The 72,089-nt window shown below is 35.9% G+C and overlaps 1 long non-coding RNA gene across 1 annotated transcript; it reads left to right on the top strand.

The window, feature by feature from the left end:
- Positions 1 to 48,216: 48,216 nt before the first annotated feature.
- On the top strand, positions 48,217 to 50,256 carry LOC139847995 (uncharacterized). Its single transcript, XR_011759774.1, has 3 exons — positions 48,217 to 48,688; positions 49,994 to 50,069; positions 50,181 to 50,256. It is a non-coding gene; the product is annotated as an uncharacterized lncRNA (long non-coding RNA).
- The last annotated feature ends 21,833 nt before the right edge of the window (positions 50,257 to 72,089 follow it).

Below are 72,089 nucleotides of genomic sequence, written 5' to 3'. Positions count from 1 at the left end.
ACAAGGAACAATAAATTCACCCGGATCACCTACCCTAGGTGGAGGTTTTGGTGGAACTGTATTCACCGGGTTTATATTTACGGCTTTTGTTTCTTGCACTTTCTTATTCTTTTTCTTCTTCTTCTTTCCAGAGGTATCACAATCTTTATTACCTATCACTTGCTCATACTCAACTCCTTTTCTTGGAAACGGGATGGGTGGTTTACATGGTGCTACCACTGGCTTTACATACTCTGGTGGTGGTGGTGTAACTTCTTCATTTTTATTCTCATCTAAAACCTTCCCATCTTCCGGAGCTGGTTTTTCAGAATTTGTTGAAACCATGTTAACATTCTCATTCCGAGGATTTGCTTCAGTATTACTCGGTAGCTTTCTTTGTTCCCTCTCACTCATTAAGCTAGCAAGAGTACCTACGTGTTTTTCTAGATTCAAAATGGAAGCTTGTTGAGTTCTTAATGATTGATCAAACCTCTCGTTCGTTTGGGTTTGAGTTTCAATAAATTGTGTTTGAGATTCAACTAGCTTGAATACCACGTCTTTCATATTTGACTTTTTCTCTTCGGTTTGTTGTTGTGGTTTATATAAGCCAGGTCTTTGTTGATTGAAAGTGTTGTTTTGAGTTGGTTGGTTATTCGGACCTTGTTGGTTATACCAGTTATTTTCGGGTCCTTTTGGATTGTAAAGAATATTTTGATTTCGATTGAAGTTTAGCTTTGGCGGTTGATAATTATTTTGATAATTATTTCCAGGCCTTTGGTTCATATAGGAAACATTCTCTCGTTGTTCCAATGTTGGTTCAATGTGACAATCTTTCAATAAGTGTGGTCCACCGCATAGCTCACAACTGATTCGTATTGCGTGAATATCTTTATTCATCTTTTCCATTCGTCTTTCGAAAGCATCTATTTTTGCTGAAACGGAATCAAAGTCATGGCTAGAATCGGCTCTAGCCACTTTAGATGAACGAAAAATATCTTTTTCTTGGTGCCACTCATGCGAGTGGGAGGCTGTGTTATCAATAATTTTGTAAGCTTCAGTTGCGGTTTTCTTCATAATGGAACCACCAGCTGTTATGTCGATGTCTTTTCGTGTAGCAACGTTGACACCTTGGTAGAATATTTGTACTATTTGGTAAGTGTCTAAACCGTGTTGAGGACATCCTCTCAACATCCTTCCGAATCTTGTCCACGCCTCATATAATGTTTCATTTGGCTTTTGCGCGAACGTAACAATTTCTCCTTGAAGTCTCACGGCTTTAGATGCCGGAAAGAATTGTTTAAGAAATTTTTCAACTAAAACATCCCATGTGTCAATCGCCCCTTCAGGTAACGATTCTAACCAATCTTTGGCTTCTCCCTTTAAAGTCCAGGGAAACAACATGAGATAGATCTGCTCATCTTCCACTTCTCGGATTTTGAATAGTGTACAAATTCTTTTAAACGTACGAAGGTGTTCGTTAGGATCTTCATTCGGTGCACCACTGAATTGGCTTTGGTTAGTTACCATGTGTAGAATTTGTCCTTTGATTTCATAATCTGGCGCATTAACTTCTGGCTTAATAATGGCGTGACCTTGGCCAGTGCGTGTGGCTCTCATTCGATCTTCCATACTTAGAGGTTCCGTTACTTCCATAATTGAATTTGTTGAATACGAATCACTAGAGGATTCTGATTTAATGGTTTGTGGCTCAGGAGGAATAATTAGTGGTTCAAGATCTTGGAATTGTCCTTGAATATGCTCCGGGTTCTTAATTGTGAAGTCGGGTTCAAAAGATGGATTATCGGAAATTTGAGTTGGAGTACTTGTTCGACTAGATGACGATTCTAAAGAAAAATCAACGGCGACAATATTTGCTAGATGTCTTGATCGAGTTACAGGCGGTGAACGTATGAAAGGTGGTGAACGTTTTGCTCGGTGCATTCACAGAATATCCTATTAGTTTTTAAAAAGGAAAGAAAAATTATAATAAGTTATCCAATTAATAGACTTTTCTGATTTTGCCCACGTTTCGAATAGCCAAAAGATGCAGCAGAGGGGCAGGATTCGTTTGGTCTCAATATAATTGAGTACTGTTTGGCTCCAATAACCCGGTCCACGTACAAATCCAACTATTACTACGAACCAGAAAATTTTGATGTCTATCAATTTAACCACTTAAAATAAATTTTCGTAATTTTAAGAAATTTAGAGAAGAAGTAGAAAAAATTCTAAGTCCTAAAAACTAGAATGGCGAGAAATAAGAGAGAAAAAGATTGCGCGTCGAAAAGTGTCGAAAAATAAAAAGGTCGAAAAATAGGCGTCGAAAAATAAAAATAAGAAAGTAGCGCGAAAAACGGCGTCGCAAAATTCTAAAGCACCTCAATCTTAGTCTAAGGAATAAGCACTTAAGGGATTTTACGGCAAAGCCTAAAAATTCTAGAAATAAAAATAACTATGGCAAAACTAAACTTAATACTAAAAATTGTAACTATAGTCTAAAAATATAAAGGTAATAAAACTTAAAAAAAATTATAATTTATTATATTTAAAAAAATTTTTTTTTTTTTTTTAAATTTTTTTTTTAAAATTTTTTTTTTTTTTTAAAAACGAATTTTTTTTTCTTAAAAAAAAACGTTTTTTTTTTTACAAATTTTTTTTTTTTTTTTTTTAAATTTTTTTTTTTTTTTTAAAACGAATTTTTTTTTCTTAAAAAAAAACGTTTTTTTTACAATTTTTTTTTTTTAAAAAAAAACGAATTTTTTTTTTACAAATTAATACTTTTTTTTATAATTATTATTTTTTTTTCAAAACTTTTTTTTTAATTCATTTACTATTCATGAATAGTAAATGAAAACAAATTAATTAATTTACTATTCACATGAAAGCGACATGATAGAAATTATTAATTACAAGTTACATAATATACCCCTGAAGTATTTAATAAATACGACTTTTTAAAACTTTTACGATTCAAAATATATTCTAAAATATTATTATATTATTATATTCTATTTCAATATTATTATATTATTATATTCTATTTCAATATTATTATATTATTATATTTTATTTCAATATTATTATATTATTATATTTATTAAATTATTATTATAATTAAAAATATAGCGTTTTAGCGCTCCCCGGCAGCGGCGCCAAAAACTTGATGTTGTAGCGTGAGGGTACGAAATAGTATTATTTTTACTAGGAAATACTACAAAATATGACACAAGTTTTATTAATTTACGGATGGGATATACCTAAACCTTGCTACAACACTATAGGCAGTGTACCTAATCGTAGAGTAGTGTAGTTTTTAGTAAGTCCGGTTCGTTCCACAGGGAGCTAGTGATTACGTACTATATTTTTATAAAACTATATTTATATAAATATATATATATATATATATATATATATATATATATATATATATATATATATATATATATATATATATATATATATATATATATATATATATATATATATAAGTAGTAATATTATTATAAAAGGGGGGTTTTTACCGTTTAATGACCGGTTTGTCGATTTTATATTTTTAAGCGTAAAGATAAATGACAATAATTAAAGTGCGTAAAATAAATAAATGACGATAAATAAAATAACAATAAATAAAATTGCGATAGAATATGAAATAAAAGGATTATGCTTATTTAAACTTCCGTAATCATGATGTTTGACGTTTTGATTTTAATTAATTGTTACTCGGGTTAATTGTCCTTTTGTCATGGTTTATTTGATACCTATCTGGTTTTTATCCATAATAGTCCATCGGTCATAAATATAAAGTGCGAGTGTCCTCGTCAAATTACCCTTATACCCGAAGTCAAATATTCCAACTAATTAAGGATTTAAACTGTGACGCAGTTATCACTTCTGTCAACAATTACACCAGTTATCACTGTATGTAATCTACCCCTGTTTTGATTAGATATGAATATTAATTTACCCACTTGATCAGTTTGAATAATCAATTACCCAACCCGAATAATTAATTAAATGATTATAATAGATTCCATATAAACGTCACTAAATAGGACAACCATAATCATTATTAATTATTAGGATAATTAATTTGAAAATAGGTTCGACAGACTCCAATGAGTTGTCACTCAATTAGACAATACCCCCCATCTATTAATAGTCAATAGTCCAATTTCCACAAGTGTCGGTCTTTTGCCCAAACCTTAATTATGGTACAAAGCCCAATTACCCAATTTTAGTAATTAGCCCAACATCATGATTACTTCGTTTTAAATAAGCATAATAATAACTTAGCTACGAGACATTAATATAAAAAGGTTGAACATAACTTACAATGATTAAAAATAGCGTAGCGTTACACGGACAGAATTTCGACTTACACACTCAAACGATCTCTATCATAAATCTTATTATTATCATAATTTAAAATTAAAATTAAGATTATTGTTATATCTTATTAAGTTAACATTATGATAGAGATATAGAATATAGATATTGATAATAGATAGATGGATCGATATATAGATTTAGGATAGAAAAAATGTATATTTCAATTGATCGTTACATAGCCTTTTATAGGCGAAATTAGAAATTGAATTTTCATTTACGACCCCTGAACTATGCTCAATTAACAACTTTTTATTATTTAATATTATTCTTATTATGAATTATTTAAATATTATATTTTATTCTTGTGCATAGTTGACTCGTAATTTTTACACCGTTGCGTCGAGCGTTGAGAGTTGGTTCATGTCCTGGTTCCGGATTTTCGAACGTCCTTTCGTACAATTTTATATCGTGTACTTTGCGTTTTGTAACTTGTACTCTTGTCATTTTTAGACGTTCTTCATCAATAATTTGAACCTTTTTGATTGTATCTTGTACTTTTGAGCTTTTTGGACCTTTTTGTCTTCAAATCTTCGTTTTCACCTTTTGTCTTCGCACTTATTAAATATAAACGAATATTACTTGAAAATGGAACAATTGCAACTAAAATCTTATCTTTCTTGGGGGATTTTGCTATGAAATATATGTTCCTTTTTAGCCTTATCATGTACCCATCTCCATCATATCTGATCGCGACACCCGATTCACATCACGTTTTTGGCAATCATTACAAAAAGCATTGGGAACTCGATTAGATATGAGCACCGCTTATCACCCACAGACAGATGGTCAAAGTGAAAGAACAATACAAACATTGGAAGACATGTTACGGGCATGCGTGATTGACTTTGGAACCAGTTGGGATCGACACTTACCGTTGGCAGAATTTTCATACAATAACAGCTATCATACGAGCATCAACGCAGCGCCATTTGAAGCACTTTACGGTAGAAAGCGCAGATCTCCTATATGTTGGAGTGAAGTAGGAGAAAGACAACTTACTGGACCAGAAATTATTCACGAAACCACCGAAAAGATCATTCAAATACAACAGCGATTGAAAATGGCCATGAGTCGCCAAAAGAGTTATGCTGATGTAAGAAGAAAACCGCTAGAATTTCAAGTGGGCGACAAAGTGATGTTGAAAGTGTCACCCTGGAAAGGCGTTGTACGATTTGGTAAACGAGGAAAGTTAAGTCCTAGGTACGTAGGACCCTTTGAAATCACCGAAAGAATTGGAGCAGTTGCTTATCGATTAAAGCTACCGCAAGAACTTAGTAGTGTTCTCGACACATTTCACGTGTCAAATTTGAAGAAATGTTTAGCTGAAGAGGATGTCGTAATTCCTCTTGACGAAATACGAATTAATGATAAACTCTATTTTGTCGAAGAACTTGTTGAAATCATGGACCGTGAGGTCAAACAATTAAAACAAAGTAAAATACCGATAGTTAGGGTTCGTTGGAACCCAAGACGAGGACCCGAGTTTACTTGGGAACGTGAAGATCAAATGAAGCAAAAGTATCCACATTTGTTCACTGATATCGCTCATGAAACAGGTACTACTCAAAATTTCGGGACGAAATTTTCTTTAACGGGGAGGTACTGTGATGACCCGAATTTTTTTGACTTATTTAAACCAATTCTCTATACGATTTATTATTTTAACACGTTAAACAAAGTCTGTTAGATTGAGTCTCAAAATTTTAGAACTGTTTCATATATACAATTACCTTTGACTACTCTCGACGATTCATGAACAATTATATGTATGTATATATATATGTACAAGTAAAAATGACTTTCCTACAGTAAAACCCTATTTGCTACAGTAAAAATTACTTTGCTACAGTAAAATACTATTTGCTACAGTAAAACACTATTTGCAACAGTGAAACCGTATTTTGCTACAGTGAAAACGACTTTTGAAGCTTGTTTAAGTCCATAAATGAACTTTTGAAGCTTGCACACACTATTAGGATACTTAGGATGTACATAACCCTCAGATTGTGTCATAAACACATCCTCTGTTAGCTTACCATTAAGGAAAGCTGTTTTTACATCCATTTGCCATATCTCATAGTCATAAAATGCAGCTATGGTAAGAAGTATTCTAATGGATTTCAACATAGCTATTGGTGAAAATGTTTCATCATAGTCTACACCATATTGTTGCGTGTAACCCTTAGCCGCCAGTCTGGTTTTGAATGTGTGTACATTTCTATCCATATCGGTCTTCTTCTTGAAGACCCACTTACACCCAATGGTTTTAGTACCTGGTATATGATTAATCAAGGTCCAGACTTGATTATCATGCATGGATTTGATCTCATTGTCCATAGCCTCCTTCCACTTGGCAGACTCGGGGCCTGTCATCGCTTCCTGATAGGTAATAGGTTCATCAGAATCTATATTTTCGTCATCACCCTCAAATATGTGTAAACTACATTTCTTTGGTGTTCGACGCACTCTATCAGATCTACGTATGGGTGGTGGCTGTAGGTCAGTTTCTCTTTCAACTGCAGGCTCGTCGACCTCTTGAGGAGAATCGGTTCCAATATTGGTTTCCATGTTGGTTTATTCTTAAATTTCTTCAAGGTCAATTTTGCTCCCACTGGTTCCTTTTGATATGAGATCCTTTTCAAGGAAGACTCCCCTTCGAGACACAAAGACTTTGTTCTCAGTAGGGTTGTAAAACAAATATCCAAAAGAATCAGTCGGGTAACCAACAAATAAACACTTTTCAGATCTGGGTTCAAGTTTATCTTGAGCTTCACGACGAACGTAAGCATCACAACCCCAGATTCTTAGATATGAGAGAGACACAGTTTTACCATGCCATATCTCATAAGGTGTTTTAGAAACTCTCTTGGTTGGGATGAGGTTAAGGATCCCTGTGGCAGTTTGTAGGGCATAACCCCAAAAACTGATTGGAAGCTTTGTGCGGATCATCATGGATCGAACCATATCAAGTAATGTTCGATTCCTCATTTCAGCCACACCATTATGTTGTGGAGTTCTAGGAGGAGCTAATTGTGAGATTATCCCACAACCCCGTAGATGATCACGAAATTCATCATTAAGATATTCATCACCTCTATCAGATAGGAGAATCTTAATTCTTTTGTTCAGTTGATTTTCTACTTCGTTTTGGTATGCCTTGAACACTCTCAAAGTTTCAGACTTTTGTTTAATTAAATAAACGTAACCATATCTACTGAAGTCATCAGTAAATGTAACAAAGTATCGTTCATTGTGTCTAGTAGATGATCTGAACGGACCGCACACATCAGTGTGTACCAACCCCAACAGATCCTTAGCCCGGTCACAGTTTCCTGTAAAAGGTGCCTTTGTTATTTTTCCTGACAAGCAAGATTCGCATTCATCATATGATATTGTGATAAACCGAAATTTTTTGACTTATTTAAACCAATTCTCTATACGATTTATTATTTTAACACGTTAAACAAAGTCTGTTAGATTGAGTCTCAAAATTTTAGAACTGTTTCATATATACAATTACCTTTGACTACTCTCGACGATTCATGAACAATTATATGTATGTATATATATATGTACAAGTAAAAATGACTTTCCTACAGTAAAACCCTATTTGGTACAGTAAAAATTACTTTGCTACAGTAAAACACTATTTGCTACAGTAAAACACTAGTTGCAACAGTGAAACCGTATTTTGCTACAGTGCTACAGTGATTTGCTACAGTAAAACACTATTTGCTACAGTAAACACTATTTGCTACAGTAAACACTATTTTATGTCGACGAACTAGCAAACAAAAACGGAAAAGACAGCCATGCGATCGCATGGCAAAAACACTGAAAATCCATGCGATCGCATGGGCTACAGTAACACTATTTGATGTCGACAAACTAGCAAACAAAAGGGGTTCAGGCGGCCATGCGATCGCATGGCAAAAGCACTGAAAACCCATGCGATCGCATGGGGACCAAAATCAAGAAACATGCCTATAAAAGGCCAGTTTACTCGACGTATTATTTACATTTTTTTTTCTTTAATCAATATTTATATTTATATTATAGTTATAATTTTAAATTTAAGTTTAATAATAATAAGGTATATACAAGGGTGTTTTTAATTCGGGTTTCAAACCGCTTTAAGCTAAGGAAGTATTGGGTATTGTTCGGGGTATTGTTCTTGAATCCAAGGCCAACCATACAGTCGTCTACCATCATTACGTCTACGCAATTTGCCTACAATATTGAGTCTCAATATTGAACAGTGAGTTATAGTCTCCCTTTTTAAATACTTTAAATATTTTTGGGCTGAGAATACATGCAATTTATTTAAACGCAATAAGACACAAGTACATACTAAATTCTACACTGAGTTAAACCGAAAATCCCTTAGCTTTGGTAACTAGTAGCTGCCAGTACATAGGATATGGACTGGTGGGCGCGAATAATTGTATATGGATCCATAGGGCTTGACATCCCCGTCCGAGCTAGAGCGCTAGCCTTTTAACGGACGTATGTTATTTGAGTTTAAGACACGTTGGTTTGCGTGTATTAAAACGAATGGGGTAATTATCACTATAGCGTTAAGTTTAGTTACCAGGGTGCTCTGTTACGTAGAATCTATTGATAAACTTTTGATGAAATCTTGTGGTCTATCTTTATATATGTTTATGACTCGAGCAATTAAACCTATAACTCACCAACATTCGTGTTGACTTTTTAGCATGTTTTATTCTCAGGTCCTTAGAATGCTTCCGATGTGATGTGCTTGTTGCCTGCATGGAGTCTCTCATGCTTTGTACAAAGTTTATTGCATTCAAAATAAAACTGCGTTGTGTAATAAATAATTGGACTGTGATGTCAACCTGTAAATTAAAGACTTATGTATTTCGGGGTTTTGCTTATACCTAAGCACTCGCCCACATGTTTATAACTTTCTATGTTTAGAAAGTCACTTATTTTAATGAATGCCATATTTTATCAAAACGTATCATATAGAGGTCAAAACCTCACTGTGGAATCAATGATTAACGTGCCGCGTCAATAGCGATTTTGACGGGTCGTTACAGATATTATATCAAATGATTCTAGAATTCCTTCCGACTGGAGTTTGGCTATGCGTTTCTTGTTTATGTGGCCTAAACGACAATGCCATAGATACTTTTATCCAAAACATCTTTGGATGAATCAACATTATAGATTGAACTATCATTTAGCTTTGCTGTGGTTTCTAAGATGCCTTTACAAGGACTAGCCTTGAAATAAAACATTCCATTTTTGTGAACAAGTATTGATCCATTATCAAAACTAAAATCAAAACCATCATTAAATAAAGCATCAAAAGATATAATATTTCTTGCCATTTTGGCACTGTAGCAAACATTAGATAAAACAATACATAGACCAGAATCAAAAGAAAGCTTGTATTCTCTAATCATGTTAACAGAGGCAACGTTCTTATTCCCCATGATTAGATTGAGCTCTTCGGTCTTCAGCTTCCTACTTCTTGTGAGTCCCTGCACATTTGTACAAATGTGAGTACCACATCCTGTGTCCAATACCCAAGAATTAGAAATAGTAGTATTGTTTAGTTCAATCATGAACAAACCTGAAGGTACAACGACACCCTTAGCCCGTAGTTCATTAATTTCCTTCAAGTACTTAGTACAATTGCGCCTCCAATGTCCTTTATCCCCACAATGGAAGCATATTGCTTCTTCAGGAGACTTGGTTTGCGGGATCTTTGAAGTAGAAGAGTTAGCAATGCCCTTAGGTTTAGGTTTGAAGTTGGACTTGCCAATCTTACCCTTGCCCTTGTTCTTGCCCTTTGTTTTATTTTTCTTCTTCTTGATCCCACCTTCACGAATGGCTAGGACGGTAGTTGCGGGTTTAGCTTTGGCCATGTTAGCCTCAGCGGTTTTCAACATGCCATGGAGCTCCATAATTGTTTTCTCCATATTGTTCATATTATAGTTCATAATGAATCCTTCATATGCACTAGTCAGCGAGTTCAGGATAAAATCCGTTGCAAGCTCCTGACTTATGGAAAAACCAAGGCTCTCCAGTCGGTCTATGTACCCTTTCATTTGTAGTACATGGACACTAACGCTACTTCCCGTTGCCATTTTACAAGATACGAGAGCTTTCACGGTGTCAAACCTTTCTTGCTTTGCTTGTTGTTGAAACATGTCTTTGAGTTGGTTAAGCATGTCATACGACCCTAAGCTCTCCATGCCCTTTTGGAGCTCCGGAGACATGGTAGCCAACATCAAGCATGCTACCTCATTAGACTCGGAACGACGTTTTTCAAACTCTTCCCTAGCCGCTTGAGTAGCTCTCGATCCGGGTTCTGCCGGTAAGGGTTCCTCAATTGCCCTGATCTTTCCTTCCATCCTAAGAGCAATTCTTAGGTTACGAAGCCAGTCCATGTAGTTCAAGCCCGTAAGCTTGTCTTTTTCGAGGAGCCCTTTAAGGCAGAAATTAGTGATTGATGACGGAGTAGGATTTGTGTTTGTTGCAGACATCTATCATATTTTTAAAGTAAGTTGTATTAGTTAGTTTGATATGTTTAATCCTTGTTAAGATAATTACCCAAGTGTGTTCAATATTCAAACAATTATAATTAACAAGGTTAAGATCCATATTTCACTTATGGTAACGACGGGTTTACCGCGGATCGCCAATCATAAGCTATTTAGGTAGGTAACTATATTACCAATTTCATCCATTATGAAATTCTTAGGTTCTGCAGGATTTAGTGATAATCAATTATTTCACTTGGCATGTTTAATCCCTTCTACGCTAATCCTTCCTCGTGGCGGGTTTGTCGCGAACCACAATTTCAGATTGTAAACCGTCCGTGATAGATACACGTGAAATTCGGCCCAAGACTCTCGGGTATCACGAAATTCACCTCACCCTTCCCAACACCCAACTAAAGTCCGGCCCAAGACTCTCGGGTATCGCGAACTCTAACAGGTAGAAGGTTCGGATGTGTGTACTACTCACGGGTAGTGTAAAGTTTACATTTAAAACGGGGTTTTGTTTTCTTTTAGCAAAAGTAGTTTATTCCATTTTAAAACATTTTCTAATTATGTATTGCGTGTTGCGTTTGTTAAACTAATTTTACCAAACCATTTTAAGTGATTATTGTCTTTTGTTTCTATACTAATTTTCTAGCTAGCATGGCATAGACAAATAAGAACACAATAATAATCATGACACGCAATTATCGGTACTATGCCTCGAGTCCTATGCGTTTTTCCGGTGAGCCAATACACGAAAAAACATGGTCAACTAGAGACATAACCTTGTGTGAGAATTGACTCCCACTAAAACCGCCATCTCCATTATATGCTCAGATGGGCCGCCTTATTAACATCGTCTTCTTGATTCCAATCTTGGTTGCATTATCTTACAAAATAACTATTCTATTTTCTATACTATTACAAATACAATATAAATAGAAAGACGACATGCAAGCCGTTTAATAAATTATTACATTCATCCCGAATAAATAATAAATTAAATCATACAACCAAACATCCACACAAGGGTCTTATTGAGGCAAATACTACCGATTTCATACAACAATCATATACATTACAAATGGAGTGCCAAACATCCATTTTATGAAATATGTTTCGATAAGGATTGATTTAAACAACACTTAATGGCACATAACAAATATCAATCCTTGTTTACATAACTTATGTATGTAAACCCACTTCATATTTTGTAAGTATGGTTTTCATGCTAAAACCATCCAAACAAACATATTAAGTGAATTAAAACATGTTGAAGATTTATCCACTTTAACAAAGCATAAAGTCTAAAATTAACAATTTTTATTTTCTCATTTAATGTAAAACATGAATATAATTTATGTACTTTATTTTCCTAAACTTTGAATCACTTTTAGTCAACATTCAAGTTACCTTATCAAATTTTCGGATTTTGGCAGATTCATACATGCAACTTCAGATGGTCATATCTTACTCATTTCTAGTCTGTTTTCGATGAATTTTTTTTTTTTCAAATTTAAGTTCTTTCAGTTAGCTTTCAAATGCAATGGGTCTCATATAATAATATTGACTTTAAAGCCCCGAAATAGTCCATCAAAGACGGACTGTCCAAGCTGGGAAAAAATTCTTAAATGAAAAAAATGAGTTTAACCCATTTTACATTTTGCTAAAATCCAAGATTCAAATTAGTATTTGGAAAACATAAAACATAAATCATGATACTTGTTTGGCATGTTTGTTATGCATGATCATCTCCAAGAATCATGCACAACACATCCATCAAAACTAAATATCATAAGAAAAGTTTGCTAAAACTTGTACAAGATGGCTCGGATACCACTGTTGGAGTATGATACAAATTCAAAGCGAGCGGAAGCATTTTTTAAATATTTACAAAATCATACTCTTCCACGGATCATTGTACAAAAACTTTAGCAAACAAAATAAATTAACGAAACTGAACAAGAGAAGATTAGAATACAACCTTTGTAGCCTTTTGAAGATCGAATTTGAAAACTCAAAGAAGAGTTCCTCTAAACGGTAGACACCCAAAGTTCCAACCTTGCTTCGATCTATACCTTCTACTTAATGGATCTTTTCTTCTTCCTTATTTCCACCAAAAACCGAACCCAATTATAGATTTCAAGTATTTTGGTTACTTGAAAATGAGAAAGAAACTAGCATTTTTGTATGTGTGTTTAGTATCTTTTGTATATTTTTCCAATAGCAAGACTTGGTATTATATATTACATAATTGATACAATAATTAATACATCTAGTACAAATATAATAAATAAAGATTTGGAAAGATTTGCAACATCAAATCTTTATATAAAATAAGATTTACAAAATCAAATCATATTTTATAAATCAAATCAAATCTTATATCTTATATAAAATATGATTTGCAAAATCTAATCAAATCTCTAAATATTTAGATTTGTAAGTATAGGGGTGTTCATCGGTTCGGTTTTCGGTTTGTTCGGTTTATTCGGTTCGGTGTATTCGGTTTTGAATTTTTTTTGGGCAAAACCGAAAACCGAACCGAAAACCGAATTCAAAGTTAAAACCGAACCGAACCGAAAACCGAATTCAAATTCGGATTCTGTTCGGTTTTCGGTTAAAACCGAATATTATGAAAAAACTGAGAATGATGGTAGTTTAATTGTGGCCTTACTAATGCCTTAGTTATTTATATCCTAAAACAATGACGTTCTATTAAATTATCAAGAATTCGATGATTTATTAATATTTACAACTTAATTATGACTTTTACGGCTTCTGTTATTAAGAAGATGAACATAATAATTTGAGTAACATAATTATAATGTGAGTTACCAAATCGTCATATGGGTGAGAACATATTTTATTGATTGGATCCCAAATTATAATGACATTAAAACATAAATATATAAATTAAATATATAAAAATTTTGAATTCGGTTTTAAATTCGGTTTTCGGTTAAACCGAATTCAGAATTTCCAAAACCGAAAACCGAACCGAAAACCGAATTCAAATTCGGTTTCGGTTTGACTCGATCCGAAAACCGTTTTTCAAATTCGGTTTGGTTTTTTTTCCGGTTTGGTTTCGGTTTGGTTTTCGGGTTCCACGGTTTCAAACCAAATACTGACCACCCCTATGTAAGTATATGTATACACATAAAAAAAACTTACTTAATTTATTAAACCATTAACTAATGATTAATAAATTAATTTCCGATTAGAAGGTATATCAAACAATTTACGATTGGCCTTTGTGTGTGACCGTATAGGATAAATGGACTTTTATTATTTAATGTCATTGGCATATCTTCGAAATATATGTACCACGGTCAAACCGTAGCCAACCCGAAAACATATTTCCAACAAAACATTGCTCTGAAGTTTGTTCACGTAATGCTTCATAAAGTCTCAATCTTAATCATTGTTATGATGTTTTAATTTAAAATATTGTTATTCCATTTTCGCACACACAGTTTTCCCTCTCTGCTTTAACGTTGGGGTTTGGGTTTTGTGTTCTATTCTAATCTTGTAATTTCTGTCATTAGGATTTCTAAAACTCCTTCAGATTTCTCATTTCTTGTTTAGACTTCTATTGAAAAAAATTATTATTTAAAACCCACCTTCCCACATGCCCACATGTATGTTTTGGGGTTTGTCTGATCCGAATTTGATCACAAGTATTATTATATTTGTAATTATATATTATATTTATATCGTAACTTTTTTGTATTTGTGGTTATAGTGGTGGCTTCGTAAGTCCGTAGTCAAGTTCCTTTCTTTCTCATCAAATAATTATAACAAGGTCAGATTTCTTTTTTTAATTTCTCATACCCTTTTAACATTTTGATATAATTATATATAATGTGTATATTTTCATCTGATTTTAGTGAATGTTGGTAACAATGTTAATAATATTGAATAATGAAAAATATATTTTGTGAACTGTTTAGGTATAATCAATGGAACTGAATCTAATTTGTGTTAATTTCGAAGATTAGGGTTTAATTGGGTTGTGTTGGGAAGTTTTAGGTTAGTAATGGCTGCGATTGAAAATGTTTTTTTTTTTTTTTTTTTTTTTTTAATTTAGTAAATTATATATATATATATATATATATATATATATATATATATATATATATATATATATATATATATATATATATATATATATATATATATGCAGGATCAATGGGGAAGTAACCAATCGGGGGAAGAATTTTTTTTTTTTCGTTTTTTGAAAAAACTTTGTTCACGAACATTATAGATTGGATGAAAATAAGAACATTTAGAAAAGACACTTCGTGATGAATGTTATTATTTTGGCGGAAAAACGATCGACAAAAATAACATTCAAGATAATATTGTTCGTGAAGAATGTTAACGTTTTTTTTCATGTTTTATGAAGTAAAATTTAGCCCGATTTAGAGTTTAGGGTTTAGGGTTTGGTGTTTTGGGTTTATGGAATAAACCCAAAACACCAAACCCTAAACCCTAAACCCTAAACTCTAAACCGTTCGTGTTAAAAACTCAATCTAAATCCTAAATCTAAACCCCAAACCCTAAATTTCTAAACCCTAATATCTAAACGCTATAAACCCTAATATCTAAACCCTAATATCTAAACCCTAATGTCTAAAACCTCAACATACGCTCGAAAAACACGATAATTATTATATATTACTTCTTCGAGCGTTTTCCCGCCAATATAATAACATTCATCACGAAGTGTCTTTTCTAAATGTTCTTATTTTCATCCAATCTATAATGTTCGTGAACAAAGTTTTTTTAAAAAACGAAAAAAAAAAATTGTTTCCCCCCGTTTTCCCCCGATTGGTTACTTCTCTCTTGATCCTAGCACTATATATATATATATATATATATATATATATATATATATATATATATATATATATATATATATATATATATATATATATATATATATATATATATATATATATATATATGATTTTGATTGTGAGGTTTGAATCAAATGGCTATGTGTATTTTGAAGATGAAGGTAATCTTGAAGTTTAAGATGAAGATGAAGGTATTCTTGAAGATGAAGATGAAGATGTTCTTGAAAAATGAAGGGAATTGTAGGATGAGATAAGACTTAACGGAAAAATTTAACATATGTTAAGTTTAGGGATCAACCACGAATTTTTCTATGTATTAACTTGATACCTTCTCTACAAGTTACTCGATACATACAATAGATAGTTGAATCATATAATCGGAGATCTGAAAGTTGGATGCATACAATAGAAATTTGGTGAAAGTTCATTGCATTTTAAAACAATTTTTCCTAGAGAATTTGAAAGACGAATCGATAATTAATCCAGTGAGAGACTATTGTGTACAATATAATTTTTCAATTTGGATTGTGGAGAAATAGATTAAGAGGCGTGAAAAACAAAATTTCAATAAAAATCAAGAACGCGATAAGTGCATGAAATCGTATTGTGTAAGCTTCTTTTGTTAATCTGGAGTTATTATTTTAAATTTTAATTCTTTATGTAGTATTAAAAGGGAAAAGCTAATTAGAATGACATCATTAGTATAATATGTTAAGACCGTTTAAACCACATGTTACAATTATTGAAAGTAAACCATGACATCAGCAAAAACTCCCTTTTATTTTTTAATTTGTTTAGGCAAAAAAAGAATTATACTATTATGTACTCTATCTGTTCCACATTAATCATCCACTATTCCATTTCAGCTTGTCCCAGATTAATTGTCCACTAAATATGGAAAATAAATTTAGTCAACTTTACCATATTGTCCATAATCAATTAATTAAATTACAAAAGAAAGAGGTTTTCTAATTAATTAATTGAGGGTAAAACTGTAAAGTAAAGAAAAAGTACAGAAAAGGTATTTGTGATAGTCACTTTTTCTTAAACTGTGTGATTTTTCTCTGGGGACAATTAATCTGGAACGGAGGGAGGGAGTATCAACAAAAGCTTCTGGATGTCGTTTTTGTTTTAAATTTTTCCCAGCTAATGTCGTTTTCGGTTTAATACCCGTTTAAATGGTGTCACGTGTCTTTTTTAAATCCACACACCTTCCTCACGTTTTCCTTTTCCGTCCCCAATCTAAATCCGTCTCTCCCCCTTTTCCAAATAGACCACCAACTCTATCCCTCTCCAGAAAACTCAACAATCACCAACCCCTTTTGAAGGTTAACTACGGTATATTCCGACCGTATTAGTCGATGTAGCCGCCACTAAAAAAACCGTAGCGCAACCCTACGGCTATTCTTCGTAGTTTCGACGACCTGTTACAGGTTATGGTTCTTTTCATGTGATTCTCCTTCTTTAGTTGGTGATTTTAAACTTGGCGATTGAAGATATTAGGAAGGTTAGGGTTTGAATCTGAAAAACTTGGTGTTTGCTGTTTGTTTTTAAAACCCTAAAAATGGTATCCGTTTCTACTAGCAGTCGTTCAAAACGAGCTCCGCTTTTTAGTCGTTCGCTAGAAAGTCTTTTGTTGTGGTGGTTTTACTGCGGCGGTGGTAGTGATGGTTTTACGCCTGCGGCGAACCCATATGAAACGACATGAGGTTTCAATTTGATTATTTACTTTATATATTTATTTATGCAAGACAAACAAAGATGGGTGGCTACTCCATTGTTTACATGATGATAGGAGGGTTGTACTAACTATGCTTAAATTTTCTCATTTATTATAATTATTATAATTATTTTTTGTTTTTGCATCTGATAAATTTTGAATGTTGATCAGGAGCTAAAGTTAGGCTTGATAGTGTATATTTAAGTACTTGCGCAATTGTACGTAGTTTGAATTCAAAATGTATGTATACTTTACTGGTAGCCACTAGGGAAGTACTGCAGAGACCATAAGTTAATTCTGGGGGAGGACTGAGTGAACTTTGATGCGCTGTTGCCGAAATTATTAATGGTGATGAACATAATTCAACTGTATATTAATTTCCATCGATAAACTTGCAATTAGAATGAGCTACTTATTTTATGTAGCAATCAAAATAAAAAGTCTTTGGTCTGTGCTTCTATAGTAACCTCATTCAAGAAAGGATTGTTAAACAACCGTGTCGTATTCTGTAGTGATAAGCATGCTGCTGCTGCTGTAGAAATGTTGGCGCATTTAGCATTGGAGATTTATCTTTAGTTATCATTGTAGTATTCATTTTTAATGTCACAAACTTAATTCGATGAATAATTTCTGGAGAATAAGGACCAAATGGGTTGTCTATGATGGGTGTCTTCTTAGTAACTTTGTTGCTCAGGAGGGTTGTCTGTCATGATCTGTATTTAATCTTTAAGAATTATTTGATTGAAAGATGTTCTAAAATGTGAAGTTAAATTAAATATATGGTGAAATGGTGATGACATACAAAAATAAAAATAAAAATAAAAAAAAAACGACAAAAAAAATATCGTAGTTACCTTCATGTTTATATGTTTATTTGTAACTGTAATTGCTTTAGAAGTTCGAGCTACCAGTATTTACTATGCCTTTGCACCTTCCGTTGTAGTAAACTTGCAAAGTGAATAAATATGAACTACTATTAGTATGTAGTGATTTAGTATCGGGTCATTGTTATAAAAGTTTTTGTGAAGATTCTGAGATTGTTCAATTAATGGTCGAGGCTATATCAGGACTTCAAAGAGATATTTCTAGAAACACATATAAGGCTTTCCTTTTGTTGATGGACACCTACTAACTATATATTCTTATTTATAAAATCCGATTAATTTAGTTGGTTTATTTGGACAGTGATTCCTGAAAATGCAAAGCTTGCCAAAGTCGGATTTACTTTATTTGAATGTTTACACTAACGTAGTTGGTGGTGATATTGGGATAAATTTTTGGTGTGTTGTATTAGGTGGTTGTTTTATTGGAAATATGGTGGATGTTGGCAGCTCTACCGGCGCTTCTTCGAGTTCTATTAATCTTGGGAGGTAATATCTTTTAGTTTTATTTTACACATATCAACTTTTACATTTTCTAGCTGTTATTATTTTTTTTTTTTGACATGGATGTTACTTACGTATGATTTCAGAGCTGTTAAATTTTTGCGACGCCTTTTTAAGTTTTAGTTTCTTTTTAAGTTATTTCCATTTGGGATTTAGTTTTTCCTGTAAGCTTTAATATTTTTAGACACTTTTTACTATGTATCAATTATCATTCCAATTAGTAATTTCAATTTGCGATTATAATTTTAAGTTAGTTGTAGTAATAAGATTAGGTTAGTCAAGTATTTTTAAGTTTTATAAGTTTCTTTTATTTTTTTTTTTCGTCACCTTTTATTTTTCCACCATTTTTCTTTTTCGACCTTTTTCGACGAACTCTTTTTCTTTCTTATTTCTCGCTATTCTAGTTTTTAGGACTTAGAATTTTTTCTACTTCTTATCTAAATTTTCTTAAAATTACGAAAATTTATTTTAAGTGGTTAAATTGATAGACATCAAAATTTTCTGGTTCGTAGTAATAGTTGGATTTGTACGTGGACCGGGTTATTGGAGCCAAACAGTCCTCAATTATATTGAGACCAAACGAATCCTGCCCCTCTGCTGCATCTTTTGGCTATTCGAAACGTGGGCAAAATCAGAAAAGTCTATTGATTGGATAACTTATATAATTTTTCTTTCCTTTTTAAAACTAATAGGATATTCAGTGAATGCACCGAGCAAGACGTTCACCACCTTTTGTACGTTCACCACCTGTAACTCGATCAAGACATTTAGCAAATATAACCGCCGTTGATTTTTCTTTAGAATCGTCATCCAGTCGACCAAGTACTTCAGTTCAAATTTCCGATAATCCATTTTTTGAACCCGACCTCACAATTGAGAATCCGGAGAATATTCAGGAACGGTTCGTAGATCCTGAACCACTAAACTTTCCTCCGGAGCCACCAATCATTCAAACAGAGATTGTTGAGGAACGAACCATTAAATCAGAATCATCTAGTGATTCAGATTCAACAAATTCAATTATGGAGAATCTGGAACCTTTAAGTATGGAAGACCGAATGAGAGCTAAACGCACTGGCCAAGGTCACGCAATTACTCATCCAGACATTAATGCGCCAGATTATGAAATCAAAGGACAAATTCTACACATGGTGACTAATCAATGCCAATTTAGTGGTACGCCGAAGGAAGATCCAAATGAACATCTACGTACCTTTAATAGGATCTGCACACTATTTAAAATCCGAGAAGTAGAGGATGAACAGATATATCTCATGTTATTTCCCTGGACTTTAAAGGGAGAAGCCAAAGATTGGTTGGAATCGTTACCTGAAGGGGCGATTGATACATGGGATGTTTTAGTTGACAAATTTCTTAAACAATTCTTTCCTGCATCTAAAGCCGTAAGACTTTAAGCAGAAATTGTTACGTTTACACAGAAACCAAATGAAACTCTATATGAGGCGTGGACTAGATATGGAAAGTTGTTAAGAGGATGTCCGCAACATGGTTTAGACACCTGTCAAATAGTACAAATATTCTACTAAGGATGCGACATCACTACAAGAAAAGACATAGATATAGCAGCTGGTGGTTCTATTATGAAGAAAACCGAAACTGATGCTTACAAAATTATTGATAACACTGCTTCCCACTCACATGAGTGGCACCAAGAAAAAGATATCATTAGATCATCTAAAGCAGCTAGAGCCGATTCTAGCCATGACTTAGATTCCATTTCCGCAAAGATAGATGCTGTGGAGAGACGAATGGAAAAGATGACTAAAGATATTCACTCAATACGAATTAGTTGTGAGCAGTGTGGAGGACCACATTTGACAAAAGATTGTCTCAGTATTGAATTAACAATTGAACAAAGAGAGAATATTTCATACATAAACCAAAGGCCTGGAAATAATTATCAGAATAATTATCAACCGCCAAGACCAATTTACAATCAAAACCAGAATTATAACCGAAATATTCCATACAACAACCAACAAGGTCCTACCAATCAACAAGTATCTAATAACAATTACAATCAGCAAAGACCTAATTTTCAAAACAAGCCACCACAACAAACCGATGATAAAAAGCCGAATTTAGAAGATATGATGACGAAGCTAGTTGAAACTCAAACGCAGTTTTTCACCTCTCAGAAACAAACCAATGAACAAAATGCTCAAGCATTTAGAAATCAACAAGCTTCTATTCAAAATCTGGAACAAGAAGTAAGTAACCTAGCAAGGTTAATAGGTGAAAGAAAACCGGGAAGTCTACCTAGTGATACAAATGCTAACCCCCGGAATGAAACAGCTAAAGCTATTACCACAAGAAGTGGTACAACACTTAAACCACCTGAAATACCTGTAACTTCTGATGAAGCTATTCCTAATCCACAAGAACCACAACCTGATCAAGATAAGGAAAAAGAACCGGTAGTTGAAAAGGTTAATGAAGATAACACAGTTAAGGATAAACCTTATGTTAAACCATACCAACCACCACTTCCTTATCCAAGTAAAATGAAGAAAGAGAAACTTGAAGCCGAGCAATCCAAATTCTTGGATATGTTTAAACAGATAAATGTAAATCTTCCTTTCATTGATGTGATTTCAGGAATGCCTAGATATGCTAAATTCTTGAAAGATCTAATCTCAAATAGAAAGAAAATGGAAGAACTCTCGGCTGTTACTATGAATGCTAATTGTTCAGCAGTGATGTTGAATAAGATACCAGAAAAACTATCTGATCCAGGAAGTTTCACAATTCCATGTTTTCTGGGTAGTCTTAGTTCAATAGAAGCATTGGCAGACTTAGGTGCTAGTATAAATCTAATACCGTATTCACTATACGCTAAACTAGACCTTGGAGAATTGAAACCAACCAGAATAAGCATACAACTAGCCGATAGATCAATAAAATATCCTAGAGGGATAATGGAGAACATGCTAGTTAAAGTTGGTACTTTAGTATTTCCAGTAGATTTTGTTGTTTTGGACATGGAAGAAGATTCTCAAGTTCCTCTCATATTAGGAAGACCATTCTTAAACACGGCTAAAGCAATGATAGACGTGTTCGGTAAGAAACTGACCCTAAGTATAGAGGATGAGAGTGTTACCTTTTCAGTTGATAGAGCAATGCAACAACCACAATCTGCAGATGATACATGTTATTATATTCAAACTATAGATGCACATGCAGAGTTATTAGAATAATTTCCAGAATTACAAGGAACAGGAGAATGTTCTTTAGGAGAAGGTAATGAACCAATTGATGAAGCTGAAATGTTAGCTACACTAATAGCTAATGGATATGAACCAACAGAAGAAATTCAAATGCTAAAAGAAGAAGACAGATATCGATACAAATCATCGATAGAAGAACCTCCGAAATTAGAGTTAAAGCCACTTCCAAACCATTTGGAATACGCTTATTTACATGGTGAATCTGAATTACCTGTAATAATATCGTCTTCTCTTACTGAAAATGAGAAATCACAACTCATTTCTGTGTTGAAAGCTCATAAACCAGCCATTGCATGGAAGATTCATGATATTAAAGGAATAAGTCCTTCGTATTGCACACATAAAATCCTTATGGAAGAAGGTCATAAAACGTATGTGCAACGCCAACGAAGACTAAATCCTAATATGCAAGATGTAGTTAAGAAAGAGATTATTAAACTGCTAGATGCAGGTTTAATTTATCCAATCTCTGATAGTCCATGGGTAAGCCCAGTTCAATGCGTGCCTAAGAAGGGTGGCATGACTGTCATCACAAATGAGAAAAATGAGCTTATTCCTACTAGGACTGTAACATGATGGCGTGTATGTATTGATTATAGAAAATTAAATGACGCCACCAGAAAAGATCACTTTCCCTTACCTTTCATAGATCAAATGTTGGAAAGATTTGCCGGAAATAGTTACTATTGTTTTCTAGATGGATTTTCCGGATATTTTCAAATTCCAATAGCACCAGAAGATCAAGAGAAAACCACATTTACGTGCCCTTATGGTACTTTTGCTTACAAACGCATGCCATTTGGACTTTGTAACGCCCCTGCAACCTTTCAAAGGTGTATGATGGCGATTTTTCACGACATGATAGAAGAATGCATGGAAGTATTCATGGATGACTTTTCAGTCTTCGGTGATACATTTAAATCATGTCTAGTTAATCTGGAACGAATGCTAATTAGATGCGAAAAATCAAATCTAGTACTTAATTGGGAGAAATGCCATTTCATGGTTAAAGAAGGCATCGTTCTTGGACATAAAATTTCAAAAGAAGGAATTGAAGTGGATAGAGCTAAAGTAGATGTAATTGCTAAACTTCCACATCCCACCAATGTTAGAGGAGTTAGGAGTTTTCTAGGGCATGCCGGTTTTTACCGACGTTTCATAAAAGATTTTTCTAAAATTGCCACTCCTATGAATAAACTCCTAGAAAAGGATGCTCCATTCATCTTTTCAGATGAGTGTATCAAATCTTTTAATATTCTTAAAGAGAAACTCACTAATGCGCCGATCATGATAACGCCAAATTGGAATCTACCATTTGAACTAATGTGCGATGCAAGTGATTTTGCAATGGGAGCCGTTTTAGGACAAAGGATTGAAAAACGATTTCAACCTATATATTATGCTAGTAAGACATTACAAGGAGCACAAACGAACTATAGAACTACTGAAAAAGAACTCCTTGCTATTGTCTTTGCTTTTGACAAATTTCGATCATATCTCGTTCTAGCAAAAACGGTGGTCTATACCGACCATTCTGCTCTTAGATACCTATTTTCAAAACAAGATGCTAAACCAAGATTAATCCGTTGGATCTTACTCTTACAAGAGTTTGATATTGAAATCCGAGATAAAAGAGGAGCAGAAAATCTCGCCGCTGATCATCTTTCTCGTCTTGAAAATCCCGAATTAGAAGTTCTAAATGAATCGGCCATACAAGACAACTTTCCTGATGAATATCTATTGAAGATAGATTATAAAGAAATCCCATGGTTTACAGACTATGCAAACTACTTAGTTTGTGGATTCCTTGAAAAAGGATTATCGTACCAAAGACGAAAGAAATTCTTCAGTGATATAAAACACTATTTCTGGGAAGATCCACACCTGTTTAAAAGTTGTCCCGATGGAATAATACGCCGATGTGTATTTGGAGATGAAGCTAGTAAAATTTTAAACCATTGTCACACAGGACCAACAGGAGGGCATTATGGGCCTCAACTAACAGCAAGAAAAGTTTATGAAGCTGGATTCTATTGGCCAACAATTTACAAAGACGCACACCTTCTTTGCAAATCCTGTGATGCATGTCAAAGGGCCGGAAAAATAAGTCAACGTGATGAAATGCCACAAAATGTCATCCAAGTATGTGAAGTATTTGACATTTGGGGTATTGACTTTATGGGTCCATTTCCAAAATCTCATAATAATCTATATATACTCGTAGCTATTGATTATGTATCTAAATGGGCGGAAGCACAAGCTCTCCCAACTAACGATGCACGAGTTGTAGTCAACTTTTTAAAACGTCTTTTTGCAAGGTTTGGAACACCGAAAGCTTTAATAAGTGATCGGGGTACTCATTTCTGTAATAATCAACTTGAGAAAGTTCTTAAAAGATATGGAGTAACTCATAAAATCTCCACCGCATATCACCCACAAACAAGTGGACAAGTTGAAAATACCAACCGAGCTTTAAAACGTATTCTAGAGAAAACCGTAGGATCAAATCCGAAGGAATGGTCCATTAAATTGGAGGACGCACTCTGGGCTTTTAGAACAGCCTACAAAACTCCAATTGGAACCACACCTTTTAGACTTGTTTATGGAAAAGCATGTCATCTTCCAGTAGAAATTGAACACAAAGCATTTTGGGCTTTGAAGACATGTAATCTTGATTTACATGAAGCCGGACGTCTACGATTAAGTCAACTAAACGAATTAAAAGAATTAAGACATGAAGCATACGAAAATTCGTTAATCTATAAAGAAAGAACGAAGAAATGGCATGATAAAAGAATCAGAAGTTCAAAAGAATTTAAAGAAGGAGACAGAGTTCTTCTTTTCAATTCACGATTCAAGCTATTTCCTGGAAAATTGAAATCAAGATGGTCTGGACCATTCATAGTCAAAAGAGTTTTCCCATACGGAACGATAGAATTGATAAATTCAAATGGGATTGAATTTAAAGTTAATGGTCACAGAGTTAAACATTACATACATGGTCCGATGGAAGTCGACAACGAAGTTAATCACAATTTCGACACCACAGCTAACTAAGTGTGGGGAGAATCAAGTCTTTAAAGGATAATATGTATTTCTGTTAGAGTTAGATTGTCTGTTTTCGTGTAGTTCTCGAAAATGGAACCCGAATGGTCTTTCCCTAGCAGACCCTAAAGAACTAGTCTTCTCCCCCCATTCTGGATTTTTATTTTTTTTAGGTTTTTACAAAATGAAGACTGCCTGTGAACTAAACCATGGTCTAATGCTACACGCTTTGATCACTAAACGTAATAATGACATACTACCGAGTGAAATAGTATCAGTAATCAGAGAAAGAATGGACGGAGTTAGAAAAGAATCCAGATGCGAAGATAATAAGTTACAATTTGGTAAAGGAAAATCAAAATCCGCAGCAAAAAGAAGAGCACGACACCTAGAAAGATGTCACAAATGCGGAAAATGGTCACATGGAGGTAAATGTTCAAATAATCAAACCTATTCAAATACCGAATTTGTTACTTTATGCAGAGACGGACCGTTCATATGTTTAGAAGAAAAGACACTGAATGCTCGAGGTTACGCCTATGTAGCCATGGAAAATCAATTAAACCGACTATCTTATGAATGGGATAGATCATATAACTAAGAAATCTATTTCACAGGTATGTCTGTACAGTTTTTATTTTTATTTTTTAACCTTTTGATAATAAACGCTAATTTGTTCGCTAAAAAGTATTAAATTGGTATTAAATAAAATTAGGTTTGGCGACCGAAATTATTGATATCATTCAAAAATTTATTACATCACTGCGAAATTTAACGTTTATTCTTAAGGTATAAATATCTTTAATCAATCAACACAAAATATTTCAAAAATTCGTCATGAGTTAAATTAAGTCTTGGAACCGAAATTACTTTACCGAAAAGAGGGGCGCATATTTTTGATAATATTTGATTGATTAAAGTGGGATAAAAAGACAAAAAGATTTTTAAATTTATTTTTACCATGTTTTTAAAATTAATATTTAAATCTTAAATTAATATTGTAAACTTTGTAAAAACAATATATTTAAAATTGTAAATATTTGAAAAATTAATATAAGTTTGGTATGAATTTATAATATGAATTTTTAAATTAAGATTGGTGTGAATTTTTAATTTTTAAAATATGAATTTTTAATTTTATGCATTTCAAATTTTAAGTTTGGTGTGAATTTTTAATATTAATTTTGAATTTCATATTTAAGTTGTGTGAATTTAAAAACAAAAATTTACTTTATCTCATTAAGTTAAAAAATATGATTTTTAAAATTCGTCGTAAGTTGAAGACTAGGTCTTTGAACCGAAATTGCTTTACCCGAGAGAGGGACGAGAACTTTTATTATCATTATTTTTAATCTTATTGAATTAAAGTATGCCAAAAACATTGAAAAAACTCAAAAATCTTAGCTTTTAAAACAATCGCTACAAAAAGACAAATTTTAAAATTTTGTCAAAGGACGGACTAGGACATCAATCCGAAACGACCTCGTCTTAAATAACAAGGGAAACAAAATTTTAAAATTAAGTACTTAATTGTTTTATAAGTTATTGATTATATAAAAAAAAAATATCAAACTCCGCGACTCGCGGAGTTTGGAGGGTTAATCCCCGCGAATCGCGGGAGGACCGGATTACAGAAAAAAAATAAGAGCTGCAACAGCTCAGTTTCACACTCCACAACTCAAAAATAACTGCGAACATACTCCACAAAAACCCGAAAAATACACCCCAAAATCACAATTTTTAACCATTAATCACCAAATTTTTTGCTAAAATCATGTTGAGAAGGATGCTATCTAAGAATTACTCAAGAAAAACGGTAAATTTCTACACCTAAACACCATTTAATCCGAAATTTGGTGTTCTTGAGCAATTTTTTCCCCAATTTGATTTTGATGCTTTTTAGTGTAATTATGCTTAAATTGTTTATGTATTATGCTTGTATAACCTAGATTGATGCTATTTAACATGATTAGAAGCCTTAAACTTCAAATTTTGAATAATCTAGGGTTTGTGTTCTTGAGCAAATTTGGGGCTTTTTGATATAAACAGGTTATGGCCGATTTTTGTCATGAATTGTTGCTAAATTGAGTAGTGTAACATGTCTAGGTAGTTAAATGATCCAAACTTTGAGCCTAAACATGATTTTGAGAATTAAAGTGGACTTTTTCAAGTCTAAAATTCATGAACTTGATTTTTGAAAGATAATGCCATTTGAGACTTGTTTAATTGCTAGTAATGATTATTTTGACATGTTATTTGAGTTGAATGCTTATGAACTTGGCAAACATTTTCGTATATGCTTATTTGAAAAAGTGTAGATTTGATGAAAATGTGAAAATGAGCTTAAGTTTGATATAAATTGATCATGTCATTGTGATTATTTTGATTGATGATTTTGCTGACACTAATGCATATTTGGATGCACAAAATTTGTGTTTGATGTGTTTTGCAGACTGAAAGGGGTGAATCTTCATCCCAAGCCCGCAATGCTCTTGCTGAGAATTTGGAACAACAGGAGGTGGATAACTACTACAAGCAGGATATACCTCATCCAGTCATGACCTTTTCCGATATGCACTTGGAAGAGTTGCACCTGAACCTAAGATTTGACAGACTTTGGATAGATTATCCAAAATATCAACGGGGTTTGCATACTCTTCATTCTAAGGTTGTTGAGGTACCGAGGGTCATAGAATGGGGACCCTTAGAAGCTGTAGAATTGGCCGGGCCAATTAGGGAATTACTTGTACAGAGGTATGGTAATTCTTCTTTTAATGACTGGGTACATTTATTCACCATGCGTAGACCTGTATATAAAGTATGGTGTGAAGAATTGTTATGTAGTATAGAGTTGAATGATCGGGTAGCTAGTTTAATCGATCGTTCTTTTATTAGATTTTTGTTAGGCGGTTCGATGCGCCACATGTCTCTACTGGACATGGCTCAGGCTTTACGTATATATACGCCTGAGGAGTTAGCGTCTGCCGATTGTAGAGGATTGATACTAAACGGTAGAAAGATAGATGAAAATTTTGATACACACGGTGTGTGGAGTCAAATGACAAGCCATCACCGTTTCAAAGGGGGAAATTACTCTTATTTGGATATAGATAGAGCCGAATTAAGAGTGATACATAGGTTTTTAGCTAATTCGATTACACAAAGGGGTAAGAACAAGGAAAAAGTAAATGAACAGGATTTGTTTTACCATATGTGTATTCGAGACCCACAAAGCGCTGTAAGTATACCATATTGTGTGGGTTATTATTTATCAGCTATGGTTCGGGGGATGCGACCGCATAGCATAATAGGAGGTGGTATTTTTATTACTTTGATTGGTGAATATCTCGGTGTGGATATAAGTCGGGGGGGATTATTAGTAGAAGAACCAGAACCCCGCGATACTATAAGTTTAAATGTATACCATGGTGCGAAAGTTTTGAAGAGGCGAAATAACGCCGCAGTACGATACCATGGTAGACATCCACAGGTGGAGAGAAACCAACAGCAAGGTAATGTAGGAGGGGGGAATGAGATGCAAGAAATGCAAAGGTTTATAGCTTCTCAGGAATACGAAAATGCTAGACAGAGAGCATTTGAAGATTGGCAAGTTCATCAGAACCAAATCATAGCTCATTGCCAACATATAGGTAGAAACTATATTCCTACACCGAAACCCATCTTCCCTCCCTGGTCTATAGAGATGCAGCCACCGTATCCTACGTATGACCCTGCCGAAGCATTCTATAGCACCTATGGTTATGCCTGGAACCCCTATTGGTACCAGTATCATCCCTAGTATACTTAGTTTTATTTTTTTTGAAATTTGTAATTATAGATACGTTTAATGCTTTTGTTAATATTGTAATCATTTTTATAATTATCTAACTTTTATTCTTAGATTTTAATAATTTTTGAATGTGGGGTAATATACCAAACTTCAAAAATATGTATATATATTTGCAGTTTATCTTATGTACACAACAGGGTAAAACAACGCATTTTCAAAGACTGGCATTAAGTTCAGCAAAAGCAACTAATTTTGACGACAAGATGCAAAATATATGTGAAATAACAACAAGACGGAATGAACAAATGATGTGCACCATTTATCATTCAGCAAACAAACGCCAATATATTTGGAAACTTTGGTAAAAATTTAATCATTTTCACACTAATCACCCTCAATAATTTAAATTGTTACTGATTTCTTGCAAATGAGGGCATTGCAAGATCTTAAGTGTGGGGAGGGGTTAAATTCTTTCGGATTTTAAAATTTTTATCTTAAACACTTGGTTACCATTAAAAATACTAGTAAAGCAGTAGTTGTATTAGAATCTAGTGCTCTCTGATAAAAAAGAACAGCCCTAGTCTTATATACTAACTACCCAATTCTAGTAAAATTTTTAAAAATTTTCAACTAAATGAACTCAAATTCATGTTTATATATATTTATGAACGATAAAACTAGGTTTTAACACCGAAATTATTGTTACCTCAAAAAGGACATAAATTGAGAAACAAACCAAAATGTTAAAATTCATTTAAAATGGAATAGAGGACGATAAAAAGGAAAATAAAAGCCAAGTGTGGGAAAATTTACCAAGTTATCTTAAACATATGTCACATATATCTGTAACAAATAACTGAAAATACTTCTGCTTTGGACTAAACTAAACTGTTTTACCCAATGAAAGAAAAGAAGAGATTGATCTACACGATGAATCAATTCCATCATTAAAAGGAAGTAAAGTCTTCCGAAAAAGAAACGCGCTTCTTGATTTAGGTCATGAAGTTGTCGTCCAGACCAGCTGTAGGTTGACGAAAAATCTAGAAAAGTCATCACTAAAATCAGCAGGAAATCCACGGACCTCAGCATTAAACAGGGTCGCCAAGTGGTCAGATTTATCCTAACCATGAGAAGGATTTATCTCGTACAATGGGGGGGGCACCATGCAAATTAGCTGGATAAGACTAATGAATCAGATCCCCAGAAAGGATAATCTCCTTAAAGATTAAAAATCAGCTTTTAAGACTGATATTACTCAATCCTAGAGATTGACCTTAAAGATTGAGAATTCAAACTCATGGAATTCAATGATATCTAAACTCGAGCTTGAACGAGAAAATATTTTGATCAAAATTATAAACCGATTTGTTTTCTGAAAACCCATTTTCAATGCGTTCATTACCATTGAACGTAAAAACCTAGGAATTCACCTGGAATTCATTAGGTCACCTGAACTAAATCGGGTGTCAACCGTAAGAACGGTGGTTGCATAGCATGGTCAAAGACAGGACCTTGTGCCATACCGAAAAATTATAAGGGTGAGCTTTACTACTGCTCCTACCAAGGATAGTAATTGCATCCGACACGTTACAGACCATAATTAAAAGCATGTCAGGGGACATTGCCTTAACAGTTGCTTGTTCAACGCTTTCCTTTACAACCGGACGGTAGTTTACCGAAAGGTAATATACGGGACAATTAAACTGGACGTGTTGCTTTCCAAATACAAGGTTAGCAAGTGGGTGACACAAAACCGCAAGTTTTGAGCTAAAATTTTCAAATCTGAAACCCACCAAACCCACAAAAATATTTTGCAAACACCGGTAAAGGGTTATTCCGGAAAACTTATCTAGGGTAAAAACTAGATTTAATTTTCAAAAGATCAAATGTTTTCATAAAGATCCAATTTCCTTAATGGATCTAAATTTTTATAGTCATGTGGGACTGTAAACCATATCGTTACTACCATTGTTTATACCGCCGTATAGAAATCACTGATGTACAAAGTGTGAAGAATAAAGAAGTGATTCTAGTATTTCAAGACGATATTGCTTGAGGACAAGCAACGCTCAAGTGTGGGAATATTTGATAATGCTAAAAACGAACATATATTTCATAGCATTATTCCTCAAGAAAGACAAGCTTTTAGTTGCAATTGTTCTATTTACAAGTGATATTCGTTTAAATAATAAAAGGTGAAGACAAAAGACAGATTCGACGAATTGAAGACGCAAACGACCAAAAAGCTCAAAAGTACAAAAGACAATCAAAAAGGTTCCAATTATTGATAAGAAACGTCTCGAAATTACAAGAGTACAAGATTCAAAACGCAAAGTACAAGATATTAAATTGTACACAAGGACGTTCGAAAATCCGGAACCGGGACCAGAGTTGTAGTGACCCGAACTTTTCCATGTTTATATATATTAATTGAGATTGATATTTACATGATTAAATGTTTCCAACATGTTAAGCAATCAAACTTGTTAAGACTTGATTAATTGAAATATGTTTCATATAGACAATTGACCACCCAAGTTGATCGGTGATTCACGAACGTTAAAACTTGTAAAAACTATATGATGACATATATATGGATATATATATATATAGTTAACATGATACTATGATAAGAAAACATATCATAAAGTATATTAACAATGAACTACATATGTAAAAACAAGACTACTAACTTAATGATTTTTAAACGAGACATATATGTAACGATTATCGTTGTAAAGACATTTAATGTATATATATCATATTAAGAGATATTCATACATGCTAATATCATGATAATATAATAATTTAAAATCTCATTTGATATTATAAACATTGGGTTAACAACATTTAACAAGATCGTTAACCTAAAGGTTTCAAAACAACACTTACATGTAACGACTAACGATGACTTAACGACTCAGTTAAAATGTATATACATGTAGTGTTTTAATATGTATTTATACACTTTTGAAAGACTTCAATACACTTATCAAAATACTTCTACTTAACAAAAATGCTTACAATTATATCCTCGTTCAGTTTCATCAACAATTCTACTCGTATGCACCCGTATTCGTACTCGTACAATACACAGCTTTTAGATGTATGTACTATTGGTATATACACTCCAATGATCAGCTCTTAGCAGCCCATGTGAGTCACCTAACACATGTGGGAACCATCATTTGGCAACTAGCATGAAATATCTCATAAAATTACAAAAATATGAGTAATCATTCATGACTTATTTACATGAAAACAAAATTACATATCCTTTATATCTAATCCATACACCAACGACCAAAAACACCTACAAACACTTTCATTCTTCAATTTTATTCATCTAATTGATCTCTCTCAAGTTCTATCTTCAAGTTCTAAGTGTTCTTCATAAATTCCAAAAGTTCTAGTTTCATAAAATCAAGAATACTTTCAAGTTTGCTAGCTCACTTCCAATCTTGTAAGGTGATCATCCAACCTCAAGAAATCTTTGTTTCTTACAGTAGGTTATCATTCTAATACAAGGTAATAATCATATTCAAACTTTGGTTCAATTTCTATAACTATAACAATCTTATTTCAAGTGATGATCTTACTTGAACTTGTTTTCGTGTCATGATTCTGCTTCAAGAACTTCGAGCCATCCAAGGATCCATTGAAGCTAGATCCATTTTTCTCTTTTCCAGTAGGTTTATCCAAGGAAATTAAGGTAGTAATGATGTTCATAACATCATTCGATTCATACATATAAAGCTATCTTATTCGAAGGTTTAAACTTGTAATCACTAGAACATAGTTTAGTTAATTCTAAACTTGTTCGCAAACAAAAGTTAATCCTTCTAACTTGACTTTTAAAATCAACTAAACACATGTTCTATATCTATATGATATGCTAACTTAATGATTTAAAACCTGGAAACACGAAAAACACCGTAAAACCGGATTTACGCCGTCGTAGTAACACCGCGGGCTGTTTTGGGTTAGTTAATTAAAAACTATGATAAACTTTGATTTAAAAGTTGTTATTCTGATAAAATGATTTTTATTATGAACATGAAACTATATCCAAAAATTATGGTTAAACTCAAAGTGGAAGTATGTTTTCTAAAATGGTCATCTAGACGTCGTTCTTTCGACTGAAATGACTACCTTTACAAAAATGACTTGTAACTTATTTTTCCGACTATAAACCTATACTTTTTCTTTTTAGATTCATAAAATAGAGTTCAATATGAAATCATAGCAATTTGATTCACTCAAAACGGATTTAAAATGAAGAAGTTATGGGTAAAACAAGATTGGATAATTTTTCTCATTTTAGCTACGTGAAAATTGGTAACAAATCTATTCCAACCATAACTTAATCAACTTGTATTGTATATTATGTAATCTTGAGATACCATAGACACGTATACAATGTTTCGACCTATCATGTCGACACATCTATATATATTTCGGAACAACCATAGACACTCTATATGTGAATGTTGGAGTTAGCTATACAGGGTTGAGGTTGATTCCAAAATATATATAGTTTGAGTTGTGATCAATACTGAGATACGTATACACTGGGTCGTGGATTGATTCAAGATAATATTTATCGATTTATTTCTGTACATCTAACTGTGGACAACTAGTTATAGGTTACTAACGAGGACAGCTGACTTAATAAACTTAAAACATCAAAATATATTAAAAGTGTTGTAAATATATTTTGAACATACTTTAATATATATGTATATATTGTTATAGGTTCGTGAATCAACAGTGGCCAAGTCTTACTTCCCGACGAAGTAAAAATATGTGAAAGTGAGTTATAGTCCCACTTTTAAAATCTAATATTTTTGGGATGAGAATACATGCAGGTTTTATAAATGATTTACAAAATAGACACAAGTACGTGAAACTACATTCTATGGTTGAATTATCGAAATCGAATATGCCCCTTTTTATTAAGTCTGGTAATCTAAGAATTAGGGAACAGACACCCTAATTGACGCGAATCCTAAAGATAGATCTATTGGGCCTAACAAACCCCATCCAAAGTACCGGATGCTTTAGTACTTCGAAATTTATATCATATCCGAAGGGTGTCCCGGAATGATGGGGATATTCTTATATATGCATCTTGTTATTGTCGGTTACCAGGTGTTCACCATATGAATGATTTTTATCTCTATGTATGGGATGTGTATTGAAATATGAAATCTTGTGGTCTATTGTTACGATTTGATATACATAGGTTAAACCTATAACTCACCAACATTTTTGTTGACGTTTTAAGCATGTTTATTCTCAGGTGATTATTAAGAGCTTCCGCTGTCGCATACTTAAATAAGGACGAGATTTGGAGTCCATGCTTGTATGATATTGTGTAAAAACTGCATTCAAGAAACTTATTTTGTTGTAACATATTTGTATTGTAAACCATTATATAATGGTCGTGTGTAAACAGGATATTTTAGATTATCATTATTTGATAATCTACGTAAAGCTTTTTAAACCTTTATTGATGAAATAAAGGTTATGGTTTGTTTTAAAATGAATGCAGTCTTTGAAAAACGTCTCATATAGAGGTCAAAACCTCGCAACGAAATCAATTAATATGGAACGTTTTTAATCAATAAGAACGGGACATTTCAGTTGGTATCCGAGCGTTGGTCTTAGAGAACCAGAAAATTTACATTAGTGTGTCTTATCGAGTTTGTTAGGATGCATTAGTGAGTCTGGACTTCGACCGTGTTTTCTTTAAAAATGATTGCTTAACATTTTTGTTGGAAACTATATATTTTTAACATATGAATATTATGTGATATATTAATCTCTTAACGTGTTTGATATTATGTGATAGATGTCTACCTCTAGAACAAGTCCCATTGACTCACCTAATAATAATGAAGAGTCAAATGTAAATTGGAATGATTTGTGGACTGATTCACAAGTTCCCGAAGAGGAACCGGAAGAAGAGTCGGAACCGGAAGAAGAATCGGAACCGGAAGAAGAATCGGAACCGGATGAAGAAATAGAACCAGTGGGGGAAATAATAAAATGGTTAAGTAAAAGAAAATCCTCAACCAACCGACCAAAGTTAATTATGGTCAATGGTGTTTCCGCCAAGGAAGCAAAATATTGGAAGGATTACCAATTCTCCGATGAATCGAATTCCGACGAGAATTCCGATGATGTTATAGAAATTACCCCAACTGAATTTAAAAAGGCAAAAGAAAATAATAAGGGAAAGGGCATAAAAATAGAGAAATCTAATTCCAACCCCGATGAACTTTATATGTATCGTCAACCCCCGAAGTCCTTAAGTTGTAACAATGACCCGGGAACCTCTAAACCACCAGGTTTTTCTAAACCAATGTGGACAACGACGGCTCGTATTAGGGGAACATCATATATCCCTAGAAACTTGGCAAAACGAACCAAAACCGAAGAAGAAGAAACGAGCGAGTCGGAATAAGATAGTTGTATTCGTGTGGTGTAATATATGTAATATAGTGTTCTTATGCTTTATGATATATGTAAAAATTGCTTGTATTAATAAGTATTTTTTTTTAATCTAACTCTTGTCTATTTTACAGTTTAAAAACACAAAATGGATAGACAACCCAATATTTTAAGAGACCTACCCGGAGACATGATTGATGAAATCTTGTCTAGAGTCGGCCAGAATTCTTCGGCACAACTATTTAAGGCGAGATCAGTTTGTAAGACATTCGAAGAACGTTCCAAGAATGTCTTGGTTTATAAGAGACTTTCGTTTGAAAGATGGGGGATATCACATTGGGAAACCCATAAGTTACGATGTGTTTACTTTGACGCATATATTGCGGGGAACCCAAATGCTATTTTACGCAACGGGTTAAGAAATTATTTTGACTCAATATATCCGAATATTGGACTTCGTGATTTAGAAAAAGCGGCTAACATGCAACATAAAGAAGCATGTTATGCTTACGGATTAGTAATGTTCGCTTCTCACCAAAGTGAGAACAAGAACATCGGGCTACAACTATTAAACAAAACGTTTCCACAAGTGACGGAGTCGGTAATTGGGGTAAGAAATGAGGTTTTTAGATTATTACGGGACTGTTGGACATTACGTAACCCTCGTCCATTTGATGACGTTACAACACGCTGTCTTATCAACGACCATAACGGTTATGTTGCACAAGACCAAGGATGGGAAGTAGTCCTAGTAAAACCAGAATGCATGACTTGTTTCTGGACGTATGAATTACGTGTCTTTATTGCCTTTGCTGAACGACTTGTGTACTAGCTAGAATTGTCTTCACAACTATCTTGTATCAAAGTTATTGTGTGCTATATTTCATGCTTTATGTAAAATAAGCGGTATTGTAAGTTTGTAAAATATTGTATAAAAGTTTGAACGCGAAATATTATTACAATCAGTTTTTCATATAGAATTGTAGTAGTTGAATTGTATATTAGCTACTAAGTATGAACTTAACGGGTAGGTACTACCCGAATTTAAACTTATAAAACGCTAATATGAAGAAAAAGCTTTTATAAATGAGTTCATATTATGCTACGAAATAATATTAACTACTCTTAATATTCTGTATGATTAACTTGTTCCATTTAACTATTTTGAAGGAAATGGCACCGACTACTCGACACACCGTGAATATGAATGAAGAGGAATTCCGTACTTTTCTAGCTTCAAACATAGCCGCAGTACAGGCTGCGCTACATACCAACAATAACCTTGGATCTAGCAGTACAGGAAATCGTGTAGGATGCACCTACAAAGAATTCACTGCCTGCAAACCTTTGGAATTTGATGGAACCGAAGGACCGATCGGATTGAAACGGTGGACCGAGAAGGTTGAATCGGTGTTTGCCATAAGTAAGTGTACTGAAGAGGACAAAGTGAAGTACGCTACGCATACCTTCACAGGTTCTGCGTTAACATGGTGGAATACCTATCTAGAGCAAGTGGGACAAGATGATGCGTACGCACTACCGTGGTCAGCATTCAAGCACTTGATGAACGAGAAGTACCGTCCCAGAACCGAGGTCAATAAGCTCAAGACAGAACTTAGAGGGTTACGAACCCAAGGATTTGATATTACCACGTACGAAAGACGATTCACAGAATTGTGCCTATTGTGTCCGGGAGCATTCGAAGATGAGGAAGAGAAGATCGACGCGTTTGTGAAAGGATTACCGGAAAGAATCCAAGAAGATATAAGTTCACACGAGCCCGCCTCCATACAACAGGCATGTAGAATGGCTCACAAACTAGTGAACCAGATTGAAGAAAGAATTAAAGAACAGACTGCTGAAGAGGCCAATGTGAAGCAAGTCAAAAGAAAGTGGGAGGAAAACGGTGATAAGAATCACCAATACAACAACAACAGCAATTACAACAATAATCGCAACAATTATCCCAACAATCGCAACATCAATCGCAACTACAACAAACGGCCCAACAACAACAACAACAACAACAACAACAGCAACTACAACAATCATCCCAACAACAATAATAACCGCAACAACAACAACAATCAGAAGCAGCTATGCCAAAGGTGTGAAAAGAATCACTCGGGGTTCTGCACCAAATTTTGCAACAAGTGTAAAAGAAATGGTCATAGCGCGGCAAAGTGTGAGGTCTACGGACCAGGGGTTAATAGAACGAAAGGAACAAATGGTGTCGGAACGAGTAATGGCGGAGCAAGTAGTGTCGGAGCAAGTTATGCCAATGTAGTTTGTTATAAATGTGGAAAACCAGGCCACATTATTAGAAATTGCCCGAACCAGGAGAACACGAATGGACAAGGCCGTGGAAGAGTTTTCAATATTAATGCGGTAGAGGCACAGGAAGACCCGGAGCTTGTTACGGGTACGTTTCTTATTGACAATAAATCTGCTTACGTTTTATTTGATTCGGGTGCGGATAGAAGCTATATGAGTAGAGATTTTTGTGCTAAATTAAGTTGTCCATTGACGCCTTTGGATAGTAAATTTTTACTCGAATTAGCAAATGGTAAATTAATTTCAGCAGATAATATATGTCGGAATCGAGAAATTAAACTGGTTAGCGAAACATTTAAGATTGATTTGATACCAGTAGAGTTAGGGAGTTTTGATGTGATAATCGGTATGGACTGGTTGAAAGAAGTGAAAGCGGAGATCGTTTGTTACAAAAATGCAATTCGCATTATACGAGAAAAAGGAAAACCCTTAATGGTGTACGGAGAAAAGGGCAACACGAAGCTACATCTTATTAGTAATTTGAAGGCACAAAAACTAATAAGAAAAGGTTGTTATGCTGTTCTAGCACACGTCGAGAAAGTACAAACTGAAGAAAAGAGCATCAATGATGTTCCCATTGCAAAAGAATTTCCCGATGTATTTCCGAAAGAATTACCGGGATTACCCCCACATCGATCCGTTGAATTTCAAATAGATCTTGTACCAGGAGCTGCACCAATAGCTCGTGCTCCTTACAGACTCGCACCCAGCGAGATGAAAGAACTGCAAAGCCAATTACAAGAACTTTTAGAGCGTGGTTTCATTCGACCAAGCACATCACCGTGGGGAGCTCCTGTTTTGTTTGTCAAGAAGAAAGATGGTACATTCAGGTTGTGTATCGACTACCGAGAGTTGAACAAACTTACCATCAAGAACCGCTACCCACTACCGAGAATCGACGACTTATTTGATCAACTACAAGGCTCGTCTGTTTATTCAAAGATTGACTTACGTTCCGGGTATCATCAAATGCGGGTGAAAGAAGATGATATTCCAAAGACTGCTTTCAGAACACGTTACGGTCATTACGAGTTTATGGTCATGCCGTTTGGTTTAACTAATGCACCAGCTGTGTTCATGGACCTTATGAACCGAGTGTGTGGACCATACCTTGACAAGTTTGTCATTGTTTTCATTGATGACATACTTATTTACTCAAAGAATGACCAAGAACACGGTGAATATTTGAGAAAGGTGTTAGAAGTATTGAGGAAGGAAGAATTGTACGCTAAGTTTTCAAAGTGTGCATTTTGGTTGGAAGAAGTTCAATTCCTCGGTCACATAGTGAACAAAGAAGGTATTAAGGTGGATCCGGCAAAGATAGAAACTGTTGAAAAGTGGGAAACCCCGAAAACTCCGAAACACATACGCCAGTTTTTAGGACTAGCTGGTTACTACAGAAGGTTCATCCAAGACTTTTCCAGAATAGCAAAACCCTTGACTGCATTAACGCATAAAGGGAAGAAATTTGAATGGAATGATGAACAAGAGAAAGCGTTTCAGTTATTGAAGAAAAAGCTAACTACGGCACCTATATTGTCATTGCCTGAAGGGAATGATGATTTTGTGATTTATTGTGATGCATCAAAGCAAGGTCTCGGTTGTGTATTAATGCAACGAACGAAGGTGATTGCTTATGCGTCTAGACAATTGAAGATTCACGAACAAAATTATACGACGCATGATTTGGAATTAGGCGCGGTTGTTTTTGCATTAAAGACTTGGAGGCACTACTTATATGGGGTCAAAAGTATTATATATACCGACCACAAAAGTCTTCAACACATATTTAATCAGAAACAACTGAATATGAGGCAGCGTAGGTGGATTGAATTATTGAATGATTACGACTTTGAGATTCGTTACCACCCGGGGAAGGCAAATGTGGTAGCCGATGCCTTGAGCAGGAAGGACAGAGAACCCATTCGAGTAAAATCTATGAATATAATGATTCATAATAACATTACTACTCAAATAAAGGAGGCGCAACAAGGAGTTTTAAAAGAGGGAAATTTAAAGGATGAAATACCCAAAGGATCGGAGAAGCATCTTAATATTCGGGAAGACGGAACCCGGTATAGGGCTGAAAGGATTTGGGTACCAAAATTTGGAGATATGAGAGAAATGGTACTTAGAGAAGCTCATAAAACCAGATACTCAATACATCCTGGAACGGGGAAGATGTACAAGGATCTCAAGAAACATTTTTGGTGGCCGGGTATGAAAGCCGATGTTGCTAAATACGTAGGAGAATGTTTGACGTGTTCTAAGGTCAAAGCTGAGCATCAGAAACCATCAGGTCTACTTCAACAACCCGAAATCCCGGAATGGAAATGGGAAAACATTACCATGGATTTCATCACTAAATTGCCAAGGACTGCAAGTGGTTTTGATACTATTTGGGTAATAGTTGATCGTCTCACCAAATCAGCACACTTCCTACCAATAAGAGAAGATGACAAGATGGAGAAGTTAGCACGACTGTATTTGAAGGAAGTCGTCTCCAGACATGGAATACCAATCTCTATTATCTCTGATAGGGATGGCAGATTTATTTCAAGATTCTGGCAGACATTACAGCAAGCATTAGGAACTCGTCTAGACATGAGTACTGCCTATCATCCACAAACTGATGGGCAGAGCGAAAGGACGATACAAACGCTTGAAGACATGCTACGAGCATGTGTTATTGATTTCGGAAACAGTTGGGATCGACATCTACCGTTAGCAGAATTTTCCTACAACAACAACTACCATTCAAGCATTGTGATGGCGCCGTTTGAAGCACTTTATGGTAGAAAGTGCAGGTCTCCGATTTGTTGGAGTGAAGTGGGGGATAGACAGATTACGGGTCCGGAGATTATACAAAAAACTACCGAGAAGATCATCCAAATTCAACAACGGTTGAAAACCGCCCAAAGTCGACAAAAGAGCTACGCTGACATTAAAAGAAAAGATATAGAATTTGAAATTGGAGAGATGGTCATGCTTAAAGTTGCACCTTGGAAAGGCGTTGTTCGATTTGGTAAACGAGGGAAATTAAATCCAAGGTATATTGGACCATTCAAGATTATTGATCGTGTCGGACCAGTAGCTTACCGACTAGAGTTACCTCAACAACTCGCGGCTGTACATAACACTTTCCACGTCTCGAATTTAAAGAAATGTTTTGCTAAAGAAGATCTCACTATTCCGTTAGATGAAATCCAAATCAACGAAAAACTTCAATTCATCGAAGAACCCGTTGAAATAATGGATCGTGAGGTTAAAAGACTTAAGCAAAACAAGATACCAATTGTTAAGGTTCGATGGAATGCTCGTAGAGGACCCGAGTTCACCTGGGAGCGTGAAGATCAGATGAAGAAGAAATACTCGCATCTATTTCCAGAAGATTCGTCAACACCTTCAACAGCTTAAAATTTCGGGACGAAATTTATTTAACGGGTAGGTACTGTAGTGACCCGAACTTTTCCATGTTTATATATATTAATTGAGATTGATATTTACATGATTAAATGTTTCCAACATGTTAAGCAATCAAACTTGTTAAGACTTGATTAATTGAAATGTGTTTCATATAGACAATTGACCACCCAAGTTGATCGGTGATTCACGAACGTTAAAACTTGTAAAAACTATATGATGACATATATATGGATATATATATATATATATAGTTAACATGATACTATGATAAGAAAACATATCATAAAGTATATTAACAATGAACTACATATGTAAAAACAAGACTACTAACTTAATGATTTTTAAACGAGACATATATGTAACGATTATCGTTGTAAAGACATTTAATGTATATATATATCATATTAAGAGATATTCATACATGATAATATCATGATAATATAATAATTTAAAATCTCATTTGATATTATAAACATTGGGTTAACAACATTTAACAAGATCGTTAACCTAAAGGTTTCAAAACAACACTTACATGTAACGACTAACGATGACTTAACGACTCAGTTAAAATGTATATACATGTAGTGTTTTAATATGTATTTATACACTTTTGAAAGACTTCAATACACTTATCAAAATACTTCTACTTAACAAAAATGCTTACAATTATATCCTCGTTCAGTTTCATCAACAATTCTACTCGTATGCACCCGTATTCGTACTCGTACAATACACAGCTTTTAGATGTATGTACTATTGGTATATACACTCCAATGATCAACTCTTAGCAGCCCATGTGAGTCACCTAACACATGTGGGAACCATCATTTGGCAACTAGCATGAAATATCTCATAAAATTACAAAAATATGAGTAATCATTCATGACTTATTTACATGAAAACAAAATTACATATCCTTTATATCTAATCCATACACCAACGACTAAAAAGACCTACAAACACTTTCATTCTTCAATTTTATTCATCTAATTGATCTCTCTCAAGTTCTATCTTCAAGTTCTAAGTGTTCTTCATAAATTCCAAAAGTTCTAGTTTCATAAAATCAAGAATACTTTCAAGTTTGCTAGCTCACTTCCAATCTTGTAAGGTGATCATCCAACCTCAAGAAATCTTTGTTTCTTACAGTAGGTTATCATTCTAATACAAGGTAATAATCATATTCAAACTTTGGTTCAATTTCTATAACTATAACAATCTTATTTCAAGTGATGATCTTACTTGAACTTGTTTTCGTGTCATGATTCTGCTTCAAGAACTTCGAGCCATCCAAGGATCCATTGAAGCTAGATCCATTTTTCTCTTTTCCAGTAGGTTTATCCAAGGAAATTAAGGTAGTAATGATGTTCATAACATCATTCGATTCATACATATAAAGCTATCTTATTCGAAGGTTTAAACTTGTAATCACTAGAACATAGTTTAGTTAATTCTAAACTTGTTCGCAAACAAAAGTTAATCCTTCTAACTTGACTTTTAAAATCAACTAAACACATGTTCTATATCTATATGATATGCTAACTTAATGATTTAAAACCTGGAAACACGAAAAACACCGTAAAACCGGATTTACGCCGTCGTAGTAACACCGCGGGCTGTTTTGGGTTAGTTAATTAAAAACTATGATAAACTTTGATTTAAAAGTTGTTATTCTGAGAAAATGATTTTTATTATGAACATGAAACTATATCCAAAAATTATGGTTAAACTCAAAGTGGAAGTATGTTTTCTAAAATGGTCATCTAGACGTCGTTCTTTCGACTGAAATGACTACCTTTACAAAAACGACTTGTAACTTATTTTTCCGACTATAAACCTATACTTTTTCTTTTTAGATTCATAAAATAGAGTTCAATATGAAATCATAGCAATTTGATTCACTCAAAACGGATTTAAAATGAAGAAGTTATGGGTAAAACAAGATTGGATAATTTTTCTCATTTTAGCTACGTGAAAATTGGTAACAAATCTATTCCAACCATAACTTAATCAACTTGTATTGTATATTATGTAATCTTGAGATACCATAGACACGTATACAATGTTTCGACCTATCATGTCGACACATCTATATATATTTCGGAACAACCATAGACACTCTATATGTGAATGTTGGAGTTAGCTACACAGGGTTGAGGTTGATTCCAAAATATATATAGTTTGAGTTGTGATCAATACTGAGATACGTATACACTGGGTCGTGGATTGATTCAAGATAATATTTATCGATTTATTTCTGTACATCTAACTGTGGACAACTAGTTATAGGTTACTAACGAGGACAGCTGACTTAATAAACTTAAAACATCAAAATATATTAAAAGTGTTGTAAATATATTTTGAACATACTTTAATATATATGTATATATTGTTATAGGTTCGTGAATCAACAGTGGCCAAGTCTTACTTCCCGACGAAGTAAAAATCTGTGAAAGTGAGTTATAGTCCCACTTTTAAAATCTAATATTTTTGGGATGAGAATACATGCAGGTTTTATAAATGATTTACAAAATAGACACAAGTACGTGAAACTACATTCTATGGTTGAATTATCGAAATCGAATATGCCCCTTTTTATTAAGTCTGGTAATCTAAGAATTAGGGAACAGACACCCTAATTGACGCGAATCCTAAAGATAGATCTATTGGGCCTAACAAACCCCATCCAAAGTACCGGATGCTTTAGTACTTCGAAATTTATATCATATCCGAAGGGTGTCCCGGAATGATGGGGATATTCTTATATATGCATCTTGTTATTGTCGGTTACCAGGTGTTCACCATATGAATGATTTTTATCTCTATGTATGGGATGTGTATTGAAATATGAAATCTTGTGGTCTATTGTTACGATTTGATATATATAGGTTAAACCTATAACTCACCAACATTTTTGTTGACGTTTTAAGCATGTTTATTCTCAGGTGATTATTAAGAGCTTCCGCTGTCGCATACTTAAATAAGGACGAGATTTGGAGTCCATGCTTGTATGATATTGTGTAAAAACTGCATTCAAGAAACTTATTTTGTTGTAACATATTTGTATTGTAAACCATTATATAATGGTCGTGTGTAAACAGGATATTTTAGATTATCATTATTTGATAATCTACGTAAAGCTTTTTAAACCTTTATTGATGAAATAAAGGTTATGGTTTGTTTTAAAATGAATGCAGTCTTTGAAAAACGTCTCATATAGAGGTCAAAACCTCGCAACGAAATCAATTAATATGGAACGTTTTTAATCAATAAGAACGGGACATTTCAGTTGGTATCCGAGCGTTGGTCTAATTAAAATTGGGTAATTGGGCTTTGTACCATAATTGGGGTTTGGACAAAAGAACGACACTTGTGGAAATTAGACTATGGGCTATTAATGGGCTTTATATTTGTTTAACTAAATGATAGTTTGTTAATGTTAATATAAAGATTTACAATTGGGCGTCCCTATAAATTACCATATACACTCAATCGGACACGATGGGCGGGGTATTTATATGTACGAATAATCGTTCATTTAACCGGACACGGGAATGGATTAATAGCCACTAGAATAATTAAAACAGGGGTGAAATTACATTCAAGGGTAATTGGTGTAATTGTTAACAAAGTAGTAAAACCTTAGTTTACACGCAGTCGATAACCTGGTGTATTCATTAAACAAAGTATTAAAACCTTGTTACAATTCGAATCCCCAATTAGTTGGAATATTTAACTTCGGGTATAATAATAATTTGACGAGGACACTCGCACTTTATATTTATGACTGATGGACTGTTATGGACAAAAACCAGACGGACATATTAAATAATCCAGGACAAAGGACAATTAACCCATGGGCATAAAACTAAAATCAACACGTCAAACATCATGATTACGGAAGTTTAAATAAGCATAATTCTTTTATTTCATATTTAATTTCCTTTATTTTATATTTAATTGCACTTCTAATTATCGCACTTTTATTTATTGTTATTTAATCGCACTTTTAATTATCGTACTTTTTAATTATCGCAAGTTTATTTTATCGCACTTTTATTATTCGCAATTTCATTATCGTTATTTACTTTAAGTTTTAATTTAAGTCTTTTATTTATTTAATATTTTACATTAGGTTTTAACTGCGACTAAAGTTTTAAAATCGACAAACCGGTCATTAAACGGTAAAAACCCCCCTTTATAATAATAATATTACTTATATATATGTTTGTATTTTTATAAAAGTAAACTAATATAGCGTTGAGCTTTGTTTAAAAAAGATTCCCTGTGGAACGAACCGGACTTACTAAAAACTACACTACTGTACGATTAGGTACACTGCCTATAAGTGTTGTAGCAAGGTTTAAGTATATTCATTCTCTAAATAAATAAAAATCTTGTGTAACATTGTATCGTATTTAATAGTTTTTCCTAGTAAAATATAAACTATTTCGTATACCTTAGCTTTGACATCAATTTTACCCATATACATTTACTAATTTCATATTATTCTAAATTTGCATTGTATTTTTACATTTTCATTTCTTGTTTAGACTTCTATTGAAAAAAATTATTATTTAAAACCCACCTTCCCACATGCCCACATGTATGTTTTGGGGTTTGTCTGATCCGAATTTGATCACAAGTATTATTATATTTGTAATTATATATTATATTTATATCGTAACTTTTTTGTATTTGTGGTTATAGTGGTGGCTTCGTAAGTCCGTAGTCAAGTTCCTTTCTTTCTCATCAAATAATTATAACAAGGTCAGATTTCTTTTTTTAATTTCTCATACCCTTTTAACATTTTGATATAATTATATATATAATATATAATGTGTATATTTTCATCTGATTTTAGTGAATGTTGGTAACAATGTTAATAATATTGAATAATGAAAAATATATTTTGTGAACTGTTTAGGTATAATCAATGGAACTGAATCTAATTTGTGTTAATTTCGAAGATTAGGGTTTGGGTTGTGTTGGGAAGTTTTAGGTTAGTAATGGCTGCGATTGAAAATGTTTTTTTTTTTTTTTTTAGTTTAGTAAATTATATATATATATATATATATATATATATATATATATATATATATATATATATATATATATATATATATATATATATATATATATATAGGCAGGATCAATGGGGAAGTAACCAATCGGGGGAAGAATTTTTTTTTTTTCGTTTTTTGAAAAAACTTTGTTCACGAATATTATAGATTGGATGAAAATAAGAACATTTAGAAAAGACACTTCGTGATGAATGTTATTATTTTGGTGGAAAAACGATCGACAAAAATAACATTCAAGATAATATTGTTCGTGAAGAATGTTAACTTTTTTTTTCATGTTTTGTGAAGTAAAATTTAGCCCGATTTAGAGTTTAGGGTTTAGGGTTTGGTGTTTTGAGTTTATGGAATAAACCCAAAACACCAAACCCTAAACCCTAAACTCTAAACCGTTCGTGTTAAAAACTCAATCTAAATCCTAAATCTAAACCCTAAACCCTAAATTTCTAAACCCTAATATCTAAACGCTATAAACCCTAATATCTAAACCCTAATATCTAAACCCTAATGTCTAAAACCTCAACATACGCTCGAAAAACACGATAATTGTTATATATTACTTCTTCGAGCGTTTTCCCGCCAATATAATAACATTCATCACGAAGTGTCTTTTCTAAATGTTCTTATTTTCATCCAATCTATAATGTTCGTGAACAAAGTTTTTTCAAAAAACGAAAAAAAAAATTGTTTCCCCCCGTTTTCCCCCGATTGGTTACTTCCCTCTTGATCCTAGCACTGTATATATATATATATATATATATATATATATATATATATATATATATATATATATATATATATATATATATATATGTATGTATGTATGTATGTATGTATGTATGTATGTATGTATGTATGATTTTGATTGTGAGGTTTGAATCAAATGGCTATGTGTATTTTGAAGATGAAGGTAATCTTGAAGTTTAAAATGAAGATGAAGGTATTCTTGAAGATGAAGATGAAGATGTTCTTGAAAAATGAAGGGAATTGTAGGATGAGATAAGACTTAACGGAAAAATTTAACATATGTTAAGTTTAGGGATCAACCACGAATTTTTCTATGTATTAACTTGATACCTTCTCTACAAGTTACTCGATACATACAATAGATAGTTGAATCATATAATCGGAGATCTGAAAGTTGGATGCATACAATAGAAATTTGGTGAAAGTTCATTGCATTTTAAAACAATTTTTCCTAGAGAATTTGAAAGACGAATCGATAATTAATCCAGTGAGAGACTATTGTGTACAATATAATTTTTCAATTTGGATTGTGGAGAAATAGATTAAGAGGCGTGAAAAACAAAATTTCAATAAAAATCAAGAACGCGATAAGTGCATGAAATCGTATTGTGTAAGCTTCTTTTGTTAATCTGGAGTTATTATTTTAAATTTTAATTCTTTATGTAGTATTAAAAGGGAAAAGCTAATTAGAATGACATCATTAGTATAATATGTTAAGACCGTTTAAACCACATGTTACAATTATTGAAAGTAAACCATGACATCAGCAAAAACTCCCTTTTATTTTTTAATTTGTTTAGGCAAAAAAAGAATTATACTATTATGTACTCTCTCTGTTCCACATTAATCGTCCACTATTTCATTTCAGCTTGTCCCAGATTAATTGTCCACTAAATATGGAAAATAAATTTAGTCAACTTTACCATATTGTCCATAATCAATTAATTAAATTACAAAAGAAAGAGGTTTTCTAATTAATTGATTGAGGGTAAAACTGTAAAGTAAAGAAAAAGTACAGAAAAGGTATTTGTGATAGTCACTTTTTCTTAAACTGTGTGATTTTTCTCTGGGGACAATTAATCTGGAACGGAGGGAGGGAGTATCAACAAAAGCTTCTGGATGTCGTTTTTGTTTTAAATTTTTCCCAGCTAATGTCGTTTTCGGTTTAATACCCGTTTAAATGGTGTCACGTGTCTTTTTTAAATCCACACACCTTCCTCACGTTTTCCTTTTCCGTCCCCAATCTAAATCCGTCTCTCCCCCTTTTCCAAATAGACCACCAACTCTATCCCTCTCCAGAAAACTCAACAATCACCAACCCCTTTTGAAGGTTAACTACGGTATATTCCGACCGTATTAGTCGATGTAGCCGCCACTAAAAAAACCGTAGCGCAACCCTACGGCTATTCTTCGTAGTTTCGACGACCTGTTACAGGTTATGGTTCTTTTCATGTGATTCTCCTTCTTTAGTTGGTGATTTTAAACTTGGCGATTGAAGATATTAGGAAGGTTAGGGTTTGAATCTGAAAAACTTGGTGTTTGCTGTTTGTTTTTAAAACCCTAAAAATGGTATCCGTTTCTACTAGCAGTCGTTCAAAACGAGCTCCGCTTTTTAGTCGTTCGCTAGAAAGTCTTTTGTTGTGGTGGTTTTACTGCGGCGGTGGTAGTGATGGTTTTACGCCTGCGGCGAACCCATATGAAACGACATGAGGTTTCAATTTGATTATTTACTTTATATATTTATTTATGCAAGACAAACAAAGATGGGTGGCTACTCCATTGTTTACATGATGATAGGAGGGTTGTACTAACTATGCTTAAATTTTCTCATTTATTATAATTATTATAATTATTTTTTGTTTTTGCATCTGATAAATTTTGAATGTTGATCAGGAGCTAAAGTTAGGCTTGATAGTGTATATTTAAGTACTTGCGCAATTGTACGTAGTTTGAATTCAAAATGTATGTATACTTTACTGGTAGCCACTAGGGAAGTACTGCAGAGACCATAAGTTAATTCTGGGGGAGGACTGAGTGAACTTTGATGCGCTGTTGCCGAAATTATTAATGGTGATGAACATAATTCAACTGTATATTAATTTCCATCGATAAACTTGCAATTAGAATGAGCTACTTATTTTATGTAGCAATCAAAATAAAAAGTCTTTGGTCTGTGCTTCTATAGTAACCTCATTCAAGAAAGGATTGTTAAACAACCGTGTCGTATTCTGTAGTGATAAGCATGCTGCTGCTGCTGTAGAAATGTTGGCGCATTTAGCATTGGAGATTTATCTTTAGTTATCATTGTAGTATTCATTTTTAATGTCACAAACTTAATTCGATGAATAATTTCTGGAGAATAAGGACCAAATGGGTTGTCTATGATGGGTGTCTTCTTAGTAACTTTGTTGCTCAGGAGGGTTGTCTGTCATGATCTGTATTTAATCTTTAAGAATTATTTGATTGAAAGATGTTCTAAAATGTGAAGTTAAATTAAATATATGGTGAAATGGTGATGACATACAAAAATAAAAATAAAAATAAAAAAAAAACGACAAAAAAAATATCGTAGTTACCTTCATGTTTATATGTTTATTTGTAACTGTAATTGCTTTAGAAGTTCGAGCTACCAGTATTTACTATGCCTTTGCACCTTCTGTTGTAGTAAACTTGCAAAGTGAATAAATATGAACTACTATTAGTATGTAGTGATTTAGTATCGGGTCATTGTTATAAAAGTTTTTGTGAAGATTCTGAGATTGTTCAATTAATGGTCGAGGCTATATCAGGACTTCAAAGAGATATTTCTAGAAACACATATAAGGCTTTCCTTTTGTTGATGGACACCTACTAACTATATATTCTTATTTATAAAATCCGATTAATTTAGTTGGTTTATTTGGACAGTGATTCCTGAAAATGCAAAGCTTGCCAAAGTCGGATTTACTTTATTTGAATGTTTACACTAACGTAGTTGGTGGTGATATTGGGATAAATTTTTGGTGTGTTGTATTAGGTGGTTGTTTTATTGGAAATATGGTGGATGTTGGCAGCTCTACCGGCGCTTCTTCGAGTTCTATTAATCTTGGGAGGTAATATCTTTTAGTTTTATTTTACACATATCAACTTTTACATTTTCTAGCTGTTATTATTTTTTTTTTTTGACATGGATGTTACTTACGTATGATTTCATGTTTATATAGGAGTATGCACTGTTGATACATGGATACGTTAACAAATTTTCGAACGCTAGCAGCGAAGCGCGTAGACCTCACTCTAAAAGTAGTGAAAATTGAAGATTACATCAGGAGCATATGTTGGACTACAGTGGGATTTGTCCATAAGCATATGACCTACAAACTTACCAAACTAAGGCAAAAGTCTACAGCACCATCAAAGTTCAAATAAATAGGCCGTAGTGTTTTTACATAAACATAAACAAGAACAAACTCTCTGTTCTTTACTGCATCAGAATCGACGGTTGTTCCATCCACACGTGTAATTGGAAATTCTCGCACACCTTTGCGTTGACTAGCCATTGAAACACCTTCTACTTTATGTGCGTGATAAATCTGGCTCAACATCTATAATTCCCATCAAACAAAAACTCATTTCCCGCGTTCCATATTAGCTATAATGTCACTGGTCCAATTAACCTCCAATATTTCGATGCGTTGATGCCCATACCATTGTTCCAATCATGCAAAAATTTTACTATGGTTGAGGGCATAACCCAATAAATGTTCCACCACTCAAATAACCCCCTCCAAATATCATCCGTCCACGAACAATGTAATAGTAGGTGTTGATCGATTCTACATGATCCGCACACGAAACACATTTATTGTCCGACCCATCTCTTAAACACCGTCTATAGCTTAACACTTCTTTAACTGGGATGACACCTTGAATGGCTAACCAATGAAAAATATCCATCTTTGACTGGACGAGTTTGTTCCACACCACTTTTATCCAATCGAAATCAAGGTTCACATTTGAAAATAACATTATCCGCACCCCTTTCAGCTACCGTATAACACTTATCAATCGAATGCATCCATTGGATTTCATCATCTATATCGCCATCAAGTGCAATGGGCTCCAATAATAACATCAAGGTTTGAAATTGTAACACCCCGGCAAAATTCATTAACAGTGATGTTAACTCTGGTCCCAGTGCATGGCTTGACTTCTACGTAACAGCAAAGTTCTACAGCGGAAGCAATTAATACCTGAGGTTAAACATGCATAACGGGTCAACATAAAGCTGAGTGAATCTACATGTTTAAGTAAATAGTTTATCGTATGTTTTAGAAAACAGTTTCCAGAAATTGTTTATCGAAAATCAGTTGTCAGAATCGTTTATCAATAATCGGTATTCGAAATCAGTATTCAAAAATCAGTAAACATTTATCGGTAATAGACCGCAAATGTTTCGTATCAAAAGTTTGTAGACACATTGTGTCCAGTTTCAAATGTTTGCAGACAATACCATGTCTAGTTTCAAATGTTTGTTAGACCATGAGATTTCGTTCAAAGCAGTAAAAATTATACATCTGTTATGTGCACTTGAATATAAAGCTTTAACTCGCAGATAGCTAAGCGCTACACGACTTCCTTTACCCTATGATGGTATACACTGATCAAGTGTTGTAACGACCCAACCCTCGTTATACCAAAAACACGACCCAATTTTTTTTTTTTTGAACCTATACATCTGGACGGCGTCCAGATTCCTGGACGGCGTCCAGTACTGAAGACTTGGACGGCGTCCAACACTTTAGGACGGCGTCCAATTGTACTAACGGAGACTGATTAGTTTTCTTTTACACGTGAACGAAAAACCCGCTTCCCGAAACTTTCCAACGAAGCAATTTATCACAACATAACAATATAAGTAAAACTAATGGATTTCCACAATAAAAACTAGTTTTACATCGCGGGGCCCACATATGCTCAAAATACCATTAAGTACGAAATACGAGTTTCGACCACAAAAAGTTTAATTGCCAAACATCACTAGAGCATGGTGTTTGGGGTTAAACTACCTAAATCTTGGTCGAACTTCCAAAAAGCTAAAACCCCCGAAAGCCACTAATCCGTGCGAATACTTTTGCCCTTATCCAAGCCGGATCCTAAAAAGGTGAACAACGAGGGGGTAAGCTAACGCTTAGTGAATGCAATAATTATACACATACATATATAATATACCTACTTGCATACACTTACACGAATACCTCATACACGCTAGCAATTTACAAAGCATACCATCGCAAGTATAACTTTAAACCCTTCAAGATCACGAGCTAGCACAACAATAGCATATATATAACCCGAATAATATAATATACTACACTACAACGCGTAATTATGGTTAACCAATAATACATGGGAATGGTACTTCGAATTTTCCATAGGTGTTCATAACAACCGTTAGTGTACAACGAAATATATCACTAACCCCTAGGCGACATGGACAACGAAATATCCGTTCAAGCAATCGTTAGTGTACAACGAAATATATCACTAACTCTTGAGCGATTTGGACAACGAAATATCCATCGTTAGTGTACAACAAAATATATCACTAACTCTTGGGGGTATAGACAACATATACCCCGGCCCCTTCCCCGCCCTACAAATAGATACATTATATACACACATGTATAATCATTCCACTCACCTTGTCGACTTGGCGAGATTTTCAATAAAAACGTGTAACCTTCAAGGCGAGTCACCTAGCACAATTAATTCCCAATTAATTCACATAACAAGTTGGGCTAACCACCATCTAGCCTCACTAGTGTATTTATGACCCAAAGGGGTACTTATGACCCATTTGCACTAGAATCATATAATAGAGGTCAAGACTCACCATAAATCACTAGAAGCTAGTGATTTAGGCTCTAAGACTTCCATCAACACATATCTAGGGTGTTTCATACCCAATTAATCTCGCTAGGTCAACCCTATCCATTTGACCCATTTCAAGTCAACCATGAACCCTAGAAACACATTTTACTAACAACACAAGTGAGCTAGTGATTAACTAACCATTAGACTCATTAACACCATTTCTTACTTTGAAACCCTAGGTTGGTTGTTCTTGAGTCCTCATGACTCAATCTTACCCACAAACCCCCAAAAGCACCAATTATGGGTTTTATGTTCAACATTAACCCAAACCCTAACCCCTTAACACTAATTAAGTAAGAAAATGAAGATTAGGACTTACCACTACTATCACCACGTAGCTAGCGACTAGATGAACAACTTTACTACTCGAGGTAAGACCCGAAACTAGCTTCTTCTTCCTTTGCTTGAGTTTTCTCACACTAGAAATCTCTCTCTCTCTAAACTTGAAGTGGTAGGGTTGAGGTTGTTGAAAGTGGAGTAATGACACACTCCAAAACTGATCTAATGGCCCCAAACTCGTTCCATTGTGAAAATACCAAAATACCCTTCTAAAATATCTAAAAACCAAACAGCTGCCCGTCAGTTCATCTGGACGGCGTCCCATAATCTGGATGGCGTCCAGTCCTTCAATGTTGGACGGCGTCCCAAGATTTTGGACGGCGTCCCAACTAAATGGGAAAACAGGATGTTACAACTCTCCCCCACTTGAACCGGATTGCGTCCTCGCAATCCACGCCGCATGACACGCAGGAAGATAAACCAACACAAATTCTTCGGGTTCCCATGTAAACTCGGAACCTTTACTACGACGCCATTGGACCTTAAAAGTCCTCACATCTTTGTTACGCAACATCTTCACCTTTTCATCAAGTATAGCAATCGGCTCTTCAACATACTCTAACTTGTTGTTCAACTCGATCTCATCTAGTGGCATCCATGACGAATCATCCGCAAGACACTTACGGAGATGGGAAACATGAAATGTATTATGGATCTCCGCAAGCTCTTCGGGTAATTCCAACCGATACGCAACTTCACCAACACGAGCCAAAATCTTAAATGGCCCAATAAACCGAGGAGCTAACTTTCCTCGTTTTCGAAACCGAATAATACCCTTCCACGGTGAAACCTTAAGCATTACCATGTCACCTTCTTGAAACTCGATCGGTCGTCTACGTTTATCGACATAAGACTTTTGTCTATCTTGCGCCGCTTTTAAACGAGCCCGAATCATTTCGATTTTACTATTCGTCTCCAATACAAAGTCGGTGCTCCCGACTTCCCTTTGACCCACTTCGCCCCAACAAATCGGGGTTCGACACCTTCTACCATATAACATCTCATATGGTGGTATTCCAATACTAGAGTGAAAACTATTATTGTACGAGAATTCCACCAAAGGCAAGTGTTCATCCCAACTACCATCGAAATCAATAATACACGCTCGCAACATATCCTCCAATGTTTGATTCGTACGTTCGGTCTGACCGTCCGTTTGAGGATGATACGCCGTACTCATATTCACTCTCGTTCCCATATCTTCATGAAACTTTTTCCAAAATCGAGAAGTAAAACACGTGTCCCGATCCGAAACAATAGACACGGGAACGCCATGTCTCGATATCACTTCTTTAATGAACATCTTCACAAGTGCCTCCAACGTAATTGCTTCTTTGATAGGAAGAAACAATGCACTCTTCGTCAATCTATCAACAATAACCCAAATAGTATCAAATTGGGTCCTTGCCGTCTTTGGCAACTTGGTAATAATATTCATGGTAATATGCTTCCACTTCCACATCGGAATTTCTAGCGGTTGCAACTTACCGTACGGCTTTTGGTGTTCGGCTTTAACTTGCAAACACGTGACGCATTGCTCAACATACTTAACAACGTCGCGTTTCATGCCCGGCCACCAATAATCTTTCCTTAAATCAAGGTACATTTTCGTCACACCCGGATGAATGGAATACTTAGACTTGTGCGCTTCGTCAAGAAGCACCTTTCGGAATTCCCCTATCCTTGGTATCCACACTCTTCCTTGAAAGGACAGCAAACCTTGAGGGCCCAACGTAATGAACTCCGTTTGCCCCACGATCCGTTCTTCACGTTTATTATGGACAAAGGCTTCAATTTGAATCTCACCGAGCTTTTCGAGAAAGTCGTTAGTAATTGTCATGCGCAACAATCCTAAACGTATCACCGGATGTTGACTCTTTCGACTTAACGCATCCGCGACTACATTCGCCTTGCCCGGATGGTAAAGTATCTCACAATCATAATTCTTCACCACATCCATCCATCTACGTTGACGATAATTCAAATCCCGTTGATCAAAAAGATGTTTCAAACTCTCGTGATCCGAATAAATCGTACACTTGACATCATACAAGTAGTGGCGTCAAATTTTTAAAGCATGGACCAACGCCGCTAATTCGAGATCATGAGTCGGGTATCTCTTTTCATGTTCCTTTAATTGGCAAGAGGCGTAAGCGATGACTTTACCTCGTTGCATTAGAATACACCCGAGCCCATTTAAAGAGGCATTACAATAAACCGTCATATCATCTACACCTTCCGGCAACACCAAGACCGGAGCTTGACACAACTTCTCTTTTAATAATTGGAAAGCAATTTCTTGCTCATTTTTCCAATTAAATCTCGCGTTCTTCCTCGTCAATTTCGTCAATGGAGAAGCAATCTTAGAAAAATCTTGGATAAACCGACGATAATAACCGGCTAATCCGAGAAAACTTCGGATTTCCGTAGGCGTAGTCGGTTGTCCCCAACTCTTCACCGTCTCTATCTTCCCCGGATCTACTTGAATACCATCCTTGTTCACAATATGGCCAAGGAATTGAACTTCCCTTAGCCAAAATTCACATTTCGAGAACTTAGCATACAACTTCTCCTTCCGCAACGTTTTCAACACACTACGCAAATGATGTTCATGTTCCTTCATACTCTTCGAATAGACAAGTATGTCGTCGATGAACACAATTACCAACTTGTCCAACATAGGTTGGCACACTCGCTTCATAAGATCCATAAATGCCGCCGGTGCATTCGTAAGACTAAAAGGCATAACTACAAACTCAAAATGCCCGTAACGCGTTCGAAAGGCCGTTTTCTCGATATCTTCCTCACGGACCTGCATTTGATGATAGCCGGACCGTAGGTCAATTTTAGAGAAATATGTCGCACCTTGGAGTTTGTCAAACAAATCGTCAATCCTAGGCAATGGATAACGATTCTTGATCGTCACATTATTCAACTCCCGATAATCAATGCACATACGCATACTACCATCTTTCTTTTTCACGAACAAGACCGGAGCACCCCATGGCGAAGCACTCGGTCGGATAAAACCCTTCTCAAGTAACTCTTGGGTTTAATTTAACAATTCTTGCATTTCCGTCGGCGCTAAACGATAAGGAGTTTTAGCAATGAGAGTAGCTCCCGGAACCAACTCAATGCGAAATTCAACTTGTCTTTCCGCCGGAACACCCGGTAACTCGTCCGGAAAAACGTCTTCGAATTCATTAACCACCGGAATCTCTCGAATGGGTGGTGGCTCATCACGAGTATCAACAACATGGGCAAGAAAAGCCATGCCACCAGTAACAAGGAAACGACGTGCCCGTGCAAAAGTGCATATCGGCACAAGTCTTCTACGCTTATCGACATGAATAATTAACTCTCCCCCACTTGGGGTCTTCACACGAATAGATTTTTCATGGCATGCAATATCGGCTCTATTATGATCGAGCCAATCCATACCAACCACGATATCAAAATCACCCAAAGTCATCGGGATGAGATCAATTTTAAAGTTTTCGGCACCAAACACAACATTACAATTTTTACACACATCAACCACTAGCACCGTCTTGCCATCCGCTATTTCGACTTCTACCGGACGACTTAACTTAGCTAATGGTTTATTAAGTTTAGGCACAAAATATGGAGACACAAACGATAAACTTGCACCGCTATCAAATAGAATCCTCGCCGGATTAGAGTTAACCATGAAAGTACCTGAGACGACTTCATTGGATTGCTTAGCTTCATCATTGGTCATCAAATAATTACGCCCCCAACCGACCCCGCCGCCTTCTCTATTCTCTTAACTTGATCATTTCGGAGATCGGGGCACTCCGACTTTCGGTGCCCTTCTTGTTGACAATTAAAACATGTGACCACATTAGCACGCGGTTTTGCACAATAACGAGAGTAGTGACCTTTTTGCCCACAATTGTAGCATGTGGTCACGTGGACATTAGAAGCACCTTTCTTCACACTACCAACACTTTCGGATGCTCCCCTACTCTTTTTGTTCGAAAAACTAGAAGCTTCAAACTTTCTTTTACTTGGCACATAACTAACCGGACTTGTAGCTTGCGCTTCAAACCCCTTTGCTACCGCCAAAAGCTTAGCAAAAGTCTCAAAATGACCAATACTAATTTTACCCTTCAAATCATCTCTAAGGGTTGCATGAAAGTCTTCCATTAACAATTGATCATTCCCCACATACTCGGGGCAAAAACGCGCTTTAACGAGAAAATTGGTTTTGAGAGTGTTTAGGTCCAAAGACCCTTGACGCATGTTCCTTAACTCGTTGCGCAATTTGGAAAGATCCGCTTGCGTACGATATTCAAGGAAAAACTCCTTCTTGAACTCCGCCCAAGATAACCCTACAAATGCCGCATCACCCACCATATCAATCTTACCATCTAGCCAATCTTTAGCATGGCCCCTTAACAAACTAGTAGCAACCTTCAACATCGGAGATCCAAGCCGCACTTTTCATGGGGTCGGGATCCACGTGAAAGTGAGGAGGCTTAGTCGCCAAGCAGTTCTTATAACTAAACTCCAACTCGCCCCCATTTTGAGGTCTAAGAAACCTCCTTTCAACTTCATCTTTGACGGCATTTGACATTCGTTCTTGGATCATATCGACAATTTGTTCCGAAACCGACTATTCGAGAATTTGTTTAACCCTTCGTGAGAAAACCGAAACATAGTTTTCTAAAGCGGCCTCAATCTTGGTAGTCATCTCATCTTCCTCCACATGAGAGGGACCACCATTGCCATTCGTATCCGTTCCGTTTCTCGTCTTCATTCTAAAGATTAAAAATGGATTAGACATCACCAACAAATTAATACACATATATACCAATGCATATGACCCCGCACACACACCACATCTAGCTCCATACTTGTCGCACATCCTTGCTTGACTTGACTTGCAACCGTAATAGTGGTTGCGACTCACAATTACGCTCACATGCCGTGTCATGCTCAAACGTATCACAACCATCTTGCTCGATGTTCAAACAATAACACATGATTAGTAACATCATAGTATAGCATAGTTAGTCCGCCTATGCATCTAAGAACTAATCAAAACCCGCACCGACCCGTAGTCCTACAAGTCTCGCATATAATTCAATAACACAAAAGTCTAAGTCTAGACGCCTATCTCAAGTCACCTAAATCCCTTAGACCATGCTCTGATACCACTTGTAACGACCCAACCCTCGTTATACCAAAATCACGACCCAAAAAAAAAATTTGAACCTGTACATCTGGACGACGTCCAGATTCCTGGACTGCGTCCAGTACTTAAGACTTGGACGGCGTCCAACACTTTAGGACGGCGCCCAATTGTAATAACGGAGACTGCTTAGTTTTCTTTTACACGTGAACGAAAAACCCGCTTCCCGACACTTTCCAACGAAGCAATTTATCACAACATAACAATATAAGTAAAACTAATGGATTTCCACAATAAAAACTAGTTTTACATCGTGGGACCCACATATGCCCAAAATACCATTAAGTACGAAATACGAGTTTCGACCACAAAAAGTTTAATTGCCAAACGTCACTAGATGGTGTTTGGGGTTAAACTACCCAAATATTGGCCGAACTTCCAAAAAGCTAAAACCCCCGAAAGCCACTAATCCGTGCGAATACCTTTGCCCTTATCCAAGCCGGATCCTAAAAAGGTAAACAACGAGGGGGTAAGCTAACGCTTAGTGAATGCAATAATTATACACATACATATATAATATATCTACTTGCATACACTTACACAAATACCTCATACACGCTAGCAATTTACATAGCATACCATCGCAAGTATAACTTTAAACCCTTCAAGATCACGAGCTAGCACAACAATAGCATATATATAACCCGAATAATATAATATACTACACTACAACGCGTAATTATGGTTGACCAATAATACATGGGAATGGTACTTCGAATTTTCCATCGGTGTTCATAACAACCGTTAGTGTACAAAGAAATATATCACTAACCCCTAGGCGACACGGACAACGAAATATCCGTTCAAGCAATCGTTAGTGTACAACGAAATATATCACTAACTCTTGGGCGATTTGGACAACGAAATATCCATCGTTAGTGTACAACGAAATATATCACTAACTCTTGGTGGTATAGACAACATATACCCCGGCTCCTTCCCCGCCCTACAAATAGATACATTATATACACACATGTATAATCATTCCACTCACCTTGTCGACTTGGCGAGATTTCCAATAAAAACGTGTAACCTTCAAGGCGAGTCACCTAGCACAATTAATTCCCAATTAATTCACATAACAAGTTGGGCTAACCACCATCTAGCCTCACTAGTGCATTTATGACCCAAAGGGGTACTTATGACCCATTTGCACTAGAATCATATAATAGAGGTCAAGATTCACCACAAATCACTCGAAGCTAGTGATTTAGGCTCTAAGACTTCCATCAACGCATATCTAGGGTGTTTCATACCAAATTAATCCCGCTAGGTAAACCCTACCCATTTGACCCATTTCAAGTCAACCATGAACCCTAGAAACACATTTTACTAACAACACAAGTGAGCTAGTGATTAACTAACCATTAGACTCATTAACACCATTTCTTACTTTGAAACCCTAGGTTGGTTGTTCTTGAGTCCTCATGACTCAATCTTACCCACAAACCCCCAAAATCACCAATTATGGGTTTTATGTTCAACATTAACCCAAACCCTAACCCCTTAACACTAATTAAGTAAGAAAATGAAGATTAGGACTTACCACTACTATCACCACGTAGCTAGCGACTAGATGAACAACTTTACTACTCGAGGTAAGACCCGAAACTAGCTTCTTCTTCCTTTGCTTGAGTTTTATCACACTAGAAATCTCTCTCTCTCTCTCTAAACTTGAAGTGGTAGGGTTGAGGTTGTTGAAAGTGGAGTAATGACACACTCCAAAACTGATCTAATGGCCCCAAACTCGTTCCATTGTGAAAATACCAAAATACCCTTCTAAAATATCTAAAAACCAAACAGCTGCCCGTCAGTTCATCTGGACGGCGTCCCATAGTCTGTTGGACGGCGTCCCAACTAACTGGGAAAACAGGATGTTACAAGTGTCTAGTTACGAAGTAATAAGCACTCATTCGTTGAGTGAAGTTTGTTAGACCTAACATGTAACATCCCAAACCGAACCACGTTCGAACCCGCTTAAAAATACCAAAAAAAAAAAAATTTGTTGTTCAGCAGGTGGCGCGGCGCGCCAAGTTTCTGCGCGGCGCGCAAAAAGCCCTGGACAGGCTGCTGTCTCCGAAAGTCAAAAACACAAAAATGTTTGACCACTTCCCGACATTTTTAGACCAAATGCTTTTTACATCATATTAGTATAAGTAAAACTAACACGAATCAATGATAAAACGAGTTTTACATTGCGGGGCCCACACATGCCCAAAATACCATTAAGTACGAAATACGAGTTTCGACCACAAAAAGTTTAATTGCCAAACATCACTAGAGCATGGTGTTTGGGGTTAAACTACCCAAATCTTGGTCGAACTTCCAAAAAGCTAAAACCCTCGAGAGCCTCTAATCCAAGCGAATACCTTTGCCCTTATCCAAGCCGGATCCTAAAAAGGTGAACAACGAGAGGGTAAGCTAACGCTTAGTGAATGCAATAATTATACACATATATATATAACCTACTTACTTAAAATCACATACACAATTACCTCATACACGCTAGCAATTTAAAAGATATACCAACGCAAGGTATAACGCTACATCTTCAAGACCACAAGCTAGCACAAACAATAGCATATATAACTCGAATGATATAAAGTGCCACACTACAAACACATAACCATGGTTAACCAATAGTACAAAGGAATGGTACTTCGAATTTCCCATCGGTGTTCCCAACAACCATTAGCGTACAACGAATTATAACACTAACCCCAGAGTGGTATCGATCGCCTGAACTTTAAACCCACCCGTCACGTGTAATGTGGTATCGAACGCCTGAACTTTAAACCCACTATACACGCCCACACACATACATGACATGGCATCGAACGCCCGAACTTAAACCCATATCATATATTGACCCGATGTGGTATCGATCGCCTGAACTTAAACCCACATCGAATCTCGAACAAGTAAATACATTATATACACACATGTATGATTAATCATTCCACTCACCTTGTTGACTTTGCGAGATTTCCAACAATAACTAGTAAACTTCAAAGCGAGTCACCTAACACAATTAATTCCCAATTAATTCACATAATAAGTTGGACTTCCCACCAACTAACCTTACTAGTGCATTTATGACCCATTTGCACTAGAATCACACATTAAAGGTCAAGACTCCCAACTAATCACTAAAAGCTAGTGATTAAGGTTCTAAGACTTCCATCAACACATAACTAGGGTGTTTTCATACTCAATTTATCCTGCTAGGTCAAACCCACCCATTTGACCCATTTCAAGTCAACCATAACCCTAGAACCAATTTTAACTAACAACACAAGTGAGCTAGTGATATACTAACTAATTTAAGTTCATAAACATCAATTTAACACTTTGAAAGCCCTAGTTAGTCATCTTTGAGTCTACTCGGCCCAATTTCACCCAAAACCCCCAATTCACCCACAAATGGGTTTTAAGTTCATCATCTACCCCAAACCCTAACCCTTAATCAAAATAAAACCAAGAAATCCAGATTAGAGCATACCACTACCACCAAAACGTAGCTAGAGGGAAGATGAACAACTTTAAAGCTTGCACTTAGACCTGATTCAAGCTTCTTCTTCCTTATTTTGAGCTTTCTCACACTAGGACCTTACTCTCTCTCTAGAATAAATTGGGAGTGATAAGGGTTGTTGAAGATGGAGTAAATGAGGCTCCAACAACTGATCCCAAGCCTTAAAGTCGGATCCCAAGTGTAATTACCAAAAAGCCCTCACCCATAATTAATTAAAAAGGAAGATGAGCTGTCAGCAGCTTTTGGCGCGATGCGCCACTGGCCCGCGCGGCGCGCAGATGGCCTGGCCAGAATCCTTTTCCCTTTTAAAGTATACAACGAAACCTCCGCTATACAAGTAACTTAATTACACATATGTACAAGGAAAAATATTCGGGTCTTACAACTCTCCCCCACTTACATCGGAGCGCGTCCTCGCGATCCAAGCCTTATGACAAGAGGGAAGATAAACCAACACAAATTCTTCGGGCTCCCATGTAAACTCGGAACCTTTACTACGAAGCCATTGAACCTTAAAGGTCCTCACCTCCTTGTTACGCAACATTTTCACTTTCTCATCAAGTATAGCAATCGGCTCTTCAACATATTCTAACTTGTTGTTTAGCTCAATTTAGTCTAATGGCATCCATGAGGAATCATCCGCAAGACACTTACGGAGATGGGAAACATGAAATGTATTATGGATCCCCGCAAGCTCTTCGGGTAATTCCAAACGATAGGCAACTTAACCAACACGAGCTAAAATCTTAAACGGCCCAATAAACCGATGAGCTAACTTTCCCCGTTTTCGAAACCGAATAATACCCTTCCACGGCGAAACCTTAAGCATCACCATGTCACCCTCTTGAAACTCAATCGGTCGCCTACGTTTATCGACATAAGATTTTTGTCTATCTTGCGCCGCTTTCAAACTAGCCCGAATCATATCGATTTTACTATTCGTCTCCAATACCAAGTCGGTGCTCCCAACTTCCCTTTGTCCCACTTCACCCCAACAAATCGGAGTTTGACACCTTCTTCCGTATAACATCTCATATGGTGGCATTCCAATACTAGAGTGAAAACTATTATTGTACGAGAATTCCACCAAAGGCAAGTGTTCATCCCAATTACCACCAAAATCAATAATGCACGCACGTAACATATCTTCCAACGTTTGATTCGTACGTTCGGTTTGACCGTCCGTTTGAGGATGATACACCGTACTCATATTCACCCTCGTACCCATATCTTCATGAAACTTCTTCCAAAATCGAGAAGTAAAACGCGTGTCCCGATCCGAAACAATAGACGCGGGAATGTCGTGTCTCGATATCACCTCCTTAATGAACATCTTCGCGAGTGCCTCCGATGTAATTGCTTCTTTAATAGGAAGAAATAATGCACTCTTCGTTAATCTATCGACAATCACCCAAATAGTGTCAAATTGGGTTCTTGCCGTTTTCGGCAACTTGGTAATAAAATCCATGGTAATATGCTCCCACTTCCACATCGGAATTTCTAGCGGTTGCAACTTACCATACGGCTTTTGGTGTTCGGCTTTAACTTGAAAACACGTGACGCATTGCTCAACATACTTAACAACGTCGCGTTTCATGCCCGGCCACCAATAATCTTTCCTCAAATCATGGTACATCTTCGTCGTACCCGGATGTATGGAATACTTAGACTTGTGCTCCTCATCAAGAAGCACCTTTCAGAAATCACCCATCTTAGGCACCCACACTCTTTCTTGAAAAGACAACAAACCACTCGAACCCATCGTAATTAATTCTGATTGCCCCACAATTCATTTCGCATGCTTGTTGTGAACGTAAGCCTCTATTTGAATCACACCAAGTTTTTCAAGAAAATCGTTAGTAATAATCATACGTAACAATCCCAATCGTAACGCCGGGTGATGACTCTTTCGACTTAAAGCATCCGCGACCACATTCCCCTTGCCCGGATGATAAAGTATTTCACAATCATAATCTTTTACCACATCCATCCACCTACGTTGACGATAATTCAAATCTCGTTGGTTAAAGAGATGTTTCAAACTCTTATGATCCAAATAAATCGTACTCTTGACACCATACAAGTAATGGCGCCAAATTTTCAACGCATGCACAACCGCCGCTAACTCAAGATCATGAGTCAGATATCTCGTTTCGTGTTCCTTTAATTGTCGAGAGGCATAAGCGATGACTTTACCTCTTTGCATTAGAACACACCCGAGCCCATTTAGCGAAGCATCACAATAAACTGTCATGTCTTCCACACCTTCCGGCAATACCAACACCGGAGCTTGACGCAACTTCTCTTTTAACAATTGAAAAGCAATTTCTTGCTCGTTTTCCCAAATAAATCTCGCGTTCTTCCTGGTCAATTTCGTCAAAGAAGAAGCAATCTTAGAAAAATCTTGGATAAACCGACGATAATAACCGGCCAATCCGAGAAAACTTCGGACCTCCGTAGGCGTAGCCGGTTGTCTCCAACTCTTCACCGTCTCTATCTTCCCCGGGTCTACTTGAATACCGTCTTTATTCACAATGTGGCCAAGGAATTGAACCTTCCTTAGCCAAAATTCACACTTGGAGAACTTAGCATACAACTTCTCCTTTCGTAACGTCTTCAATACTTCACGCAAATGATGTTCATGTTCGTTCATACATTTCGAGTAGACTAGTATGTCGTCAATGAACACAATCACCGACTTGTCCAACATAGGTTGGCACACTCGGTTCATAAGATCCATGAATGCCGCCGGTGCATTCGTAAGACCAAAAGGCATAACCACAAACTCAAAATGCCCGTAACGCGTTCGAAAAGCCGTTTTCTCAATATCTTCCTCACGGACCCGCATTTGGTGATAGCCGGACCGTAGGTCAATTTTAGAGAAATACGTCGCACCTTGGAGTTGGTCAAACAAATTGTCAATCCTAGGCAATGGATAACGATTCTTGATCGTCACTTTATTCAACTCCCGATAATCAATGCACATACGCATACTACCATCCTTCTTCTTTACGAATAATGTAACATCTCGCCTTTTTCCGTTTACTTTTCCGTTTAACTATTTAAATTCCGTTATATGTTTATAACATCTCCCGTTGATACGCGTTTTAAAAATATCTCGTTTAGGTAATTCACGCACCCGCAACCGAACTCGAGGGACTAGTTTCGCTAAAGAGCCAAAGAGGTGACTAGCATTTGACTAGTCAACCCCACCTCCTTTCTTTTTCATTTTCATTTTCCTTTTATTTCACTACTTCTCCATTTTCTTTCAATTATCCATTTCAAAGAATCATCATCTAAATCCAAGCTAGCGGGTGTCTTGCAAAATAAATTACATATTTGGAATCCTTGCAACTTCCTCTTCGATTCCATACCAATTTCATCAAGTTTGGGTAACTTTCTAAAATCACTAGATATTGTGTTCTTGATGTTTTTAACTTATAAAGTTGTTAATTAGTGTCTATGGCTCAATTCTAACATGAATATATGATTTATATGTTCGATTTTGTTATTTGAAGTAACTAGCATGAACATAAACTTTGGTGTATTTGATTTGGTGATTTGGTTGTGTGGATGATGTTAAATGTTATAAATGCATGTATTAAATGTGTTCCTAACATCACTAGCTTCAATTTGATGTGTAGGTTGTTTTAGAAAACTTCATAAACATGATTAGTGATTTTGTTGTTGTTGGTTAGGGTTTGATAGAATTGAATATTAACATTTAATGTATTGAATGCCATGAATTGTGGTTGGTAAGTGGTTAGTTAGATTGTATGCTTGATTACCTACGAAACGGCGTGTCATATGTATGCATTTAATTCCCGAATCCTATTTTGTGCATTTATGAACTTGAGTATTAATTGAGCATTAAATGTTGGAAAGTCGGTTATTGCAATGATGTTTTTGGTTGATGAAATGTGTTTAGTTGTGTTCTTTGTCAAATTAGCTTTCCAACGATATAAAATGCGTGTCATAAGTGTTTACGGTTTGTGATTTGTGTTTGATCGAAGTTCAGAAAAAGACTTGAACAATTGAAACTAACCAGGCACCAGCACACGTTATGTGCCGCGGCGCGGCCAGCCTATGTCGCGGCGCGACATAAGGCATGTCCAGGTTCTGACCTCCTTGGTCAAAATAAGAAAAATGTTTGGCACGCTATGGACCTCCGATTCACATGAGACTTGTTCTAACATGCTTATATATGAATAAAAACCTCAGAAAAATAATTCGGGACCCGACCCGAACGTGTTCTTTTTCGTTGACTTTGACCGACCAAAGTTTGACTTTTTGTCAAACTTAACCAAATGATTATGCAACCTTCCTAGCTTGTTTCTATACTTGTATCTTGCATGAAACTTGACAAATTGATTCACATGCTACATAATCGAGTCGTAACGAGCCATAGGACTAATTGAACATCTTTGACCTATCGTGTTTACCGTTATTGATACGACCTATTTGTTTAGGTCAAGACTAGCATTATCCTTTGCACACGTTACTTTGTGAAGTACTTTTCATACGTGCACTCAAGGTGAGATCATAGTCCCATCTTTCAAACAACTTTTATGTTTTAAACTATGGGATGAGAAACATATACGTATCATGCTTTTACACTTTGAGCACAAGTACGAAAACGAACATTCCACGTACGAGTTTGAACAAAAATCCTCAATTCAATTATCATTAGTTACACTTGCAGGGTGTAAACGTGAACTTATATTATGTGATCACATGGGCTTGACGAGCCTCATACGGACGGTTCGCTACCGTTAGCGGATGAAATATATTTTCGGGTCTAGTGTATGTTCTAACACTACGCAAAGGGTGCAAAACAGTTAAGTTTGATAATTAGGTGCCCGCGAAAAAAATAACAACTTTGGAATGCAAATGATTTTGATAATCATATTATATTAAATCTTGTGGTTCAAATGCAACGTTTACTAAAACACCTATGATTTCACCAACGTTTTCGTTGACAGTTTTCTATATGTTTTCTCAGGTCCTTGAACGCTACTTGATACATGCTTCCGCACTCTTTTTGATACTTGCTTGGATGTCGAGTATACATGCATAGTTGGAGCGTCTTTTGACAACTTTTAAATTGTGTCGCATAGGTTTCATTCGTACGTTAAACTTTGTAATGTAACTAGTCTTTGAACTACTTTTGTAAACTTGAAACATCCTTTTACTTAAGAAATGAATGCGACATATTTTGGTCAAACGTCATGTTAAAGACTTATGACCACGTAACGGGACCTAAGTAGTCGGCGCCGTCAAACATGATTTGGTCGGGTCGCTACAGATGGTATCAGAGCGTTGGTTGTAGGGATTTAGAGTTCATTGGTGTCAACCCCGAGTCATAGGGTGCATTAGTGAGTCTAGACTACAACCGGCATATAGACTTGAAGTAGGAATTACTTGACTACTTGTGCATTTATACTCGAACTCTTCTATCATATCTAATTCTTATTCAATCTTAATCTCACGTTACTTGATTTAATTGACGCGCCACCTTGACTATATGAAATAGTGTCGAATGCACATATGAATTAGGGTAATATAATTTCCGGGATTATATTACGGTGACTCATATGAACATTCTGACATTATGACATAAAGAATTTAACGCGAGTCAAGGAAAATTTCTCTCTATCCTTATTCCATATCATGATTAGTATTATTGAAAATACTAATCAACGGTATTCTTGTGTTTTGAAGGGACAATGCCTTCTCGTCGTGTGCCACGCCATGAGACTCCTGAACAAGCTCTACAACGAATGGTAGCCACCGCCGTAGAGGCGGCCATGGCCGGTCACTCCTCCAACAACAACAATAAGAATAACAACAACAACAATGGAGCCGGTAACTCAAGCGAAGGGTGCTCCTACAAAGCCTTCATGGGGTGCAAACCTCACTCTTTTGATAGAACCGGGGGACCGGTTGTACTCACTCGATGGTTCGAACAAACGAAAGCCATTTTTAGCATAAGCGGTTGTCGGGACCAAGATAAAGTCAAATATTCCACCCACACCTTTGCCGGTATCGCCCTCACGTGGTGGAACACGTATGTACAATCGGTGGGTACCGACGAAGCTCACGCCCTCTCTTGGGCCGATTTAAGGGAAAGGTTGATCGTCGAGTTTTTCCCTCGTGAAGAAACCCGAAAGCTCGAGCAAGAGCTAAGAACTTTAAAGGCGATCAGAAACGATCTCAAGTCCTACAATCAATGATTCGCCGAGCTATCCTTGATGTGTCCCAACCTCGTGAACCCCGAATCTCAAAGGGTTGAACTCTACATGGATGGTCTTCCAAAGAGCATCAAACAAGGAGTGATGTCATCCAAACCCGCTAACCTACAACAAGCCTTAAACATGGCCCGCCAATTGATCGAAACGGTTGACGAAATCGTAGTTCCGGCACCTAAGGCCGAGGATAAATCGGGCGGCAACAAAAGAAAATGGGAAGCCCCCCAATCAAGCAACAACTACAACAACAACTTCACCAAAAAGCCTTTCACCTCCGACGCCAAGAAAAGTTATGGCGGAAATAAACCCTTTTGCAACAAATGTCACAAACACCACTATGGTGAATGTAGTAATCTATTTTGCCACCGGTGCCAAAGGGGTGGTCATGTGGCCAACGATTGTAGAAGTGCCGCCCCCGTCGCTTAAAAGGTGCCCAATGCACCAAAACCGGGTACTTGTTATGAATGTGGCCAAACGGGTCATTTTAGAAATGCATGTCCGAAGAAGAAAGCCAACACCAACACACGACGAGCTTTCAACATCAACACCGAGGAAGCCCGAGATGACAATGAATTAGTCACGGGTACGTTTCTCCTCAACAACACTTATGTTACTTGTTTATTCGATTCGGGTGCCGATAAGAGTTTTGTATCCAAGACTTTGACTCATTCTTTTAGCACTCCACCACTTCCACTAGATACCACTTATACCATTGAAGTGGCCAACGGGAAACTATTGAGTGCCGACACATATTACCGGGGGTGTACGTTAAACATTTTGGGTAATGAGTTTGAAATTGACTTGATACCCATGGAACTAGGAAGCTTATATGTAATAATCGGTATGAATTGGCTAGCCAAAACGAAATCTCACATCCTTTGTGATCTTAACGCAATCCGAATTTCTATCGAGAATGGTGAACCTTTGATCGTCTATGGCGATAAGAGTTGCACCGGACTCAACCTCGTTTCATGCATTAAAGTTAGAAAACTACTCCGTAAGGGTTGTTTTGCGATCCTTGCTCACGTTAAGAAAGTCGAGTCCGATGAGAAGCACATCGATGATGTGCCAATTGTTAGTGACTATTCCGATGTATTTCTCGACGAATTGCCGGGTCTTCCACCTCATCGACCAGTTGAATTCCAAATCGATCTTATTCCGGGAGCCACACCCGTAGCACGTGCACCATATAGACTCTCTCCATCCGAAATGCAAGAATTGCAAAGTCAAATCCAAGAACTACTTGATAGTAGTTTTATCCAACCTAGCCATTCACCTTGGGGCGCTCCGATTTTGTTTGTTAAAAAGAAAGACGGATCCCTACGAATGTGCATTGATTATCGTGAACTAAATAAATTGACGGTTAAGAACCGATATCCTCTTCCTCGCATTGATGACCTCTTTGATCAACTACAAGGGTCTTGTGTATATTCAAAAATCGATCTCCGCTCGGGTTATCATCAATTAAGGGTTAAGGGGGAAGATGTCTCCAAAATCGCTTTCCGAACTCGTTATGGTAGTTATGAATTCCTTGTCATGCCATTTGGTCTCACTAACGCACTGGCGGTGTTCATGGATCTTATGAACCGCGTGTGCAAACCGTATCTTGACAAATTCGTTATCGTGTTCATCGATGATATTTTGGTTTATTCTAAAAGCAAAGAAGAACACGAGGAACACTTCCGACTTGTGCTTGAACTTTTAAGACAAGAACGACTCTATGCCAAATTCTCCAAGTGTGAATTTTGGTTGAAGGAAATTCAATTTCCTGGTCATGTTGTAAGTGACCAAGGTATTAAAGTCGATCCATCAAAAATCAAAGCCATTAGTAAATGGGAGACTCCTACAACTCCTACTCACATTCGTCAATTCTTGGGTCTCGCCGGATACTATCGTAGATTCATCAAAGATTTCTCTTTGGTCGCTCGTCCTCTAACTGCGTTAACTCATAAGGGAAGAAAATTCGTTTGGGCAACCGAACAAGAATCCGCATTTCAAATCTTGAAAACGAAGCTAACCACCGCTCCTATTTTGTCACTTCTCGAGGGCAACGATGATTTTGTTGTGTATTGCGACGCCTCGAAACATGGTTTTGGGTGTGTGTTGATGCAACGAACTAAAGTCATTTCTTATGCTTCTCGACAACTCAAAATTCATGAACGAAACTACACGACACATGATCTCTAACTCGGAGCCGTTGTCTTTGCACTTAAAATGTGGAGACACTATCTTTATGGAACCAAGAGTACAATCTTTACCGATCACAAAAGTCTCCAACACATCTTCGATCAAAAGCAACTAAACATGAGACAACGAAGGTGGATTGAAACCTTAAACGATTATGATTGCGAGTTTCGTTACCATCCCGGAAAGGCAAATGTAGTAGCCGATGCCTTAAGTCGAAAAGAAAGAGCGGTGCCTCTTCGTGTCCGAGCCTTAAACATCACCATCCACACAAACCTTAATAGCCAAATTCGGGTAGCCCAAGATGAAGCTCTCAAGGATGAAAACGTTTCACACGAGCTCTTGAACATTCTCATCTCTCGATTCGAAACTAAGGAAACCGGACTCCGATATTTCGCCGGAAGGATTTGGGTGCCTAGTTATGGGGACCTACGAAGTCTTATTTTAGATGAAGCCCATAAGTCACGATACTCGATTCACCCCGGTGCCAATAAGATGTACCACGACCTTAAACAACAATATTGGTGGCCGAACATCAAAAGGGACGTAGCTACTTATGTTTCCAAGTGTTTGACATGTTCCAAAGTCAAAGCCGAACACCAAAGACCGTCCGGACTACTTCAACAACCCGGGATCTAACAATGGAAGTGGGAAAGGATAAAGATGGATTTTATCACCAAACTACCAAAAACGACGGGCGGTTATGATACCATTTGGGTTATTGTTGACCGTCTCACCAAATCCGCACACTTTCTAGCCATGAAGGAGACCGACAAAATGGAGAAACTTGCACAACTTTACATCAAGGAGATCGTAGCCCGACACGGTGTACCTTTATCGATTATCTCCGACCGAGATGGCCGTTTTGTTTCTAGATTTTGGCGTACCTTGCAAGAAGCGTTGGGAACGCATTTAGACATGAGCACCACATATCATCCTCAAACCGATGGGCAAAGCGAACGCATAATTCAAACCTTGAAGGACATGTTACGGGCTTGCGTTGTTGATTTTGGAAAAGCTTGGGACAAGCACTTACCTCTCGCCGAATTCTCCTACAACAATAGTTATCACGCGAGTATAAAAGCCGCCCCATTCGAAGCGTTATATGGCCGAAAATGCCGTTCTCCTCTTTGTTGGGTCGAAGTAGGCGACGTACAAATCACCGGACCCGAACTCATTCATGGAACCACCGAGAAGATCGTTCAAATCCGAGATAGGCTTCGGACGGCCCGGAGTCGTCAAAAGTGCTATACCGACAAAAGACGCAACGACCTTGAATTTCAAGTCGGTGACCGCGTCATGTTAAAAGTCGCACCTTGGAAAGGTGTCATTCATTTTGGAAAACATGGGAAATTAAATCCGCGGTATATTGGTCCTTTCGAAATCTTGGAGCGTATTGGAACCGTTGCTTATCGTTTAGATCTTCCGCCCCAATTGAGCTCCGTTCATCCTACCTTCCATGTATCTAACTTGAAAAAGTGTCTTGCCGAACCCGATATCGTCATCCCTCTCGAGGAACTTACTATTGATGACAAACTTCATTTTGTAGAAGAACCGATTGAAATTGTGGACACCTCCGTCAAGACATTGAAACAAAGCCGAATCCCGATTGTCAAGGTTCGTTGGAATGCCAACAGAGGACCCGAGTTTACTTGGGAAAGGCAAGATCAGATGC

Source organism: Rutidosis leptorrhynchoides, chromosome 5, assembly GCF_046630445.1.
Source record: "Rutidosis leptorrhynchoides isolate AG116_Rl617_1_P2 chromosome 5, CSIRO_AGI_Rlap_v1, whole genome shotgun sequence".
In the NCBI taxonomy this organism is placed as follows: Eukaryota; Viridiplantae; Streptophyta; class Magnoliopsida; order Asterales; family Asteraceae; genus Rutidosis; species Rutidosis leptorrhynchoides.
The sequence above is the reverse complement of the archived record's forward strand: the minus strand, read 5'-3'. Positions and strand labels throughout refer to the sequence as shown.